At 33.7% G+C, this 70910-nt stretch overlaps 9 protein-coding genes and 1 pseudogene across 11 annotated transcripts in view; 1 reads left to right on the top strand and 9 right to left on the bottom strand.

The window, feature by feature from the left end:
* The window catches only part of LOC107648536 (uncharacterized), a 2019-nt gene extending 667 nt beyond the window's left edge, over positions 1–1352 (bottom strand). For both annotated transcript variants that reach the window (XM_016352361.3, XM_016352362.3), the window contains exon 1: positions 76–1352. In XM_016352361.3, coding sequence (XP_016207847.1) covers positions 121–1209 — 1089 coding nt within the window. In that variant the 5' untranslated portion in view covers positions 1210–1352 and the 3' untranslated portion in view covers positions 76–120. The remainder of the gene's footprint in view (positions 1–75) is intronic.
* Positions 1353–12161: 10809 nt separating this feature from the next.
* On the bottom strand, positions 12162–12779 carry LOC107647691 (uncharacterized). The gene is made up of 2 exons (XM_016351747.1): positions 12540–12779; positions 12162–12473 (listed from the first exon to the last, which is right to left on the bottom strand). The coding sequence occupies exons 1-2, from the start codon at positions 12777–12779 to the stop codon at positions 12162–12164; spliced, it is 552 nt and encodes a 183-aa protein (XP_016207233.1).
* A 1428-nt stretch (positions 12780–14207) lies between these two features.
* On the bottom strand, positions 14208–15980 carry LOC148563104 (uncharacterized). The gene has a single exon (XM_088491170.1). It carries the CDS (start codon positions 15978–15980, stop codon positions 14208–14210), a length of 1773 nt encoding a protein of 590 aa, XP_088347296.1.
* Positions 15981–24742: 8762 nt separating this feature from the next.
* On the bottom strand, positions 24743–25629 carry LOC148563103 (uncharacterized; annotated as a pseudogene).
* Positions 25630–30302: 4673 nt separating this feature from the next.
* On the bottom strand, positions 30303–33033 carry LOC107648535 (Pentatricopeptide repeat (PPR) superfamily protein). The gene has a single exon (XM_088491569.1). The coding sequence runs from the start codon at positions 32695–32697 to the stop codon at positions 30652–30654; it is 2046 nt and encodes a 681-aa protein (XP_088347695.1). The 5' UTR covers positions 32698–33033; the 3' UTR covers positions 30303–30651.
* Positions 33034–33621: 588 nt separating this feature from the next.
* Positions 33622–37993, bottom strand: LOC107605463 (initiation factor 4F subunit (DUF1350)). The gene is made up of 9 exons (XM_016307350.3): positions 37521–37993; positions 36450–36653; positions 36150–36207; positions 35866–35928; positions 35458–35533; positions 35028–35143; positions 34656–34745; positions 34437–34568; positions 33622–33976 (listed from the first exon to the last, which is right to left on the bottom strand). The coding sequence occupies exons 1-9, from the start codon at positions 37910–37912 to the stop codon at positions 33842–33844; spliced, it is 1266 nt and encodes a 421-aa protein (XP_016162836.2). The 5' UTR covers positions 37913–37993; the 3' UTR covers positions 33622–33841.
* A 5362-nt stretch (positions 37994–43355) lies between these two features.
* LOC107605462 (2-oxoglutarate (2OG) and Fe(II)-dependent oxygenase superfamily protein) lies at positions 43356–47322 on the top strand. Its single transcript, XM_016307349.3, has 6 exons — positions 43356–43717; positions 44351–44860; positions 45723–45808; positions 45953–46263; positions 46413–46484; positions 46581–47322. The coding sequence occupies exons 1-6, from the start codon at positions 43525–43527 to the stop codon at positions 46909–46911; spliced, it is 1503 nt and encodes a 500-aa protein (XP_016162835.1). The 5' UTR covers positions 43356–43524; the 3' UTR covers positions 46912–47322.
* A 2953-nt stretch (positions 47323–50275) lies between these two features.
* Positions 50276–53322, bottom strand: AIP2 (RING/U-box superfamily protein). The gene is made up of 5 exons (XM_016307348.3): positions 52867–53322; positions 52174–52402; positions 51870–52072; positions 51095–51310; positions 50276–50739 (listed from the first exon to the last, which is right to left on the bottom strand). Exons 1-5 carry the CDS (start codon positions 53011–53013, stop codon positions 50590–50592), a joined length of 945 nt encoding a protein of 314 aa, XP_016162834.1. The 5' UTR covers positions 53014–53322; the 3' UTR covers positions 50276–50589.
* Positions 53323–54659: 1337 nt separating this feature from the next.
* On the bottom strand, positions 54660–56773 carry LOC107648534 (F-box only protein 13-like). 2 transcript variants are annotated; one of them, XM_088491611.1, is made up of 3 exons: positions 56457–56767; positions 56109–56193; positions 54660–56005 (listed from the first exon to the last, which is right to left on the bottom strand). In XM_088491611.1, the coding sequence occupies exons 2-3, from the start codon at positions 56155–56157 to the stop codon at positions 54777–54779; spliced, it is 1278 nt and encodes a 425-aa protein (XP_088347737.1). In that variant the 5' UTR covers positions 56158–56193; positions 56457–56767; the 3' UTR covers positions 54660–54776. The 2 variants fall into 2 exon arrangements, with proteins under 2 accessions (XP_088347737.1, XP_016207845.1); XM_016352359.3 differs by lacking the exon at positions 56109–56193 and having other exon boundaries at positions 56457–56773.
* Positions 56774–61237: 4464 nt separating this feature from the next.
* LOC107605459 (ubiquitin carboxyl-terminal hydrolase 18) lies at positions 61238–67450 on the bottom strand. Its single transcript, XM_016307346.3, has 11 exons — positions 66943–67450; positions 65878–66061; positions 65150–65238; positions 64822–64907; positions 64574–64739; positions 64311–64434; positions 63609–63766; positions 63136–63220; positions 62736–62948; positions 62560–62621; positions 61238–62139 (listed from the first exon to the last, which is right to left on the bottom strand). Exons 1-11 carry the CDS (start codon positions 67194–67196, stop codon positions 61443–61445), a joined length of 2118 nt encoding a protein of 705 aa, XP_016162832.3. The 5' UTR covers positions 67197–67450; the 3' UTR covers positions 61238–61442.
* Between the last annotated feature and the right edge of the window lie 3460 nt (positions 67451–70910).

The raw sequence follows: 70910 nt of genomic DNA, 5'->3' as shown, positions 1-70910 counted from the left end.
TTGAATTAACAATTAGGTATATCATACACAAGTAATCTAATTCCATAATTTTGAACAAGTTAATTATTGGATTACCTTAATGTATGATACACTAAATTGAACCGGGTGCATCTAAGATGATCAAGGATTTTGTTCTTCCCATGCACCATTATTTTCCATGTTCATCAAGAATTCGAGCCACGAAATTGACGTGATCAAATCCACAGCGTCATCCCATTCCTTTTGATATTGTTCCCCGATTAGTCTAATCTCTTCCATAGCTTCATCATCCATAGCTGTATGCAAAGCTCCACCACCAACTTGGGTTTTAGCCGTGGCTCCAACACCCGCTGCCATTGAATTAGAAGAAAATCTACCACCAACTTCAAATTTAGTCATGGGTTCAACAACCATTGAATTAGAAAAAACATCGTAATCCTCTTTTACAACTAAAGGAACGTCTTGATCAACCATAGCAGAAAGTGGCATAGAAGATGATGATGATGAAGATGAATAATTAAACAAAGGTGAATTTACTGAAATATTGTTATCAAGAAAAAGGATATCATCCGAATAGTTGAAATCATGAAAATTTTGGTTTAATCCTAAAGTATGATCTGGAATGGCATAACTAAAATTTTCAACCATAGAAGGTAGTGCAGGAGGAGAATGAGAATGAGAAAGAGGAGGAGAAATTGGAGAATGAAGAGGAACAGTACAGGAATTTGGAACTAAGGGAAGAAGAGGAGGAGAAGAAGAAATTGATGAATAAAAAGGAAAGGTACATGAATTTGGAACTAAGGGAAGAAGATGAGGAGGAGGAGGAGAAATGGTAGAATGAAAAAGATTAACATGAGATAATAAGGTACTTGAATTTAATATCATCTGCTTAAATTCTTCTTGTTGCTCATCATAACCTGTTTTATTAAATGATTTTGATTCTGATCTTTGTTGCTGTTGTTGTTGCTGCTTTTGTTGTTTGGAGACTTCTTTAGTAGTAGCTTTATGTAATTTCAAGGCAATAGCAATCTCTTTTCTTGCCTGAGCTAGATTCAGAAACTTTTCTTGATAAGGCTTAGTTGTGGGAAGCCTTCTTCTTCTCCTCCGAAGAGGTTTTATGTAGTGTTGTTGCCCAGCAAGACCTCTGTCATGGTTATTATTTCTCATAATATAGCTGCTTGTGAAAACAGTATTCATTTCGTTAAAAACAAAGTTGTTATTATTCATCATGATAAGTGTATCGGTTGGTTTTGAGGTGATGGTTAGTTGTCTAGTAAGGCTTCTGATATAATCTTATACTACCTTGGTTCTATCGTTACACAGAGTTATATCGTGTGAAAGGAAATTCAAATAGGTAATGATAAGTTGGTACTTTGTACAATCAAAGGTTTTAATGCAGAGTGTATAATGCAGAGGCAGATATATACTGCCAATGAGCAAAAAATATTTGTTGTTTATTATTATGTACAAAATTTAGATGTTTATAGATACTAATTAATATTATCTAAGAATAAAAATGAAAATATAGCATCAGAGAGAAAAATATGGCAAAATTTAACATTAATATTGGTAACAAATTAGTGACAAATGTTTTAATTTTTGGTGAGAATATTTTAATAATTATAAAAAAAAGTGCATCTACATCTACAAAATTTAATTTTTATTTTATTTTTAAATTTTTGATTGTACACGTACAAATAAAATCACTATAAATATCCATCTAAAGTCATCAAATTCTAAAAATAGAATGATGTTTCGAACAAAAAATATCAAAATAAAAATATATTTAATTTTTTATTAAATTAATACTAAAATTTAGAACATACACTTTTTTTAGATAAATGTGGAGTACTTGCTATGAATACCACAATAGCATTTTAAAAATTTATTACAGTAAAGAGTGTGTCAATTTAACAGAGGAGTCTTGCTAACAATTGTCTTATTTCTATATTTAAATAAAAAATTTATTAAATTTTAATTTTGGCCTGGTAATAAAAGATTATGTATTCTGTATTATTATTTGAATTTGCAGAGTTATTTTGCATCAAAAGTAAGGAGCAACATATTTTACATGATGTATCAATAAATAAAAAAATATTTGATAACGAAAAATTTTATTATAAAATACAATACTTTTATCAATTATTTAATATTTTTTAATATTCTAATGATAAAAAATATTAAACAATGGATGAAAGTAATCTTATTGTATTATGAAAATTTTTTTATTGAGATTATGTATTTTTATTATGAAAATTTTTTATGACTAATATTCTTATATTAAGATTTCAATAATGATAAAATACAATAATCACGTTTTAAACATATTTAGATATATCTTTTAAGAAAAACACTTTTAATAAAAAATAAACTATTTACTTTTTTTTTAAGTCAACAATATCTTACTTTAAAAAAAAAGAAACAAAAGATGTTTTTAATATTTAAAAATTTTTAAAAAAAATTTATCTAAATATGAAATAATTTTTGTCCAATAAAATTTTTTTAAAAGAATATATAAATAAATAAAATTTGTTTTTTTTTTTTAAAAATCAATCCAAACCTATGAAGCACGAACACTTCGCTGAGTTGTCTGTGTGTCGGACACATTTCGACACGACATTCATAGACACTCGTCTGACACAGCGTGTCTACAGTATTCAACCGTGTCTTAATAAAAGATAAAAAATTCTTCGTCGGACACGCTCGGACACATCTAATTACCATTACGTGTTAGCGTGTCTAACTTTATTCTTAACATGTATATTGTTGAAATAAATTAAGAAATAGTATATATTATTATTTATTAAAATAAAATAATATTTTAAATACTTTATATAATTAAAATAAGATATTAAAATAATTAAAAATTTAATTTATATTTTAATATCAATAAAATATCAAAATATTATTACCATTTTTAAATACTTCAAATTATATATATGTGTGTCCCGTGTCCTATAAGAATTTGAAATTCATATGTCGGCGTATCCCGTGTCGTGTGCCGTGTCTGTGTCCGTACATTATAGGTCCAAACTGAGCCTTAAGAGCAACTCCAATACTAAGAAATAGAGTTCCTCTTCTGACATATGGGGACTCAATTGTCATTGGAGTGAAAAGAGAATGAAGGCTCTTCACGGGGATCAAGGTTGAGAGTTCCTCTAAACAGGGACTTGCAACAACCAATAAAATCATGTCATGTGGTAAGTTAATAAAAAAAATAAAAAATATATTAAATATATATTAAATACTTATATATCTATTTAATTAATTATTTAATAATTAGTTATATTAAATTATAATTAATATAAATAATTATGTTAAATCAATATCAAATATTATTTATATTGTTATATTAAATCATAATTAATTAAATTTATTTTACATAAAAAATAAATTTAATTTTTATATATTATAAAATAATTTTTAGTTGGATTATTTATTTTTGTTTATAAAATTTAAAATACTAATCAAATTTAAGTTATTTATTTTAATATTTTATAATATTGAATTATTTTGAATTTATAAATTTAAATAATATTATTATAAAAAAATAATAATTATATTAATTTTAATTACTTAATTAATTAATTAGGTGGGACCACAATAGAGATTAAAGTTAGTTCCTTCTAATGGAGAAGAGAGAGATTCATTGAGTTCCTATTTATTAGTTATAACGCAAAATCTGATGTGGAATCACTTTTTATGATAGGTGAGCCATAAATACGGACTGAAATGAGTTCCCTACTGAAAATGTAATCATTAAAAAAATATAATGATTTTCAAAAATCAATGCAAATTGATTCTTAGTCATTTAAGAAAATACGTTGTGGCCACCATAATATTGAGTAAATAATTTAAAAAGAGTGAAAATTGGATAATAATTTTTTTAAAAAAATGACATATTAAAGAAAAAAAAAAGCCAAAACAAGAAATGCAAAATAAATAGCGGCAGAGAAGAAACTGTGTATAACTGATTTGTTTATTTTTTTCAGTAGTAGTACTAGCGAAATGAGATTACAATTTTATTTTTTACTTATTTTGTTAGTGCAATTTGCAAAATATATATGTGTTTTTTTCTTTAATTTTGTAATATGCCTGCAAAATTAGCTAATAATACAGAAAAACGTAAATCTTCTGGTCTTTACACAAATTAAAAAAGAATGATATTTTATCTAAATTAAAAAGTCACTAATGCCCAACATTTTTTGGTATCATATTTATAATACATTTATTAAAAATTAAAATTTTTACCAATAATAGTTGTATTTGTTTATAAAAACAGGTATGAGATATAAATATAGAAAAACAAAATTGTATTTGAAAATAAAACATGGATAAAGATATTATATCTTAAGATATTGAATTAGTGTATTTTATATTTTTTCTGTTAAAAAAGACACAAAATTATTAGACGAAGTCACAATTTATTTTTTTTATTATCATTATTAAATTTTTATAATAATATTTTTTATTATTTTATTTTTTATTCTAAATTTTGTGTAAAAAAATAGAAGTAAATTAAATTTTTTTATTATTTATTCTATTTTTATTTAGTTTATTATTAAACAGAATATAAAAATATTAACTTTTGTGTTAATGTTTTTAATGTCTTATTTTTGAGTAAAAATCAAAGACCGCCTAAAGAATATCTATCCTAACTCCTAGCAAGAGTAGTGAAAATCTAAAATAAAGACAAAAATAAATATCACAAGATCCAATTTGGGCACAACATACACAGGGCTTTTAATAATGTTTGGACTTTAGGGCTTTTAATAATGTTGGACTTTTGCTTGTTTTAGTGAATTAATTTGTCTCGATTTTATGACTCCGCTTTAAATGGAGGTGATTCCCCTTCTGTGCAAATTGTGGTCTCTTTTTATCTCAGTTGTCACCTCGCTTCTCACTATGAGAAAGTCCATGCACAACTTTAATACAATCTTGCCCCTCATTCAATGCCTCATTGTTGAGCTAAAATGATATCTTCTACTCAAGAAGAAAATCATTTTACGCTCATTCATTCCAATAAAACATAAGTGTTTTTTTTTTTTTTCACTCATTAATCTCTATCACATTAGTTACAATACAGAAAGTTTCTTCCATCACCTATTTGTATGATAGATTGATAGTCAATCAAATTACATTCAGCATGTTGAATTTACGGTCTAATAATTTAGGCTGATTTTTTTTTTATATGGAAAAAATATTGGTATTTTTTTGGGGAATGAGATTATTTGGTATAATTACATATGAGTGAATTTTGTAGGTGAAAAATCAACACGTGGGAGACGTGGTGCAACACGTGGGAGACGTGGTGCAACACGTGGGGGCGTGTTGAACACGTGGCAGCATCCTGACCAACACGTGGAGGGCGTGTTGGACACATGGCAGTGTATTGTGCAACACGTGGGGGGCGTGGTGCAACACGTGGGGGGCGTGTTGAATGAGTTCCACAGTACTGTAATACACTTCAAATATCAATATTCAACCAAAATACCATCTCTATTTCCATATTAAAAATAATTTCTGAATAATTTATCTCTTTGTATATTTATTTTTTTATTTTCATAATATTTTTTAATTCGATAGGTTAAACACTAATTTATAAGTGTTTCACTAAGAATTTGTCATGTATAAGATAAAATATAAACTCTCAACATTTATTTAAATGAACAAATAAGTTGACTAGTCGACAAATTAAATTGATTTTTTGCATATTTATTTGAAAAGGATAAACTTTGCTGTTTCTAATTGATAATGCCATATATATATATATATATATATATATATATATATAATATAAAGTATAATTATATCAAAATTTTATCAAATCATAGTGACGTGATCAATTTTAAAATAACATTACCTTTTTTCTTTAGATTCTAATGTTGTGTTTGACTGTCGTTCTTATTTTTACGAAATTATAATGGAATGAGTAGTTTACTATGACAATGTGATAATGAAGTAAATTCACACTTGCATAACTACATATATAAGATTAAGAATAAAGTACTACAACAGGTATATACGATAGAGTAAATTATTATTTTTGTCGAAAATTGAAAAGGTTAATACATCTACTCATAGAAGAGGGAAAATATTTGTATCTATAAAATATGCGTTTTATACAATAAAATTATCCAAATACTAAAATATTACTTAAAAATTTTAAATTATCCATATCTTCACCACTAATACAATCACTCCCCTCTCTCTTCGCATTTTTTTTTTTTTATTTTTTTCATTCCCAGCCCACTTTATAATGGACTTTTGTCGTCGGCCTCCCTTAACGCTACCGTAGCGATCAAGAGATCCACAATCACCACCATTACATCTTTTCCTCCACCTTCCAAGACCTCCAACGCCCTCCCACTCTTGGTGTACTTCGCCAAGAAGCAAATTCTATCTCTACCTCCAAAAGCTTTGAACTTGCTGGACTCCCTAAAGCACTGTCACGTGATCTTCATTAGCCACAGCGACTTTAATTCACCAACCATCAGCACCGTCGCACAACTTTCATCAACCACGACGAGCCGACGTTGTAGAGCGCGAGGACGCGGTCTCCGATGAGGATTAGACTCCGTGGCTTTGCAAGAAGATTGGAGGAGAATTTCATCTACTGGTGGTTGTTGTCGCCAGAAAACCAGAAGGTGGGGAGTTTGCTGAGGACCATCGCCGATGACTTCAACGCCTAGTTTTGTAATGGTACTCGTCAAACTCTTCATCTCTTCTCTCATTTTCTATTACTCCTTCATCATTGTTGCTGGTGCTGTTGTTGTTGGAGAATGTAGAAAGGAGCAAAGACGAAATGGTGGACTTTCACCTTGCGAATTAAATTTGTTGTGTTGGATCTATTTCTTTTGTGATGATGTGGTTGCATTGGCTCAGTTGGTTTCTAATTCTTCTCTATTTGATGTGTTCTGTTACGGTTGTTGGTGTTTCTGTTGTAACAACACGTATGTTTCAGAGAGAGAGAATAATGTGATGATGATACAGATGATGATAAGGGTAATTTGAAATTTTTAGGTAATTTTTTAGTGTTTGGATAATTTTTGTTGTGCGAAATTCATGTTTTGTGAGTACAAATAATAATTTCCTACTTCTATAGGTAGATGTATCAACGTTTTCAACTCTCGTGGATAAAAAAAATAGTTTACTCTGTATGATAACTTAAAGAACTCCGCTAGGGAGACAATGAAGAATCTTTACGATGTGTATAATGGACGGTAGATTTAGCTCAATACATATAAAAAATAAAAAATACTCTATAAATTACCTAAATAAAAAATTCCACTTAATTATTCCAAAAATATAACCATCCCAAATCCTAATTTACCAAAACCTTTCACTCTAATACCCTCTTCTTTCTCAACCGGCTGCCACCCCACATTCATCAATAATCATCCCACTTCACCGTCGCTGTTTGGCTTGCCACACGTCGCTACTGGCGTCGCTCATCCCTAGTGAAAATAACCATCCACTTGAGGATAAAAAGAATCATCCGCATACCTAATTAATGAATTGAACATCTAACATATTTTAATTATATATAACTAAATCCAATTCAATCAAAATAATCATCGACATAAGTATTAAAATAACCATCCGCATACCCAGGGACGGATCTAGAGGGGGGCGAGTAGTGGCCTTAGCTCCCAAAATTTTAAAAAACTATATTTATATATGATATATGCGATTAAAAATAAAAAATATTATGTCATTTATTAATTTTATATGTATTATTTTCATTATATAATAGATCTCAATTATTTTACTTATTAATATTTTTTATTTAACCAATTTAATATCATACTCTCGAGTCTTTATACTTTTTAAATTAGTTTTTATATAACCATCTTTATATCTATTTTTAAAAAAAATTATTTATTTTTTAATATCAACATATTTAACATTTATATTATTATATAAAGTATTAATAATGACTTACGTAGTTATATTTTAGTAATCACACTATGTATTTTAGATGTTTTTTTTATAAAAAATACTTATATCTTTTTTAAATTTATATTATTAAAATTTTTTTTATAAAGATATTCTATAAGGGTATTGTCAAATTATAATTTTTTAACTAAACATATTATAAATTATTGATATTTTATAATTTTATAATTAATATTGTTATATTTCTTTTATACAACTCTTAGGCTAAAAATAAAATTGTAAAAAAGAATTTATAATTTTTTAATATATATATATATATATATAAATTAATTCAATAATTATATGTTATGTCTAAATTAATTTTATAAAATGAAAAAATATAATAAAAAATTAAAAATTTATCTAAAATTCGACCTCTCCATATTAAAATTTTTAGATCCGTCCCTGCGTGTAATCACCCTACTCCATGAGGCCTGTGATTTCTGATTCTTTACAGCGTTCGCTGGCGCGCATAAGATTAGATATATGAAAAAAATAAAGCGTAGATAATGAATTAGTTGAGAAATTAGCGTAAAAGTGTTACCAACCATTAACTCGGTTTTTCCTTCCTCTTTTTCAAAAGCACAGTTTTCTTTTCCTTCTCCTGGTTCAACCAAACCAAAATTTACCTACTCAAATTTAATCCATATCACTTCTCCTCTCAAGCACCTTTTGGAACCATGGTTACACCTCTTCAAGCATGCATTGATGCTGTGTTTAGGTGGGGAGAAGCCACGAAGCCTTATGCACTGCCTCACCCACTTCTTTTTCTTCCACTTAATGAATTTAGTACTTCTCATTTTCTTTGAACCAAAACATGCACAAACAAAGGAGAAGAACAGAGAGAAGGAAAGCAAAATGAAACTGAAAAGGAAGGAAGAAGCCATCCGCAGCAAGAAGGAAAGCGCCCCACCTCTCATCACTCGGAATCTTCGAAGCTTCTTTGCTGGGTGAGAACTAGCAACTCTCCTTCTTCCTCTTCTTCAGATTCAAATTTTGTTCTTCCCTTTTATTCCACCTCTACCATTCTAATTCCAATTCTTGCTAGAACAGTAGTGACCATAAGCAAGAACTCTTCCCTTGTTCAAGTTGAGGTCGGCCATTCGTTCTTGGAAGAGAGGCCAAAGCTCCAATTCCGTACGGTTAGGGTTCTGATTCCGGAAAGAAGTAAAAATAGAATTTTCAACCTTAAAAGAGATAAGAGTTAGAATTATGGGTAATTGATAGATGCAATTTCTAATTGAAGGTGATGAGTTGATAAGACTGTTGTTGCTGAAATTCTGTTGATTGGTTGGTTTATTATTATTAGAAGAAGTGCAGAATTCTAATGCTTTAAAGTGTGCTTGTATGATATAAACCATGGTGATTTCTGATAGATACATGAAACTGAGGTTTCGGGGTAGGGTTATGATATAATTTAAGTAGATATGGTAATGAATAAGAGGAATGGTAGATTGGTATAAGTTGGAAACCTAGAGGACTAAATTTGGTTAGTGAAATTGAGAAGGCTTGCTGCAGAAATTTCTAAAATGTTTGGACAGCAACTTAAAACAAAAACTGGGAATAATATGGACATGATTTTCAAACCAACCCATTTTTCTAAAAAATTTCTATAAGTCAAGATTACCCCATAAAAATTTCAGGGAATTTGGTCTAGTAGTTTGGAAGATATGAATTTTTGAAGTTTAGTGGTTGCTGCAGAATTTTCTGGTTTTCTGGTTCTGCAGTACCAACTTCCAGACGCTATAACTTTTGATTTAAACGGAATTTTGAGTTGCTTCCAAAAAGAATTTTAAATATATATCAGTCTATTTTAAGTGAGTACAAATTTTATGTCCATATTTATTTTTTATACTTAAATAAGTCACTTGGAAGATGGTTGTTTGGTAGAAACTCTGAACTGATTTATGAAAACAGGACACCACTTCCAATTTCTAATTAATTAATTAAATAAAGTGATATGAATCTGAAACTTGTGGATTCTGAAATTTAGGAGTGTTGATTGTAATATTACCAAAATTTAGAAGTAACGGATTAGAATTGAAATTATTGTAGAATTTATAAAAACACCGTTGCTGTATGTTCTTTTTTGAATCTTTGTAAATGCAGTAGCAGAATTCTAAAATTTGTATAAAATTCAATTATAATCCAAATTCAGTAAAATTTAACTCAAATTAAAGATTAGGACCTCTAGAGTTACCTTATCAAGAGAAATAGGTCATGCATAAGTATTCACAACATAAGAACTACATAGCAAAACAGCAAGGTGCTGCCCCAAAATCTAAAGACAGTAGTCTCAGGTTTTCTTCAATATATAGTGTCAAATTGCCCGGAAAAATATGATTTCTAAACCTTTAGAAACTTGAATTCAATACAAACATGTGGACATAAAGTTTTCCTGAATCCGAGTCCGTTTGTTACATTAACTGTTAAATAGAAAATTGGTCGCCAAGAAGGTTTTAGACTAAACAAGCCTAGGAAATGAATAAGGATGTAAGTTTCCCCTAGGAAGGTTTCAAGTTGAAAGGTGATATGAAGGTATGCTTAGTAACACGGTGATGCGGAGGTATGCTTAATAATATGGTGATGCGGAGGTATGCGTATTTATAAGGTGATGTGGAGGCATGATGAAAAGAAAGAAAATGAAACCATGAATGGATAATGATTCATGAGAATTGTTTGTTTGAATGGGCCTTTGCGCCAAAGTGCTAATGCGGGAATGTCCGCCTAATTGATAGCATAATGTATGTTGAATGGGCCTTGTGCCAATTTGCTAATGCGAAAGTGCCTTCCTAACTGATAACACTGTTCCTTACTGTAATACACATTGAAATGTTATTATAATGAGGCCTAATTGACACGGGTAACCGTGATGCCAAGGTGTCTAATTGACACAGTAAAGGAATCATATTCGGGGTTCACTCCGAGTAACGTCGGGTTGCGGGTAGACAACCGACGCATAAGCTCATGGCCTGCACTAAGAACAGGCATACATCATCTTGTTTGCGCATATGTATTTCTTGTGAATTATTCACTGCTATTTTCCTGTTTGTCTATGCTATCTACTTGTTATATGTATATTTGTGCCTTGAGTCTCTGTGCTTGTTTTTTTTTTCTGCTTCGCGACAACTTAGAGACAAAGACCCTAGGTTCCCCTTTTACCTTGTTGAGAACTCTAGGTTCTCACCCTTCTTTTCTTTCTTTTTCCCCCTCCCCAGACGGGTCCAGCAGAGGAGCTCTTTGAGTTTCGTTCTATTCTTAGCTATGAGGATCCGGTGCGCGACGGAGTCTTCATATGGAGCACGCTTGGGACCACTTTCTTGGACGATGTTTGGAGATCACTCCAGAGTTAGTCGCAGTGAATATTCCGCTCCTTTTTTTATGATATTAGTATTACTTTTTTCTCGCTTTTGTAGTACTTTTAGAGGGGTAGGACATCTTAGTAGTTCGGTTCCAGTTTAGGAAACCCGTGTGAGGATTGGGACTAACTTCTTCTTTTGTATATGTACATATAACTTAGTGTGATACTCGGTTTTTGATAGATGGCACGTATCCTTAAACTTAACTCGTGTATATTTGTATATATGTTTATATATGTTATTTTCTGTTGCTATGTATTTTCTTACATCACAACTTTAAAGAAACTAACCTTGCGAGCAACTAAACGCTAATCCATGAATAATAATTTATTCATGATTAAACCGATAAAGGCTTATAACAACATTTTCTTATGAAATCTGAGTCTAGAGTTAAGTAGGTCCTTACGACGAGTAGCACCTGAGCATTTGGCATTGGTCATGACGTGTCGAAAGTTGGGCCAAGTTGATCATCTTAAACTGGCCATTAAAGTAGCTTCACTGAAACGTCGTATAAAAAACAACGCAACGACTAACTCTGCTGCTCCTCCTTCAATGGTTCGACAACTAATCGGATACGGGCCAAAAATCAATGTTTTGTTGTCTAGTGTCTTGGCTAGGCGGGGGGATTTACCTTTGTTATGGAGGGATAGCGGTGTCAGGTGAGATTTCGATGGTGTCAGCAGGAGGCTGCGGCGGTGTCGATACAGCCAACGGGGTGCAGCAGCGCAAGGTGACGACTGGAGAATGATGACGGCGCATTTTAGACGTGTATTGGAGGTTATTGTGAGATTAGCAATAAGCCAATAACCATACGTAGTTTTTTTTTTTTTTTTGGTGAACAACCAAGAGAAAAAACAAAAGAGCAGAAAAGAAAAAGAAAAGAAATCAGGTTCTTAACAGTAAGAGAGGACAAACCACCTCTGGTGGCTGGTGCCAAAGGTGAACCTCATCAGTTCTGCTACCTTCAGATCCCATCTTTGCCAACCGATCTGCCACGACATTAACTTCTCTCGGGATAAGCTCAAAACGAATATCCCAATCCCTTCTTAACTTCAAGTCAAAGATCAGTTGTATTACTTCTTTTTCAAGATGCCAGAGTGGAACTTGCCAACCAGTCACTAGCTCAAAAGCTGCTGCGCAATCTGTCTCACAGACAACAAGCTTAAGACCCGCCTCCCAAGCCCAAGCCAAACCTTTCTATATACTCCACAACTCCATCTTGATGACACTAGATCCAAAGGAATTTCCTGAGCATCCCATTACCCATTGACTAGAGCTATCGCGAATTACCCACCCAAAACCAGCACAATCATCCCCCAAGTTCACACTCCCATCACAATTTAACTTCCAAGCACCAGGTTCTGGCGGAGACCAAGACAGAGGTTTTAATCCCTGGATGCAACACACTCGATTCTGAGTTGTATATTCAAAATCCACCATGCACCTGCGAGCCTTGTATGCAATTGACCCAGCAGATCCAAAAACTCCCTGAAAATTACCCATATTTCTGTTTTGCCAAATTGACCATATTATAGCTGCAAATTTAGAACAACCTCATTGAGGAGGCCATGCTTGAACCAATCATGCACCTCGTGAGAGCCAAAGAAACACACATCAGAAAAACCTAGAGAAACCCAAACTGATCGCACCACTTCACAATCCAGAAAATAATGAAGAATTGTCTCCAGAAGTTGATTGCAACGTGTACATAAGGATGAGGAGGAGAGATGTCGCCGAAAATGCAGATATTGAGTTGGTACAGCATCATGAAGGCAAAGCCACACTAGGAGCCTCAACTTTTCAGGGACCCGTGCCTTCCAAAGCCAAAGCCAATTGATATTCCTATCCCAATTCAACTTATTCTGAATTAACCATAAATATCCTTGTTTAGCAGAGTAAAGAGTGTGCTCCCAACTCCAACCCAAATCACGACCAGAAGCCGAAATATGTACTAAACTAAGAATGTCTTCCCTTAAGTCCTTAGGAATAAAAGAGTAAATCCTCTCCAAATGTCAAACTCCATCACGGTAAACATCTTCAATGGTCAAAGCAACCTCACAGATATCAAGAAATTTAACCCTCGCTCCTACTGGCCCAGAGTGCAACCAAGAGTCAAACCAGAAATTCTTAGAAAGAGTTCCCACTTCCCAAACAAACCCTTCCTTTAATACGGAAGCTGAGTGCACAATAGACTTCCATATATACGATGAAGAACCCATTGCTTTAGCTGCAAATAAGTTTCTATTCTGGAGGTATTTCTGAAGCATAATCTTGACCCATAGTTTCTCTTGATTCATCAAAATTTGCCAAACTAGCTTTCCTAATAAAGAAAAATTGACCAACCGCGACTCCCGCAAAGCAAGACCTTCAAACTTTTTCGGAGTCGTCAAAACTCTCCAAGATGCTAAATGAAGACCACGGTGATTATGACTACCACACCAAATGAAACTTCTAGTAATCTTATCAATGTTAGAGCACACACCTGATGGAAAAAGGCTTACTTGCATCCTATAAATAGGTATAGAAGATAAAACTGATTTAGCAAGGCAAATACGACCAGCTTTATTAAGGAAGCGACCTTTCCAAGATGCTAGCCTATTAGTAAGCTTATCAACCACATCATTAAAATCAGCTTTAGTAACTCTGCCATGCTTGAGGGGGACACCAAGGTATTTTCCCAGAGAATTAGCAAATCGGATAGAAGAAATATCAGTGAAGAGATCCTTGCGTTGTCTAGAAACATTCATAGAACAGATAGCACGAGATTTGTCAAAATTCACCTTCATACCAGATGCTCTACAAAAGGTGGCCATAGTGTCCAAAACATGAAGCACTTGAGATTTCTTCGCTTTGCAAAAAAGGATAAGGTCATCTGCAAAAAGGAGATGGGAGATTACAGAACCTCCCCTAGACACGGTCACTGGTTTCCATCTACCAACCTCCACTTGCCTTGCAATGAGGCAACTCAATCTCTCCATACAAATAACAAATAAATAAGGTGACATCGGGTCTCCTTGCCTCAAACCCCCTCTTTGGCTGAAAACCATCCAACCGGTTACCATTCCACATTAGAGAAAGGGAGGAAGACTTTACACATTTCATAATAAGAGAAACAATAGTACCTGAAAAGCCAAACATTAGGAGAGATTGCTCCAAAAACTCCCAGCTCACCTTGTCATAAGCCTTTTCTAGGTCAATTTTAAAAGCAAGAACACCTTTCTTTGATTTGGTTTTCTTCATAAAATGGAGAACTTCTTGGGCTACAATGATATTGTCTGGGGCACCCCTTCCAGGAATAAACCCTCCCTGTAGAGGGCCAATGATATCTTGTAGAAAAGGTCGTAACCTCTCCACAACCACCTTAGTTATAATCTTGTATATGACATTACAGAGGCTGATAGGACGAAACTCTTTCATGCGAGACGGGTTATCAACTTTAGGAATCAGCACCACCAAAGTGTCAAATAGAGCACTATCCAGATCAAATCCAGCGAAAGCCTTCTTAACAAGTTCCCATACCTCTGTACCAACCACTTCCCAATATTCCTTGAAGAAAAAAGCTTGAAAACCATCGGCACCTGGGGCCTTAAAAGAGTTCATGCCCATAACCACCTTCCTAACCTCTTCTTTAGAAATATTTCTTATGAGACTTTCAATAGCTTCACGAGATAAAGAAGGTAATTCCTGATCCCCCATCACATCAAGTTCTACCTGTTCCACATTACAAAAAAGATCTCTATAAAATCCAATTGCACATTCTTCGAGTTCTTGCGGATCAGTACTCCATCTTCCATCCTCCAAAAACAACCCCTGAACCTTGTTACGCTTCCTCCGCATAATGGTTTGCATATGAAAGAACTTAGTATTCCTATCTCCAAATCTGACCCAGTGCTCTCGGAATTTTTGATACCAAAATAACTCCTCTTGCATAAGCAGATTACTATATTCAGCCTGTAACTCCCTTTCTTCCTGTATAAGGGATAAAGCATCAACTCTCTCCATTCTCTGTTGGATACTGGTCACACGCCTCTCCAATTCCCTCTTTCTTTTAAAAATATTCCCAAAGACATCTCGGTTAAAGGCCAAAGCATCATCTCTGACCTGAGAAAGGCAACGAATAGGATTGGGTCTATCCTTGTCCCAAGCACCCCTGACCACCGACGAAAAACTTGGGTGATAAGACCAAGCTACTTGAAAACGAAAAGGTTTTACCCCGACTCTTCTATCATTACCTTGACATCGCACCATAATGGGACAGTGGTCAGAATGCATCCTCGCCAAATTCTCTACATAGCTTTCCGAAAAACGAAAACACCAAGCATCAGTAGCCACAGCCCTATCCAGCCTCTTCGAGATGAACCGATTACCCTGCATATGTCTGAACCAAGTGTACAAGGATCCATGAGCTCCCAAATCAATCAAACCACACTCATCTAGGAGAGCTCCAAACCACTCTGCCCTTCGAGAGACAAAGTTCCCACCTTTAACCTCAGATGAAAGAAGGATCTCATTAAAATCCCCAATAGCTAATAAAGGACCTGAATAATTTCTGAAAAAATCTGTCAAAACCCTCCAAGCTTCTTCCCTTATGCTAGGAACGGGACTTGCATAAATTGCTGCACAGACCCAAGAGAAACCGCCATTCGAAAACTCCACACCACTTGCGAACTCGCTGCCACGACATTGCAAGATACTCCGGGCCATGCAGAGAGCACCCAAATACCTCCATTATGCCCCTGAGCTTCTTCAATATGAATAGGAGTATAACCTAATCTGTTCCAAAAGACAGCCACCTTTTGGAAAGCACAATGAGTCTCTAAAATGATAAAAACGTATGGATGAAAATTCTTTACCAATTGTTTCAGATGCACCCGAGCCAGCTTATTTCTAGCTCCTCTCACATTCCAAGCTATAATGTTTGCACAATCCATATTAATATTACTTGGAGTGAGACCCACACCTCAGATTATTTGAAGGTAGTGAGTGGGTCTCCACTGTAACCACACTGTGCCCATTCTCAACCGGGAAATTCTGAAGAGAATTAGGCCTTAATCTCTTTAAATTGCTTCTAAATGGCGTTTTAGAAGTCCCCGTGCCTTGCGAATAAGCCCCTGCCCGTTCTGAACCAGGTCCTTGCTTGCCACTCGTCACACCTTGAGCAGAGGTAAAACCTAATGAAGCTAATTTAAAGTTCCTCGCTTGTTTTAGCACTTGATTGCCCTTACTTATGTGTAAAGATGATTCAACCCCATTGATGCCTTTCATAGCAGGTTCTCCTTTAGCAACATAATTAGAAGATTTATCCACATAAACTTTTTTGGACTTATCCTGGTCATGCCTACCCAAAAAGACCTTCTTGCCCTTTGCCTTTCTTTCCACCTTGGTCCACGTTGTGTCCCCTGCATGTGCCCCTTCCATTACATGCACTTCCTTATCATTATTCTTCTCTATCCCAATTGTAGCACTACCAAAAACAAAAGGCTTCTCAATATTAGAAGAAAATGGCACCTGATCCATCTTCTCATGATCTTGTTCCTTGTCTTCATTCACCCCTGTTTCATCAATGTTCGCCGAGATTGAACTAATCAATTTATAGTCCACACCAACATGCCCATAACAACCACACGTATTGCGGACCAACTCAAGGCTTTCATATTCAACATCCAAAACCCTCCCATCCACCTCAACACTACGAGTAATGGGAACGCCTAAATCAATCTCCACACAAGCCCTCGCATACTTCCCTCTTGCTGCCATCTTAGTTGCTACACCGACTTTCACTGGCTTTCCCACCGCAGCGGCAATCCTCAACATAGTCTTCTCATGGTAGTAACGAATCCCTAAGCTGTAAAAGCGTACCCATATCATGGTGGATCCAAAAACCTCCTCCTCTGAATAGAACTCAGGTGACCATGGCTTTACAGCAAGATAGAACCCAGATATCATCCAAGGACCACCAAGTAATACCCTCTCCCGATCTTCGAAAGCATCAAACTTCACTAGAAAATAACCATTTCCTACATCCAGAACTTGAAACCCACCCTTCAATCTCCACACCATACTCAGCTTATGCACCATCGCCGTGTAATTCATATGCTTGCCCAAGACTTTGACGACGATCGCTTTCTTATATGGTACAGATAACGCCGCCAGCCCTTCTTCTGAGAAGATGACCCAAGGAGGATGCGAATCCCCGTGGTTCCCTTTGATCACCTTGGCTAGCCTCTCTCCATCTAAAGCCTCATTCCAAAGCATAGGAGACGGAGACTTCTGTCCAGTCACCATGTCGCGGAAGGAAACCTTTTGAAAGCCATGTTTTTCCTTAGAAACTCTAGTACCCTCCTCCTTCTCACCAGATACAAACCCCCCGACGCTTTCCCCTTCGTTCTACCGCCGGCAATACCGGTTACCTCATTGTGTGTCACCCTTTTCGTGAACCCCCCGCTCACTCCATCACTCATACCTAAGCCCTAACAGAAAGAGTACAGAAAGAGTAGCTATTTAACCATACGTAGTATGAATGTATTTAAATGCTAATCCTAATTTTTTAAATTTTAAAATTTGAAATTAAATCATTAATTAATGAACTGATTTTTAATTTTAATTTTATTTTTTTTTAATTCATTGTACACATTATACACTAAAATTATCGACTCCCCGTACTTTCTCTAACTTAAAACACTTATAGGCACGAAGGATATATAATATAGGCTTTCGCCACACATATCTCATCTTATGTAATTTGACCCATAAAAATTGTGGTAGTGTGATAATTGCTTTTGGGTCTAACATCTCAATTTATTGTGTTAGTTTTTATTTGTTACACATCAAAAAAGATAGACACGATTTAGTGTGTGTTTGGATTGTAGTTTGTCAAACTGGAATTTGAATAAAAGTGATTTTATAGAATTGATTTTGAGTAGAAGTAAGTTTGTGTCAATATGATTTATGTTTAGATAATATTAGTTAAAATCACTTTTAAATAGATATGTTCATACCCTGGCCCAATAATAAAGGTCCAGGATCCAAGCAAAAAGGCCCAACCCAAAGGGTTGGCCCTCACCCAGTACCAGCCTTCATCCCCAGAAGTCGGTACTGAACACGACCTGCTCCAAAGAAGTCGGATACGAGGGTTAGCTGGCAGATAACACTCATTCGAATGAGTAACTGCCCCTAGAAACTCTCCAACCACTTCATAGAGCCATATCTTAACCTCCCTAAGATATGGGAACGGTTATCCACCTAAAAAGGTGGCACTACTTCAGCGGTGGTTATTGGTTCACCACTATAAATACCCTGACATCCCTCAGGTATCACTAAGTCCAATACATTCTAAACTTGCTCACACTCTTGCTAACTTAGGCATCAGAGTGTCTTTGCAGGTACCACCCCCCATTCTTTCACACGTACAAGTCGGACGGAGGAACACCGAGTTTCAGGTTCACTCGATAGTCACCTCCCTCACACGTTTGGGCCAACCAACGCCATCCGACCCACTAATCTCTGGTTACCCACTGTAACATTGGCGCCGTTGCCGGGGACCCGTGAGATCAACCAGTGATGGCGGAAAGATCCCCTGAAGAGGGTCATGTGGAGACAGATTCCGAACAAGAGAATTTGAACACCGGAAACAATGAGGCAGATCAGACCCTCCACCAGGAAGTCAATGACCAACATAGGGAAGGCACCTCCGGAATCAAAAATCCGAAGGTGAACTCCTCGGAGGGGCGCGAATCAGAAAAAGAAGGACCCTCCCACACTAGTGAACTTATGGGATTAATCCATAGCCGCCTCGAACAGCTAGAACAGGAGCGGGAACGACAAAGGGAAGCTGAAAGGAACCTAAAAGAGGAGATGGAGCGACGAAAAGAGTTAGAAAGAAAACTCTTAAAGTTAGAATCCTCCCTCAAAGGTCGGAATTCCCACGACGATAGAGAAGATTCTCCCTTAGGAGAGAAAGATCCGTTTAGCGAGGACATAATGAGGGCAAAAGTTCCGAGAAACTTTAGAAGCCCCGATATGGACCTCTACGATGGAACCACCGATCCAAAGCATCATCTGAGCAACTTTAAAAGTCGGATGTATCTGACCGACGCTTCTGACGCTACGCGATGCAAAGCTTTCCCGACAACCTTGTCAAAAGCAGCGATGAAGTGGTTCGACAGTCTCCCTCCGAGGTCAATTACCAGCTTTGAAGACCTCTCAAGAAAATTCTTGATGAGGTTCTCCATCCAGAAGGACAAAGTAAAACATGCACCAAGTCTCCTGGGAATAAAACAGGAGGTCGGGGAGTCCTTACGGGCCTATATGGAAAGATTCAACAAAGCATGTTTGGAGATTCAGGACCTGCCCACCGAGGCAGTCATCATGGGGCTAGTCAATGGTCTTCGAGAAGGTCCCTTCTCACAGTCCATATCAAAAAGACACCCCGCCTCTTTAAATGATGTACAGGAAAGAGCTGAAAAGTACATCAATATGGAAGAAAACGCTAGGCTAAGAGACCCGAGTTTGCGACTCGGACACCCTCCCCCAACGAAAGAAAGGGAGAGGGAAGCGAAGAAGAAGGAAGAGCTCGGCCTCGATAGGCCAAGGAAATATCACTCTTATACTCCATTGAAAGTTCCCGTAGTGGACGTATACAGAGAAATTTGCAATACTGAAAGGCTGCCTCCCCCCAGACCCATTAAAAATAAAAAAGGGGGGAGCCGCGGTGATTACTGTGAGTACCATAAGATATATGGGCACTCTACAAACGACTGTTACGACCTTAAAAATGTGATAAAAAAGCTGGCCAGAGAAGGTCGGCTTGACAGATATCTCATAGAAAGGTCGGACGGCCATGGAAAAAGAAAGCGAGAAGATACGGATAGAAGAGACCCACCACCACAAACTCCGGAGAGACATATCCATATGATCTCAGGAGGGTTTGCGGGAGGGGGGCTCACAAAATCCTCTCATAAAAGACATCTCAAGAGAGTTTACCAGGTTGAAGAGGGGTCCTCCGACCTCCCAACCATTTCATTCACAAAGGAAGATGGGCGAGGAATAATCCCTGGGCACGACGACCCAGTGGTAATCACCATGATCCTGGCAAATGCTCATCTACACAGAACACTAGTAGACCAAGGAAGCTCGGCGGACATCCTCTTCAAGCCCGCCTTCGACAAACTAGGTTTAGATGAGAAAGAGTTAAGAGCCTACCCCGACACCTTGTACGGATTAGGTGACACGCCAATAAAGCCACTAGGATTTTTGCCCCTCCACACCACTTTTGGAAAAGGGGAGAAGACAAAGACTCTGAGTATAGACTTTATAGTCATCGACGTGGGGTCGGCCTATAATGCTTTAATCGGCAGAGCTACCCTTAATCGACTCGGAGCGGTGGTATCGACACCCCACCTTTGCATGAAATTCCCGACCTCAGCAGGGATAGCAACGGTGAGGGGAGATCAGAAGCTAGCAAGAAAATGCTACAATGAAAGCCTAAACCTGAGAGGAAAAGGCAAAGAAGTTCACACAATAGAACTCGGGGGAGCAAGGGTTAAAGAAGAACTGCGACCACAGCCCGGGGGAAAAACTGAGGAGATTCAGGTCGGCGAAGAGGAAGGAAAAAACACTCACATAGGAGCCAACCTAGGGGAAACCCTGAGACAAGGGTTGATTAAGCTCCTAAGAGATAACTCAGATCTCTTCGCCTGGAAGGCCTCCGACATGCCTGGGATAGATCCCGAGCTCATGTCTCACAAGCTCTCGGTCTACTCAGGGTCCCGACCTGTGCAACAAAGAAGACGCAAGCTCGGTCTAGAACGAGCCCTAGTAGTAGAAGAGCAAGTGCAGGCGCTCCTAGAAGCCGGCTTCATCAGAGAAGTCAAATATCCAACATGGCTAGCCAATACAGTGCTAGTCAAAAAACAAAATGGTAAATGGAGAATGTGCGTCGACTACACCGACTTAAATAAGGCATGTCCCAAGGACCCTTACCCACTACCAAGTATTGACACCCTAGTGGACTCTAGCTCGGGGTATCAATACCTATCATTCATGGACGCCTACTCCGGATATAACCAAATCCCGATGTATGAACTAGACCAGGAAAAAACATCATTCATCACGCCCAGAGCCAACTATTGCTACGTGGTCATGCCATTTGGGTTGAAAAATGCAGGGGCCACATATCAGAGGCTGATGAATAAGGTGTTTGCCCCCCACTTAGGGAGCTTAATGGAAGCATATGTCGACGATATGTTAGTAAAAACCAAGGAGAAGGTCGACCTCCTATCCGACCTCTCGCAAGTCTTTGACACCATAAGGTTGCACGGGATGAGACTAAATCCTGCAAAGTGCGCCTTCGCAGTGGAGGCAGGAAAATTTCTAGGATTCATGCTAACACAAAGAGGGATCGAAGCCAATCCCGACAAGTGTAGAGCTATCCTAGAGATGAAAAGCCCGACTTGTTTGAGAGAGGTCCAACAGCTAAACGGCCGACTAGCAGCTCTCTCCAGATTTCTGGCAGGATCAGCATTAAGATCCCTTCCATTGTTCTCCCTACTGAAAAAGGGGCACCAGTTTGAGTGGACTCCCGAATGCGAGGAGGCGTTCCAGGAGTTCAAAAGATTCTTAAGCCAACCTCCTATCTTGACCCGACCTATAGCCGGAAAAGACCTCGTCCTATACCTATCCGTGGCAGACAAGGCCGTCTCAGCAGCCTTGATAAGAGAAGATGAGGTCAGTCAGCACCCAATCTACTTCATCAGTAAAGTTCTACAGGGCCCTGAGCTAAGGTATCACAAATTAGAAAAGTTTGCCTACTCCTTAGTAATAGCCTCGCGAAGGCTGCGGCCTTACTTTCAAGCTCACACAATAAGAGTCCGCACAAACCAACCCATGAAGCAAATCCTCCAAAAAACGGATGTTGCAGGAAGAATGGTCCAATGGGCAATAGAGCTCTCCGAGTTCGACTTGAAGTACGAAACTCGGACGGCGATTAAAGCCCAGTGCCTCGCCGACTTCATTGCAGAATATGCAGGGGACCAAGAGGACAAACCGACTACCTGGGAACTCTATGTGGATGGATCCTCCAATAAAACAGGAAGCGGCGCAGGCATAATATTGGTAGATGAAAGGGGAACCCAGATAGAGGTTTCCCTCAAGTTTGAATTCCCAGCTTCAAATAATCAGGCAGAATACGAAGCCTTGATCGCATGATTAAAGCTGGCAGAAGAGGTCAGTGCTATGAAGGTGATGGTATACAGCGACTCCCAAGTGGTGACCTCCCAAATAAGTGGGGAATATCAGGCAAAGGACCCAAATATGAAAAGGTACTTGGAAAAAGCTTCGGAGCTCCTGGGGCGCTTTGCAGAAACCGAGGTGAAACACATAACTCGGGATCTAAACAGCAGAGCAGACGCCCTATCCAAGCTAGCAAGTACCAAGCCGGGAGGAAATAACAGAAGCCTGATTCAAGAGACTCTCCAGGAACCTTCAGTGGTAAAAACGGAAGACACACTAGAAGTCTTTGAAGTGGTCGGATTAAACCTCGGATGGATGAACCCCTTAGTCGAATACCTAAAATTCGACATCCTCCCTAAGGAGGAAAAAGAAGCCCAGAAAATCCGAAGGGAAGCACAACACTATACCTTGGTGAAAAATGTTCTCTATAGAAGGGGGATATCAACACCATTGTTAAAGTGTGTACCGACCTCAAAAGCCACCGAGGTGTTGGAGGAGGTACATAGTGGAATCTGCGGGAACCACCTCGGAGCCAGGTCATTGGCCAGGAAAGTGATCCGAGCTGGATTCTACTGGCCAACCTTACAGAAAGATGCCACAGAATTTGTGAAAAAGTGCCAGCCATGTCAGATGCATGCAAATTTCCACGTGGCTCCCCCAGAAGAGCTCATTAGTATCACTTCTCCATGGCCCTTTGCAAAATGGGGAATGGATTTATTAGGTCCCTTTCCCCAGGCGCCAGGACAAGTTAAATACCTAATAGTGGGAATAGATTATTTCACAAAGTGGATAGAAGCAGAGCCACTGGCCACCATCACTGCACAAAGAAGTCGGAGGTTCCTCTACAAAAATATAATCACAAGGTATGGGATACCTTATTCCATTACCACGGATAACGGAACCCAGTTCACCGACTCCACCTTTAGAAGCCTAGTAGCCAGTATGAGCATCAAACACCAGTTCACCTCAGTGGAACATCCACAAGCCAATGGGCAAGCCGAAGCAGCCAACAAAATCATACTGGCAGGGCTGAAGAAAAGATTACAAGAGGCGAAAGGAGCTTGGGCTGAAGAGCTCCAACAAGTACTATGGGCTTACAGAACAACCCCCCAATCCGCCACTGGAGAAACACCCTTCCGACTAGTCTATGGCGTAGAAGCCATGATCCCAATAGAGGTCAATGAGCAAAGCCCAAGAGTGATCTTCCACGACGAGATCAGGAATATACAGGGACACAAAGAAGAGCTCGACTTGCTCCCTGAAGTCCGAGAAGAAGCTCAGATAAGAGAAGCAGCGTTGAAACAAAGGATGACTACAAGGTACAACAAAAAAGTCATTCGAAGGAGTTTCACCCCTGACGACTTAGTCTTAATCAGAAACGACATTGGAGTCAACAAATCGGGGGAGGGAAAGCTCGCTGCTAATTGGAAAGGACCATACAAGGTCAATGAGGTCTTAGGAAAGGGCTATTATAAGGTGACCGACTTAGGCGGCACCGAGTTACCAAGGTCATGGCATGCTTGTAATATGAAAAGGTACTACAGTTAAAAGCAAACTCTACTCCCTGATGTACTCTTTTCCCAACTTCATGATTTTTTCCCAGAATCAAAGGGTTTTTTCTGGAGAAGGGTTTTTAACGAGGCATCATAGTAGGGGCTAAGGGAAATAAATTATCAAAAGCCCTTAGTAGCAATAAGTTACCTCCTCAACTAATAAAGATCTCTTTTATTTTAAAATATCTCTTTTAAATTCCCTTTTTTATTCTCTTTCTACGAAACGCGCCGATTTAAGCTCGACAAAACGTGAAAATCCCATGAACCGACCTAGATGGTCGTCAGGATAAAACGACGAGGTACAAGTCGGCGTAAAGAGGTTATAGAAGTCGATCATGATAAACTCGGGAGCAGTCCGACTCATAAGTCAGAATGCGAAACCGAGTAAAATTAAAATGAATCGCAAAAGTAGCCTAAGTCACGAAAAGCTCAATAAAACGAAATTGAGTACTAGGAATAACAAAAAGAGATAAGAAAAACTAAGAAAAATTGTAAAGCTGCCTTGAAGATCAAAGGAGATTCAGAAAAGCAGGCAAGCCCCAAAGAAAAGGTTTTTCTAGAAAAGATCAAAGAATCAAAAGAACCACGAACAGAAAAAGCATGCGCGCATAAGAGTCAGGGGGAACGCCAGGAGCAGGAGTCGAAGAGGAAGTCGGAAGAATGGTAGAGGAACTCGGAGCGTCCTTAGAGCGAGGAGGGGACTCTACGATCCTCTGCCCCCGAGTCTTTAAATCAGACTCAGACTCCACTATGGGGACAGGAGGATCCACGATGGCACCATCAATAACAATCTTATCAGGGTCCAAAGGAGAAAGGTCCAAGTCCGGAGCAATAACTCTGACCTGTTCCTTGAAAATCCTCCAGGCCTCATCAGCACCATCCGCAATAGAGTCCTTCAACTCGGTGTAGGCCTTCCGAGCATTCAGCAAGTCGTTCTTTACAGACACAAGATCAGCAAATAAACTATTGTAGCTGGCTTGCGCTGCTTTCCTCAAATCTACCTCCATGTTGCATTGGGCCTGCAACTTCTGCCCCTTCTCCCGGAGACTGTCCCTCTCCTCCTTCAGCTTGGCGACTTTCCCCTCCAACTCCCTCTCATGCTCCTGATATATGCGAAGCCTACCCTCCAGCTCCTCGACCCTCGAGGTCGTCCCTAAAGAGCTGATAGGAGTCTTCTCAAATATATCCAAGAGTTTGCCACAAACCCCCGCCGTCTTGAGACTCTCCTCAACCACAGTAGTGAGGTAGTGCCGAACAGAAACATCATCCATACTCATACGAGCATGAGGATAGATGTTCTTTCGGACGAACGCAAGAGCGTCCGCCTCACCAGAAGCGCCAGACTCTAAGGTCTTGCGCTTCTTCAGCTCTGGTTCGGGAGTAGGTCGGACGGAAGGGGGTGGCAGAGAGGAAGCAGAGGAAGAAATCACAATAGGTTGGGAGGGAGTCCCAACATTCCGAGGAGGAGGAGAAGGAGAGACAACCACCCTAGCACCACCAGATCTGGCGCGAGACTTCACCTTGGCTTCCTGAACCCTCTGGAAAGACTCTTGAGCATTTTTCTTTGCCATCTCTACAAAAACAAATTGGCAGCTATAAATCAGACAAGTCGGTAAAAGAAGTTGCAAGTCGGAGATAAATGAAAACCGCAAAAAGCTACCTAGTTGCGACTGGACAAAGGTCGGCGACCCCTGGAGAAACTTTTTGGTATCCAAATATGGGGCCCTCCCCCACACTTCTCGGAGGAACCCCACAATGGCCGCCTCCACCTCATCCAGGTCGTCCAGACCATATTTCTCGCAGGGAGAGGCCTCTAGCCAATATAAAGGGAACCGGGGAGAAGAATCATCATCCAGGAAAAAGGGGTGGTGACCCTCTACTGCTTGAACTTTGAAAAAATAGTTTTTGAAATCATGAAAGGATTCGTCAAAAAGGGTAAAAAGCCTCCGACCTTGAATGGCACGGAAGGACACCCACTGTTGCTTATTATTTAACCCACTGAAGGGCTTGGTCATATGGAAGAGATAGAAGAAAATCCTCAGAGAAGTCGGAAACTCTAAGGCCTGGCTGATGAATTGGTAAATTTTCAAAAAACCCCAAGAGTTGGGGTGAAGCTGAGTGGGGGCAACCCGGCAATGACGCAACACAGACATTTCAAACTCTGAAAAGGGGAGAAAAACGCCCAAACGAGTAACCATGCTCTCATACATAAAAAAGAAATGAGGGGCCGTCTCGTCGGCCCTCCCGAAACAAACCCGGTCTTCTGGACCCGGGACTATCAACTCGTACTTCGGTTCATCTTCTTCAGAAGTACAAATTCTATAGTGAGTACGCAGGTGGGTGATAAATTCAGTATCAACCGAGGGCTCCTCCCCTAGGACCGTAACATCAACCCACTGGGAGAGAGCGTCTACGGAAGCCATTTCTTTTCTTAAAAAAGGGTGACAAGAAACCTACAAAAGAAAAGGAAAATCAACACACGGTCTCTAAAGGAAGGGGTACGGAACTAAAGCCTACAAACCAAATCTACCTACAAGATAAAGACACGCAAATAGAACGCATGTTACAGAAGGGGAAAGGCTAACCTTTAAGTCTGAAATCAAGACTGGAGGAAATAAAAGCCTTTGAAACGCAAGAACGCAGCACGAACAAATGTAAGGGAAATTTGAAAGATTGCAGAAACGAAACAACGAAAGAGAGGGAAAGTATTTATAAAGACGTTAGGGGCATAATGGTAAAATTGGGGCAATCATTAATGAAGATGCACCGTTACCAAGGCCATTAAATCCCTACGCACACCCCTAATGGACACGACGCTTGATTAGACGTAACTGTCAGAACCAAAAGGTCACGAAAAACCACGTCGGTTCTTAAACCATCACGTCGGTCCTCTTGCAAATCGGCTACGACCCCGAGTTGAATACTCGAACCCAAATCCTAAAAAGAAATTGGGCTCGAGTAGGGGCACTGTTCATACCCTGGCCCAATAATAAAGGTCCAGGATCCAAGCAAAAAGGCCCAACCCAAAGGGTTGGCCCTCACCCAGTACCAGCCTTCATCCCCAGAAGTCGGTACTGAACACGACCTGCTCCAAAGAAGTCGGATACGAGGGTTAGCTGGCAGATAACACTCATTCGAATGAGTAACTGCCCCTAGAAACTCTCCAACCACTTCATAGAGCCATATCTTAACCTCCCTATGATATGGGAACGGTTATCCACCTAAAAAGGTGGCACTACTTCAGCGGTGGTTATTGGTTCACCACTATAAATACCCTGACATCCCTCAGGTATCACTAAGTCCAATACATTCTAAACTTGCTCACACTCTTGCTAACTTAGGCATCGGAGTGTCTTTGCAGGTACCACCCCCCATTCTTTCACACGTACAAGTCGGACGGAGGAACACCGAGTTTCAGGTTCACTCGATAGTCACCTCCCTCACACGTTTGGGCCAACCAACGCCATCCGGCCCACTAATCTCTGGTTACCCACCGTAACAAGATAATTACTTAAAATGACATGATATTAAATTATAATATTATTTTTTTATACATGTTTAATTTTTTTAATATTTTTTTATATGTTTTTTATATAGTATATTTTTAATACTCTTAATACTCTTTTTTAATATGTTATAATTTTTAACTATTATTATTATTTATGGTTAATTTTTTTGTTTAATTTATTTTACCTAATAGGATCAATAAATTCTATTATAGAAAGATAATAATAAATATAATACACAAAAAATATAACTATAAAAATATATAATATCAAATAAAAAAATTAATAAAAAATATAAATAATAAATAATAAAAAAAGAGTTCATATAGAGAGAAATAATAAGAATTCTATAAATAATGCAATAACATGCATAAAGGATAAAGTTGGTAAAAAAAATAAATGTTGAAGGTAGTGGTTAAAAGCACGTTAGTGCAACGGAGAAGTTAGAAATTATTGCTTCTTGTAGACGTGGTTTTATGAACAAAATCTGCGTTTGTAGAGAAGAAAATTAGCCAAACAAAAAATTGAAGCTTTCAAGAAGCTCTAACGTGCTTTTTTCCTTCAAACATGATTACCAAACACACCCTTAATCAATATCATTTAATCATTTTTTGTGGTATTGGTTTGTAAATAATTAACATACTGATATATTTTTTTTTTTTGAAAACAAAAGCTCAACACAACAAGGTGGAGCAAACAGATCCAGTCAACAAACAGCAAACTAAACAAAGACAACAACACGAATTGATCCCCAAGTCCCCTCCGGCATAGCCATCAACAACAAAAAGGGATCCACATCACTCTAATCATTAGCGCTAATGAAGGTCATGTTGATAATTTCTTCAACGCTTTTGCTTGTATTCTGAAATATCCTCTTATTTCTTTCTATCCAAATGTTCCAGAGAATCGCACAGAAGCACTTCAACCGCTGCTTTTGATTCTTCTTACTCCTCGGTTCCTCTGTCCAACTTAAAAGTGCTATTTCATCGAACCTGGATAAGACCATTTTCGGCCAAAAGCTGATATCCAGGCACACCACACCTGCTAAGCAAATGAACAACCTAGAAACAAGTGATGTACATGTTCCACATCATTATTACATAACACACATACATTATCTTCTTGAGTGATAATACTAAACCGGCTTAATTTGTATTAACACGGCCAATAAGCACAAACCAAGCAAATAGCTCCACTCTTGGTTAGGGGTGAAAACAGACCAGGCCAGGCCAGGCCAGACTTTGCTCTGGCCTGTCATGTAGTTGATTGGCTTGAGCCTGGCCTGCAACCTGCTATAGGCTTTTTTCAAAGTACTAAGTTTGGCCTGTTATTCAGCCTGGCCTGACCTGAACCCTGTTAAAAGGCCTGCTAATTTTTTTTTACAAAAAAAAATATTATTTAAAATTTTTTTTAATAAACATATTTATATATAAAATGTCATATTTAATATTTATAAGAATTTTTAAACTTTAAAGTATTTAAAATATACAAAATTATTTATAATTAAATATAGTAAATTTAAAATATCTCATTATTTTGTTAATAATAAAAAAATTATTTATATATATAATTATATATTAAAAGGCCCAGACAAGCCTGACAGGCCAGGCCAGGCTAATTAGTGAGCCTGGGCCTGGCCTTTTTCCACTCCTACTCTTGGTGGAACCAACCCTTTTCAAATAGTCCTAGTCCTAGTAAAGTTGAAACTGGTTACCTCCTCTGGTAGCATTTCCTCCTGCAGCACCTGCACAAATGAGTTAATTGAAAAAACACATTGCCTATCATATTTCCACACCACTCTATCCTCTCTGATATGTACCAGGTGTCAAAACACCATGCAATTGATTTAGAAGTTCCAACTCCCATTGAAAGAGATCTCACCTCTATTGAAAGTTTCAAATCCACTCTAACCCATCACAGAACCCACAATCTCCTATAACAGATCCACCTTGGTTTGAAACAAAGAAAAGTTTCAGAAAGCAATCCTTTAGAACTCTACCAAAAAGCCAAACATTCTCCCAAAATCGAGTCCTTTGTCTATCACCCACCTCCATTAACAAGCCGATAATTTAACCTTTAAAAGGTCAATAATTCAATAAGCTGGTCGCTACAAAATTATCATGCTAAGAAATTAGTCTCTAACGTATCGTTATTAATACTAAGTAAATAATTTGATATAATAATTAATATATGACAGAAGCCATCATTAAGATGCATTATATTTAACTAATAAAATATATGTGAGATATATCAATGAGTTATATCTCAAATGGTGTAGTCTCTTTATATTCATTTAAAAAATTGTGGGTTGGGGTTTTCCTATTTTTAATAAAAAATAAATAAATAAATATGTGAGATATATTTGCTAGCATTTTAGGGGGATTATTGATTTGACAATTTTTATTTTCACTAAAAACCGAAAATAAACATGAAAATATGTTTGGTGGTATATTAATGAAAATATTTTTACAAAATAAACACACACATGTAATTACGTTTTGAGAATTTTCATAAAAATAATGCAGCATAATATATATAAACTCTTTCGTGGTTTTCTCTTACGCTATCAAAATATTCAATGTCAATTATTATTCATAATTTTAACCTATATTATTGCTATTATTCATTTTTTTTATCTTTTTTTATCCAAATTTTAATTAATTTATCTAAATAGAAATATCATTGTATATAAATATCAAAGTTTATCGAGCAACAAAATTTGTCTTTCTAAAAATTTAATGGAATTTCTTTGTATAAATTGTATTCTTGCAATCTTAGCCTTGTGCATATTATAGTGTGACAACTGGGTAACATTTTTATATGCCCTCAAGACAGCAACCTTTTCACTGCAGCTACGTACTTTACATGGATCCTGTTTACAAATTCTATTCTTCTAATAAAAGTATAGGAAACATTTCAAGTACCGGTGCTCCAGTTATTTTAATCGTTGATTTGAATTATAAAAAATATATATAATATATATTAATTAAAATCAACGGTTAAAATAACTGGTGCATCAATACTCCCCGGTGCACTTGAAATGTTTCCAAAAGTATAAAACTATAAATTGTAGTAAGAGTTTCTCATTCAACAATCTGCCCAACTGCAACCGGGAGTTTTTTGAACATGCATCTCTCTCATCAATTCTCTTACTTGTGCTGATCCTTCCCAGTCCTCAGAAGTTGCAAGTATGTTGGATAATTGTATGTAAGCACTTGAATTCTCAGGATCAAGCTGAATAATTCGCTCTGCGGCCTTCTTGCCAAGATTCTTGTTTCCATGGGATATGCAACCTCTAAGCACTGACAACCACATGTTTGCATCAGCCTGGAAAGGGATTTCTTTAATTATATCCATTGCTTCTGCGAAACAACCGGCACGAGCGAAAAGGTCTACCATGCAAGAGTAATGTTCAATTCCTGGACTTATGTTATAGTTATGCTTCATAGCATGGAACAGATTCCTTCCTTCTTCAACCAAACCACAGTGATCACAGGCTGAAAGAACCCCAGTAAAAGTAATGGCAGAAGGCCTCACACTGGCATACCCCATTTCGGTAAAGAGGGTCAGTGCCTCAGTTCCATATCCATTTGTGGCATATCCTATCAACATTGTGTTCCATGAAACTCCATCAGTTTTGATCATGCCATCAAAAGCTTTACGTCCTAACTCAACAAATCCACACTTACAATAAAAGTCAACGAGGGAGGTTGAAATGATCTGGTTGGATTCAAGCCCAATGGTGATAACTTTAGCAAATACCTGCTCCCCAAGTTCAAGTGATGATTTACTGGCACAGGCACTGAGAACACTGGAAAAGCTAAACTCGTCCATTTTTAAGTCGAGCTTGTTCATCTGACAAAAAATATCCAACGCTTCGCCTGGACATGCATTCTGAGTGAGTCCAACTAAGATTGAATTCCAAGAAATCAATGTCTTACTAGGCATATTGTTAAAAATACTTTTAGCATCTTCAATTCTTCCACAGTTTGAATATAAAGTGATCATAGTATTAAGCAAGATTGTATCATAAGCTTTTAGCTCACTAAACAACTTGCAAGCATCATAAGGACTTTGACACTTGGAATATGCATCAAGCAAAGCACTAGCCACTACAATATCATCAATCACCCCAAATTTACAACCATGAGCATGCATTTGCTTAACAAGCTCAATCATAAGTAAGGTGCTGGTAGCACTCAAAATGTTTGCAAGTGTGGAGATGTCGGCCCTGACTCCATTCCTGCGCATTTTATTGAAGAGAGCCAGTGCTTCCAATTCCTCACTGTTGGATACATAACCTGAAATAACTGAATTCCACAGAACACTACATGGTCCAACAACCCCATCAAAAACCCTCCTTGCCTCTCTCATTCTGCCAGCATTTGCATAACCAGATACCAAAGCACACACTGAGAACTCATCCACATCCTTAACAATACCCACAATTCGAGAAGCACTATCCAAATCACCACACTTGCCATAAAAATTAACCAGTGAGCTGCACATCACCTTGTCAAGCTCCACACCATCAACCAAAACTCGAGCATGCACCTGCTTCCCACAATTCAGCGCCACCAACTCCGCACACGCACCAAGAACAGTTGCCAACACAAAAGAATCCCTGTGCACAACCTCCAAAGGATCCAAATTCATATCCCTGAATAACAACAATGCCTTCCCCGGATAACCATTTCGAGAATAACCATGAATCATGGAATTCCACACGAGCTCACTCCTCTGGGGCATGGCACTGAACAAGGAGTGAGCCACATCAAGGTCCCCGGCTTTTGCAAATGAGGAAACTAGCATGGTCCAGGAATAATGATTCTTGTGAGGCATGGTACAGAACAAGTTCAAGGACATGTCCCTTTGGCCAGAGTTGATGTAAGCCTGCAGGAGTGTACTCCATGAGAAGGCATTTGTTTGAGGCATTTCGTCGAACAAGCGGCGTGCCTCATTGATGGAGCCTAATCTGGAATACAGTTGGAGGAGGCGATTGGCAACAGTTATGGAGGAGCTGAGGATGCCAGCTTTGAGGAATACGAGGTGGAGTTGTCTACCTTGGAGGATGTTGATGTGGATGTTGCCGGCGTGAAGCGTACGGACCAAGGCATGCAAATCCATACCCATAATACTTTGCACTGCACCTATAAACTGAATTCATAGTGTCTCAACATTTGGTTTATATCAAACTAATGCGTTAATCCACTTTTTTGTAAAGTAAATATAAATAATAACAAATTTGAGATTAGACAAGATAGTAAGTATATTACATTAAAAGTAAAAGCTCATAGGTTCAACTCTTAGACTTAGAAATTAATGCGGATATTGGAAGGAATTGGGGGTGTGCATAAAAGTAATGCAAATTTTTAACAAAGAAATATTAGAAAAGGGGAGTTGGTATTTGATTGGTACTGTTCCAACGTCTACAAAGTGTGTTATGATTGTTCTAAACTGCACCTCAAATTTTTAGAACATGACTTTGATAAAAATAGTGAAAACTGTTCTAAATTGGACCTTATTTGACGACTTTGCAGATCAAGATTAGAAGAATCAAAGCCGTTGGAAAAATTGATGCATACCAGTTTTAACTTTTAAGTCGAGTTATTTTATCTTGCGGTTGATAAACAACTTTAAGAGTTTAATAACTATTTTATATAAATAAATATTTACTTTTTTGTATAATTTGTTTGAATAGTTAAATTTTTGACACTTGATAGTTAATATAAAAATTTCGCATTAGATGCGTATTAACGATTAATTCTAAAATATGAATTTGATTAGTATAACATCTCAAAAGTTAGTTGCGACAAGAAAACACATTTATTCATTGGTATTGTCTCTGTTAAAGTTAGTTTTGATTTTGCTTGTGAAAATAATATCAATCGAAAGAACATTTTCTGTTAAATGGTTCTTTTTGCTTCCATAACAAATTTTCTTGGTCCGTGGATGCTATTCAAACAAGATTATTTCTCATAAAAAAATTATCTGCTTATGTACCGTTCCCAATCATGCTCATAAAAAGTTAAGACTTACTCCAAACCCTTAGAATACAGCAAGATCATGGATAACGTTGATAGAAAATCACCAACTTGAAAATGTGCATCAATTCTAATAAATGACATAAACTACATTTGCCACATTTTTTATCTCCTTATGCTCTACTAGAGAGTGTAGAGGTTTCAGCAATAATCATCTTTAAACATAAAGACCAATTATTAATTAATTATATGTAATTATGCATCCAATTAATGCAAGTCTCCCCTTTTGCACTTCAATTCTCAAATCTTCTGAACCAGCTGCTAATGGTTCTTGCAAGGGTTCTAGTATCATTCAAAGAAAGTGATATAAGCCCTTGTGCAACAGCATCTGCTGGAGTATACAATTCACCAACTTCCCATCTCGGTTCCTGTTCGACGAGACCGGCCAGCAACGGAAAAGAAACAAAGCAAGTAAATATATTAAGTGAACTAAAAATGAAAAAGCAAGGTGATATTCACCTTCTACATTCCAGAAAATTATAAATCTTCATGCTTCATTATCTTATTTTTAGTACATGTGCCATAGGAAAAACTAAAATGTTCTTTCTTGATAGAAAAGAATCTTGAAATTTTCTTGGAAAGTTATTCAGGTATCTTTAGTTGGAGGATAAAAATAGGGTGGAGATTTTTACCCAAACTAAACATACCCTTAGAAGTGTTAACCACACAATCTGCTAGTTGTGCAAGAATGATAAGTACAAATGTAAAATCTAACAACTTGAAGAGTAAATATCAATTTGTATGAGAATGAAGTCAACAACCATGATAACTCAGTTGCAAATCCTGCCGAAGAGTATGGCGACGAAGAAGGATGCAAAAGAGTTTTACCTGAATGCATGGTGTGACGTGGTTACCATTCAATTGTACTTTCTCTAGTGTTCCACCGAAAGAATCGACGCGAGGCTTTAACGTTTCTTCAAGAATATCTGTCTCATCAATTGTGTCAAGATTGAACTTAACCTACAGAATCATATAAACACACATCAGAGATACCATCCAACATTTCAACACAAGTTCTAAGAAAAAAAAAGAGAGCATCATTCAAACCAGCAATGTGTGCTCAACATTATAGGAACTTTTAAAGCAATCACGGTTTTCAGATGGTGTCGGTTTGAACTCTGATACTCCTTGGGTAACCTGACAAAAACACATGCACACATAAACACATTAATCATTTAGACCAATCAACAAAGATTCTCCCCAAAACTAAAGGAATCATAGGCATTTACTAGAAGCAAATCTAACTAGATAAGAAATGATTCATGCAAATGGTAGGTACATAAACCACAAATGTACAAACGAAATCAACAATTAAGCTCAATCTCTGAAGCTTTGCCTTCTTGTATTGAAATAAATTTTTAAAAAAAAGAAGCTAAAAGCGCACAGCATAAACAAAAAAAATCAAAACATAAAACATACCTCATTCATTACTGATGGCAATTGATCAATAAATTTAGTTAAGGAATTAAGAACGTCCCGCTCACTTTCCTGTACAATTGATCCGACAGTATCCAAAATGACCTTCCATGCATCTCCTACAAATGGGTTGCAGTTGAGAAACATAATCATCATATTTACATAAATTCTTATTTCTTACAGTTAATCTAAAAAAATGAAATTGCAGCCATTGATTTCAAGAGCAGAAGTAGACCATTAGCGAACCAGTGAGAATCGAGGGTTTTGGTGCAGGATTTATATGTAGAACAAAGTCACTATGTCATATTTAAACATAATTTGTGATGTATTTTGCTTGATCTTAGATCTGTGATGAGTAAGATATAGTCTTAGTCTACACCGAAACTACACAAAATTCAAAGAAAAAATCAGCAAAAGTAAGGTAAGTAGATACCTGATGCATTTCTAGCAATTGAATAAACTGGAGTTGCTTCCACAACTGGCATCATCTGGCTGACTGCAGGTCCCAACTGCAGACACCAAAATATTTTAGAGCACAAACAAGATCAACTCAAAACCTTGATTTGTTTGTGTAAATCATCCAGCTAAAATTCAAAATATAAAGGAATTATGTCCAAAGTCGAAACAGTGAATGTTGCTTAAGAAAGCATAGTCTTAAAAAACATCATCTGTAAAATGAGCAGTTTTTATAACAACGATCCTTCGCACTGTTTTAAATCTGCATTTTTATACTAAAAGTTCTATTTTGGCTAAGAAATCGATCATCCTATTGAAGTAGATTATGAAGATAAATAGTATCATTAGAAGAATAGGATTCAACAAGTATTATTAGTGTTCATACCTGCTCAAAGTAAGGAACTGCCTCTGTTGCTGGCCTGTTGTTGTATGAGATTATGACATTGGCCTTCCAAAAGAGTATATACCTTTTCGTCACACTCCTTGAGTTACAAATTTTATTGAGGTAAATGAAACCTCATAATCTGCATTATGCTTCCACAAACTAGCATATACTTATGAAGATGGAATTAACATCTACTTTTTGGTTAAAACTTTAAATTTCAAAACCAGTTTCTGCATAAATAAACACAAACTTATTCTGGGAGTGAAATGAAAGATATGCCAGACCTTTGGTATTTTCTCGGAAAAATAGCTTCCTGTAAGAAGTTGAAGAAGCGCACCGTTGCTACAAATTCAAGAAACAATAAAAACATTACTCCGATGCCATACTCTAGTAAGGCTAAAGCCTTGTTTGGTAACTATCTCAAGACAGAAATATAAAGACATTGGGAAATACAAACTTGTTTAGGAAAGGAGACAAGAAGCAGAAACGGACAACATTTCTATTCTAAGACAAAATTTCCATACTTTTTGTCTCGAGGCAGATATCAAACACAAGCCAATGGATGTATTCAACAATCCACTTACCTATGGCCAACGGAGAAAAGTGGAAGGTCTCGAACCTGAGCAGGCGACAAATTCGCTTGAGATAAACCAGATGATAGGAGTGTATCCAAACAAGTGTTGAACCTCTCATACACTAGTTTGGCAGCTTGAGAATGGTCAAATGTCACATTGTAAGGCACCACCACCACAAGAAAACCTTCTCTTGCCAAAAACTCTATTAGGTACCTGCAATTTCCGAACAGAAAAGAACTAAATTCATCACAATGCCCTCGACATCGCTAACTTGAAAATAGCAGCTACTGATGATAAAGAATCAAACTTTCAACTGAAAAACCAAAAGGGTACAACGAGAAGTGATCATATGAAACTTCAGCAGAAAATTCATCACAACCTGAATATCACCTACACGAAAATACCCATGCATGATGAAGAATAAAAATTCAAAGAAAACCATCAAACCTTTATACCTCTAACATGGTAATTAGCAACTATTACTGAAAAAGAATGAAAATTTGCAATTTTGCATTGAAAAACCAAAAGAATATAACATGAAATACTCATATGTAACTTCAGCAGAAAATTCAACACACCCTAAATACCACTAACATGAAAATTAGAATCTATAAATGAAAAATAGTCAAAATTTGCACTGAGAAACAGAGTAAAACATGATATATGCATAATCAGATATGTGGCTTCGGAAGAAAAATCCATCACAATTGACTGAAAAACCAACAAGGCATAACATGAAATAATCGTATGTAACTTTCAGCAGAAAATTCATCACATCCTGAACACCGCTAGCAATGGAACTTAGCAGCTATTTGTGAAAAAGAATAAAAATCTGCACATAATTCATCACACTCAAAACCACTACCACCTAAATTAGCAGCTATCAAATGATAAAAAACCAAACTTTGCACTGAACAACCAAAAGGGAATAACATGAAATTATCCATATGTAAATTTCCCAGGAAAAATTCAGCACAACCTCAACATAACCAACACGAAAATATCAGCTATAATTCTATCTATCAATGATAAAGAAACAAAATTTGCAAGAAAAATCAAAAGGGTATAACACAATCTTACCCATATGTAACTTCAGGAACAGCACCAATAAAAGCACCCCCCAAAAACTTGATTATAGCTCTAGGCTTGGAACGATATGGGGTAGGTGCTACCACTAGACATGAATCTAGCTTAGTGAAATTCTTGCCATTGAATCTGATACTTGTGGAGGTGGTGGTGGTGGTGCTTCCAACATAAGCATCAGAAACCATCCTTGTAGGACCAACCACCATTTTAGAACTTCTCTGGGTTGGAAAGTGTAAGCATTTTTGGAATGAACCATGTGTGTGTTTGAATCCACGAAAATCAGAGAGGGTCTTAGTATTCTTCAAAGAAGAAGAAGAAGAAGAGTACAAGCATTTGAAATCTGAGCCTAAGATGGACGAGCATGAGGTTGCCATTTCCATTGCCATTGCCGGGAAGAGAAAATACCAGAGTATGCAGATTGCAGAGTGCGGTTTCTTTTCTTTTAAATATTAAATATTTAAATCAACCCTTTTTTTCTTTTTTTTTTCCTCTTCTATTTTCAAGACTTTTAAAGAAAATAATAAAAAAGCAACACTAAACTAAACTAGTTATTTATGTTTTCCTCCTAAAAAAAATTATTTAATTTTAAAGAATATAGTTTGTGTGACTTAATTGGTTGAGTCCAATAAGTTAATAATAATTTATTAGAGTGACTAATTTGTAAATTAAAACAGTTAAAGATAACTAATAAAATGGTAATTAGTTATAGATATTTTTGATCACTTAACGAATTTGTTAGAGATGAATTAATTTATATATATTAACCTTGTATTTAATAGAAAACTCCAAATTTTTATTTTACTTTACAAAACCATTTTCTTTAATTTTCTCTTTCTCTCCTTCTAATAAAAGATATTCTTAAATAAAGAGAAGACTACTCTTAAACTTCTCACAAGGTGAAAGAAGCTCTACATGAAAAAGTTGTAACTTCATCGCCATCTTTGTTATAGTATCTACCACCGTATTTACATCTCTCATAATCAAACAAAAATCAACACGCCAATTTTAATACATGATATCTCTTATTTTAACTACCAATAGATTATTCTACTTCCACATTCTTCTCCTCTCAAAAATTCACTCCATAGAATTCAATGAGAACTGCTGTCTTTCTCACACATTTACAGCTTGAAATAAATTTAGTTATATAAGATTAATTTTTTTACATTAATTTAATCATTAAAAAATCTCCATAACTTTATCTTACTTTGTGCTCTTAGAATTTTATTCTATTTATAATCTAATTTATTAATATAAAAATTAGTTTGCATAGCTTTATAATTATTAAAAAATTTCATTAATTAACTGTATTGGCTGTTGATTTGTTCTCTAATAAAAAAATACGATTATTTATAAAATATAATTTTAATTCTTAACAAACATTCTGATTTTTTTTTAAATTATATAAATTATTAGTTTCATGAAATAACTAGCATGTGTAACTTTTATTTTTTAAAAAAAAAAAACAAAAAGAAAAATTGTTAACTTATTTTTTAAAGACGTGAACATATAACTTTGAAAAACTAAATGAATCTCACAAATTTTTAAAGGATCAAATAGTTAGTTTAGTTTAAATGTAACGAATCTTTTTTAAAAGAAATAGAACTATAACGTTTTTTAAAAGAAATTGATTTTTGTTACTAATAATATTACTTCAAACATTTAAAACAAAAATCTTATATGAAAAGAATGAAAATAAATAAATATCTTAATATGCTTAAAATATATAATAAAATATCATATTTTATAATATTAAAAAATTTTATTCTCAAACTCAGCATAAATTTTTTTACTGTAAGTAATATTGTAAAATATAATTTATTTATTATATAATATCTTTTTTTAAAGAACTTTCTCTTTAATTCCAAAATTTTCTGAAATCATATTCGTATACCCAACCAGCAACCACCATTCCAATACTGTGGGAAAGTGTATTCATTTTCTGAATAAATAAACCATTTGTAATAATGCCAAAATAACAAAACTTTCATCAAACGCTCTTAAGTTTATTTTGAAAATATTTTCTTAATAAATTATGAATGTAAATCTACGCTAACATATATTAATAAAAGAAAATTTTTAAATTCCCAAAAAAAATAAAAAGTATAATTTTGATATACTAATAGTCGTACAATCATATTTTTTTTTAAAATAATTATTCACATAATCAATATAAAAATTAATTATTTTTATTAATGTGGCGTTACGTAATTGAACGCATATATAAAAATAAAACTAACACTGACATTACATTTAAATTAAATTCATATTAATAATTATATAATAAACTATTATGAATTTAACTAACATTGACATTACATTTAAATTAAATTCATATTAATAATTATATAATAAACTATTATTGATTTTTTTCCCTCTTGGAAAACTGATTCAATTAATTTTGCATAGATAAAATGAATGCAGGTAATAATTGGCTAAAATTTTTAGATATGGATAATTTTAATGTGAAATATGACAATATTTGTTCATTTTGGTAATTTACACTGCTATGATGGTAGTACAAAATGTCACTGACATTTTGTAAAATAAATATTTTTTTTAAATATAAAAAAACAAAACGTCACCAACGTTTTGTAAAAAAATATTTTTTAATTATAAAAAGACAAAACGTTATTGACGTTTTGTAAAAAAAAAATATTATTTTAGTTATAAAATGAGAAAACGTCATTGACATTTTGTAAAAAAAATATTATTTTAATTATATAAAGTGAAAACGTCACTGACGTTTTGTAAACACCCACAATAACATTTAACACCTAATTTAGATCACTTTTAAAGACTTCACCACTCATAATCCAATATACAAAAATAAAAATTCGTAATAATTGGCACATACATATGTTGAAGATTTTGCCACGATTTGGAGGTCTCACCCTGTTATTGGGTGGAAGTTGCTGGGCCCAATTTCTAACCACATTGACTTGACTAGTTGACTTCATATCATGATTCATGACCAATTCATTTTAGGGCTCATGACTAAGACAAAAATAAAAAATAAAAAACAAAAGAATTAGCTAAAATAAGGGTATATCTTAATAATATTGTTGGTAAAAATTTTATTTTTTTATCTTCATAAGTGTATAATAAATATATTAAAAATTTTAATTTTATGTACTTTTATTAATAATTTTAATATATATTCAAAAAATTCATATCGGCTAAACCTAAAAATAAAAAACAAACAAATGAAAATTGGACACATACCCCAACCACACACCAAACAAATGTGTCTTCTGACAAAAGTATGTCTATTACCGCATTGTTATAAAATTATTTAAATTGGTCACTTATATTATGTATATACGTTACGGTAGAAATTTAGGTATAATTATTTTATGTAAAATTGATAATTAAAAATTATTAGATAAAAAATTAGTTAAATTATTTAATAATTTTTAACTATTAATTTTATATAAAATTAAGTGCACCTAAGTTTTTACTGTTATTATTATTTTTTTACTTTTTGTATTACATAAATTTTTGTTAGAAAACACAAAAATTTATTAATATATCATACAATCTTTTGAATATAGTATAAAAAATTTTGTACATAACACAAACTTATCGATATGATACAAATTTTTGCTGTGAATATATTTTTTTAGTTGAATGAGTCAATATTCTAGCCTTCTAGACATGTAATTTTTCAAAAATTTTTATGTTGTACATTAAAATTTCTATGTTATGCACCAAAAATTTTGTACTGGACACGAAAATTTACATATTATGCGTATTTCATTAGTATAGTACACAAATTTTTACTGTGAATATATTTATTAATTAGGTGAGTCAATTTTTAAATATGTAATTCTTCAAAAATTTATATGTTATACATCAAAATTTTTATGTTATGTATTAATATTTTTTGTGATGTACACAAAATTTATATGTTATGCATATTTTATTAGTATAATATATAAATTTTTGTATATAATATACAAATTTTAATATATAGTATATAAATTTTTGCTGCAAATATATTTTGTTATTTAGGTACTATAAATATTTCATTAATTAGAGAAAAAAAAGAAAATAATGATAATAACAGTAATGATGATAGATGACAAAACATTAAATAAAAAACGTATAAAAAAAAAACGATAATAATAACGACAATAACGATAAAGATAATAAAAAAAGAATATGCCTGCTTGTATCTAAACAAAAAGTGTATGAAAATTTAATTGAAAATTTGGTTCAAAATATGTTTATACTCCTAGTATTTCTCCTTATTTTATTCGATTGTGATAATTATTTGAACAGGTACAAAGCTGATCAGACATCAGAGATTTAGCTATGTGTATATAAGTTAATAAAAAAAAAAAAAAAAATCTTTTATGAGTTTAATGACAAAGTAGGTATTTTGTGAGGACAAAGTGAGATATGCTTAGGTACAATATTTCGCGGCTAATTTTTTTAGTATACCCATGTTACGATGCATTTGTTTTGAATATGGATGTGTATTGTTAAATTAAATGAATATATATATAGTTATTCAAACAAATTATGACGACCGATTTAATCTTTAAAAGAATTCAAAAAAAAAAAAAAAAAAATCTTATCCATTAATTTCAAACTTCCTTCTCAATGAGTCACCAAAAAAAACTTCCTTCTCAATTTAGTCAAAACAAAAATCTCCTCCTCAACCTAGCTGTTATTAGTAATAATAACTAATCATGATTTACGATTTTTCTTTAACCAATTTACTAGGCCTATACGTGTGTAGTACACCACTCTAATTTAAATATTTTGTTATAACACTAAGTTTACACTATACACTCATTAAAATTAATTCGGTATCTCGCTGGAGTAGGTTAGGATACAAAATTAATTAACAGTATCCCTGCTAATAGTAATAGAAAGTACACCAAGATCTTGATTATACTTTCCTCACCAAAGATAAAGCCTTGATAATTATCTTCTTGTAGAATTTATAGATAGTTCATCGTATTGTGTGTACCAATATTAGGTTGGTCAAGCAAACTTATTTCTTTTACGATGATAATAAATTTGAGTTAAAGGGTTAATTGTTGTTTTATTTTGTTTTTGTAGGCAATATCATATGGAACTGATGTCTACGGAAATTATTTTTATATAAAAATAAAAATAATATTTTAATTAAATATTGATATTTAAAATATATTATAATATTATGAAAATTATTCAATATATTTTTTTTGTGTTAATTTTTCAATTAAAAAATTTATCTACTGTAATTATATTAAATAATTCTATTTTTAACAAAAATATTAATATTTTTTATATAAAAAAATCAGCCGGATGTCAATTGGTCTTGATTGTGACAAAAAAAATCGAATCTGTTAAAATAATATAACTTATTTTCCAATAATAATATTATAATAATAATCTAAACTTGATAGATATTATTTAAATTTTAAATTTAACCCAATTCCAAATTGATGTAAAAGATATAAATAAATATACATAGAATAAATATAATAGATATATAAAAAAAAATCACCATCTGAATTTTCGGTAAGCAACAAAATCAACAAGAGTTAATTATTAAAAGATATGAAAGATAAATAAATCTTTAAAAAGTTTAACAATATGATAAAAAAAAAACAAAAAAAAACTAATTTTTTAATATATATTTAATTATTCTTATCATATCTTTTAAATTCTTAGAAAAATCTTATTTTTCAAATAATTGATATCTAATAATTTATCTAAATAATTAGATTAGATATGATTTTATTTAATTTTGAAGCAAATCTTACCTCTTAACTTGACATACAAGTAAATATTTATTTATATATTTTTTATTCTCTGTACGACTGTATATAAATAAAGAGCAAACTCAAAAGGAAAATTATAAACGCAGCAAAAAGGGGCATAGCATCTTTTCAGTTCTGCTCTGAACTCTTCTTCTTCTTCTTCCTTATTTGATTTTTTTTCTCTTTTTCTTCTCTAGCTTCTGGTTCAACCATCCGAGTCGACTCACTGAGTCTTCGCCATGGACGAACGACAACAACGGCAACGATCTCATCAATCTCACGCATCCAAAGACCCTTTCCTTCTCAATTACCAACCTTCGGAGCTTCGAATTGCTTCTGAGTTCTTTACGAATTGGCTCCCTTTCCTCTCCAAAGATCTCTGCAACCACTGCACCCAATCGCTCTCCGATCGAATCCGCTCCATCGACCCAGGTCAGTTCCGTCCCCAAAACCATCGAATCCCGTCCAAGTTTCTCTTTTTTCAACTGGTTTTTGCTTCGTTTTCGATTTCCCGCAGTGAATTTTGATGTTTCTTTCTAATTTTACCTTGTTTTCAGTGATTCCTTGACCTAGTGCGTACGAACATTCCAATAAGTTTTATGTATTCTAAACCCTTAAATATTTTAGACATTTAAAGTTTAATTTTTTACTTTTGAGTGTTTTGAATTGTTATAATAATTAATTTATGAGAAAAATTTTCCTGAATTAATACAGTGTTATCTAATATATGTATATGAAACTGGAATATTATCTAAGGTTTATGTAACTGCCGACTATGATATATGTTTGATTTATACTGAATGACTATGTAAAGTATTTATAAATGCATGGAAGTTTTGCTTGTAATTGAACAAGAATATGATTCCAGCACATGTCAGTGCAACGATTCTTTCACATAAAGATGCGAAATTCTCACCTATAATAGAATGAGTTTAATTTTGGTAAATATCTTGCCATTGGGTAGTAAAATAATTTTTTTTTGTATATATAATGATTTAGGGTTACTTAAATCTTGAATATGTGTTCCTATTGTTTCGTGCTTCATTGGTTCTTTTGTATGTGCAGAACTCTCCCATTGTGGTGGTCAAAAGGAAGTTTCCAATGGTTCAGAGGTTTGCAATGGCCAAATGAATGAGAACAGCGACAATCATGACGATAATTGTGACACTCACTCAATTGGGAGTTGGAAAGATGGTGCTGAGGCTAATTCACCAATTGAGACGCCGAGTCCGCGCATGTCATGGGCTGATATGGCTCAAGAAGATGAGTTTGGTGAAGAAGAGCATGAAACCATCAATGGCAGTACAGCTGTGCCAGCTTCTAACTCGAACCTTGAAGTGGCTAAAGCTACCCCGGAGAAGCCTACTTTGCCTAGGGAGCAAAGAGAATACATTAGGTTCATGAATGTGAGGCGTAAGAAGGATTTCATGTGCTTTGAGAGAGTTAATGGAAAGCTTGTTAACATCCTTGAAGGGCTCGAACTCCACACGGGTATTTTTAGTGCTGCTGAACAGAAAAGGATAGTCAATTATGTTGCTTCCCTGCAGGAGATGGGAAGGAAAGGGGAACTGAAAGGTTTTTGTTCTAATCCTAATTCTATATCTATCTTTCTATGTTATGATGAGTGTTTAAATTTGTTCCATTGTTAAGGTGTGTATGGTATTATTGTTTTGTAATAATCTGATAATACTAGAATTGAGAGATCCTTCCCTAGTTTACATGTTTGACAGAGAAGTACCGAAACCTAATAAAATTAGCTCAATTCCAAAATTGTGATCACATTGCATGCCTGCTTAGGACACAGTTAAAGTTTGTCTAAACTAACTAGAGAACTAAATGCTTTGGATAACATAGAAAAGTGGCTGATATCTAGAACAGTAATACCATGAATTTGATTATCTATAATTTCACCTCAAAGTTTAGATTTATGCCTCTGATGAGATTACAAATTATTAATATCACTTTCACTTTGTTGTCTCTTTATTCTATTAAGATGTTTTTCCAGCAACTGCTAATAAGTCCAATATCCACCTTTCTTCTTTATTGTTTTGCTGATTTTATTTTTCATCATTCTATATTTCCTTGTTCTTCAAAGAATGTCTAGTTAATTCAATTTGAGATGGAAATTCAGACTTCAGAGTATTAAAATGTGTGCTGAAAGTAAAAAAGGGTGAGATGGGCGTGAACATATATTTTATATGCTATAGAATATAGAATATATATTGTTTATTATCATATAACCATGGACGAAGTAGTCAAATGACAAGATTTATGTTGCTAGACATTGAGGTGACAAGTGCCAAAAAAGCGCGCCTAATAGAAGAAAAGAATGGAAGAGGAACTTTATATAATGTTCATTCTTAAGTTCTATTGACAATTTGTGTTGATTACTATTATTTCTTGGGAACATATGATGCTTATTCTTAAACTTTTTCAGATCGGACATTTTCGGCTCCTCAAAAGTGGATGAGGGGGAAGGGACGTCAAACTATCCAATTTGGATGCTGTTACAACTATGCAGTGGTTAGTATTTCTCTCATGCTGAATTTTGATTTCTCATTAAATAAGCTTTATTTGGAAGTAAAGCAATACTAATGCCTAGTGGTGCAGTATTATTTCTGCTGATTTTGATAAAATGATGTAGTGTATATTAATTTATGCTTACAGGATAGAGATGGTAACCCACCTGGTATTCTTCAAAGTGAAATGGTAGATCCTATACCTGATCTTTTTAAGGTCATCATTCGAAGGCTGATCAAGTGGCATGTACTCCCTCCGACTTGCGTGCCAGACAGCTGCATCGTAAATATCTATGAAGAAGGGGATTGTATACCTCCACACATAGATAATCATGATTTTGTTCGGCCATTCTGCACGGTTTCTTTTCTCAGTGAGTGCAACATACTCTTTGGATCAAATCTGAAGGTTATAGGCCCTGGTGAATTTGATGGCTCACTTGCTATTCCCCTGCCCGTTGGGTAAGTATTATTGCAAATTCATCTACTGCACATTTATTTAGTTTCTGATCAATTGATACATGCTTTTAGGTATAGTTATTTTGAATTCTTTATCAGTTTGCTATTATTATGGAGGAATCAGAATCTTATAGTAGGTCTTTGTCCTTCAGGTCTGTACTTGTCCTAAATGGAAATGGAGCTGATGTAGCTAAGCACTGTGTTCCTGCAGTTCCTACTAAAAGGTATATAGAATGTAATGATATAATATTTTCTCTGTTCCTTTTTACACTAATGGATAATTAATTGATTTCTGGTCTTTTTCTCAAAATTTCTACTAGGATTTCAATCACATTTAGAAGAATGGATCCTGCGAAGCGGCCTATGGGGTTTGTACCAGAACCTGATCTTCAGGGTATCCAGCCATTGGCCTATGATAATGACAAGGAAAAGAAATCAACCGGATTGAGATCCAGTCGTCATCCTAGAAGAAATAGAGACAGGAGAGGTGGCAGAAATGAAGGAATGGGATCTGCGACTAGAGGCGATAGATATTCAGATCCCCGCGAGTCGAATCATAGTTCACAAAGATCATATTCAGAGCCCCGTGAGTCAAATCATAGTTCACAAAGATCTTCAAATCGGTGGAGTAGGGGAAGGCCTAGCAGTTGAAAGACACCGGTAACATCATGATCCAAGGTTCATGTATCCAAGAAACCTTCACACATCTGCAATTTTTCAATTTTATTCTGGTTCCAGCTTATTATTGAGTGACTTTGAAATCAAGAAGGATTGCGATTTAGTGAAAGTAGTGCTTTGAGTCCTTTAGCATGATGCATTATACGGTACTGATTGTTTATAGGTAAACATTTAGTTAATAATGGGATTTGGTGAGTTGAGATTTTAAAGTTGGATCAGTTTAAAAGATGAGTTAAGTAATGTTTTCAAGTTCATCAATTGATTGTATTTTTTTTCTCTATCCCTTTGATATCAGAGGTTCCACATCATTTGTAATTTTACTTGAAGAAACTTAGGTGAATGTTCACCTCACTGATTATTTTAGTATGGTATTGGTGTAGTCTATATCGATTTTTTATTCTTGTTTTTTTTTTCGAGTTTGACATATAATACCTGAAAATCTTGAGACCATCTCTAAAGTTTAAAGTGTGTTCTACCGGCGTTAATCTCTATTAAAATTGTTGTGTATCAAAAAAATTAATTATTATACATTTGTAATTTTGTACATAAATATATTTTTATATTTTGTATTTTTATATATTTTATATAAATAATTATTTTAATAACTTATTCTTTTATGTATATATAATATGGTTGATTTCTATTAAAAGACGGATGTGGCAAACCAATCTTAGCGTGGATTGTTCTTTGCTAATAAATACGCCAAAAGAATTTATTAAAGATAACTACAAATATAAACAAATTTAAAGTAGAAAATATAAAGGGCTGATTAGTTTCTAAAAATATTTTTTGTTTTTATTTTTTGAAAAATAAAAATTATTTTTAATTTTTTGTATTTTAGAAAATGTAATGGGTTTGTAAAAAGAAGATTTATTTCTAAGTATCGAAAATAATAAAATTATATTTGGTTGGTTTATTTTTAAAATGTATTTTTAATAGTTTAAAATCTCAAAATCATATTTTTATTAAATGTACGATTTTAGTTATCTAATTTTTTATTAAATTAAAAATTAATTTTTATATGGTATCAATATGAAATAAATTACTATCTTATTATACTATTTCATAAAAATTTAGTATCTCTTCTCTCTCTCTATATATATAGTTGGTTTTATATTTCTATAACAATAAAAAAATCAATTGAAACAAAAAAAATTGAAATTAAAATTAGTTTTACACCAAACGAATCAATTAATTAATATCAAAATTTATTGATTTAAATAATTTATTAATAAAATAATAAATAAATAAATATTAAAGCTAAAAAGATTTAAAACAAAAAGTCAACTTTTTTGTCAATATTTTTAGGGTTTTATGTATTTTTTTAATTTTTATTATTGATACTTTTATAATTGATTGTCAATTTAAAAAACTATTTTCATAACAAAATTATATTTTTAAACGAAAAAATAAATGTCAAAAATAAAGAAATTTAACAAATACATATCAATTCGAAGAATCCGTACTTAATACTAAATAAAATAAAAAACTCAATAAATAAATTCTAATTAGAGCTTTATTTTATTTTTAATTACTTTGTCTATGTACTCAAAGATACAAAAATCAAGTCTAAAATAAAAAAATCGAAACAGTCAAATAAAATAAAAAAATAATAAAAAAAAAACTTTATCTTTTTCAAGAGATATATATATAAATTGGAGGTAAATAATAGATATCCTAATAACGCCAATGAGTCATATTTTAAATGATACAGTCTCTCTATTGTCACTTAAAAATCTCAAATTCAAATTTCTTATTTTTATTTTCATCGAAAATGGAAATAAAAATGCTTATTAACCCCTAAATTTTATAAGCTATCTACTTAACTAAGTATCCCACTAAGGCTGGGTTTGGTAAAGCTTTTTTAAGAGGTGTTTTTGCTTTTCAAAAGCACAAGCACGTCATTTTGGCGTTTGGTAAATTAAAAAGCCCAAGTGCTTGTGCTTACGGCTTTTAAAAGTTAGGGGTGCTTTTGAAAGCACCTAGAAGGGAGCTTTTCAAAGCTGGCTTATGCTTACCAAATTTTTTTCATTTTCCCGCATGTATTTCCCGCAATTATATTGTCATTAAAATCCTCGTATATTTCTAATATGTGATAGAGATGTATTTGTATTGAAATTTGTGAAGATTAGGTTGAAAAATAAAAAATATATGAAGATTGTGTTAGAATTTGTGAAGGTTAGGATGAGAAGTTAGAAATATACGAAAATTTTAATGACAATATAATAGCGGGAAATACGTGCGGGAAAATGAAAAAAATTTGGTAAGCATAAGCCAGCTTTGAAAAGCTCCCTCCTAGGTGCTTTCAAAAGCACCCCTAACTTTTAAAAGCCATAAGCACAAGCACTTGGACTTTTTAATTTACCAAACGCAAAATGACGTGCTTGTGCTTTTAAAAAGCACAAGCACCTCTTAAAAAAGCTTTACCAAACCCAGCCTAAGTATATTCGTAAATCGGTTTTCTATGTTGTCTTTCAATTTAATATGCGAAAATCTGAATTCTATATAAGAATTTGTAGCTAGTAAGGCTGGAAGTGAATCGAGCTGAGCCGAGTTAGACCAAGTTCAAGCTCGGCTCACAAAAATTGAGTTTGGCTCACGGCTTGGCTCATTAATAATCAAGCCTATTTTTTAAGCTCAAGCTCGGCTCACCGAAAGCTCACGAGCTGGCTCAAATAATAGAAACATAAATACATAATCTATAATTCTATATTAATAAATTATAACTTATATATTTTATAAAATATTTAAAAAGATCAATTTTATATATTATTATCTATCATTAAATTATAAATTTTTTATTTATGTCCTACATCAAATATATGTAAAAACTAAATATAAAATTTTAAATAATTAAGATCATTAATATATATAATTATATAATACTATTTCGTATATATATATATATATATATATATATATATATATATATATATATAAAATCGAGTCAGCTCACGAGCTAATGAGTTGAGCTTATCTAAACTCAAACTCGACTCATTTAAACTATGAGCTCAATTCCAAACTCAAGCTTGACTCACTTCCAGCCCTAGTAGCTAGTAATGAGTTGCTGATTATGTTAACTCGTGTGGGTATATTAACCTTCACTGATTATGTTAAATTGTAATACCTCTTTTTACTTTTCTTCTTCCCAAATTTCAACCTTATCTCTTACAAATCCCTTTTCTCTCTCTCTATCTAATATAAAATTTAAAAGTTAAATCAATTTGATAAATTACATTTTAAATATGGATATAGTTACGAATTAGTTAAGAAAGTAAAAACTAACATTTATTTTGTAATTTCTATAAAAGCTTTTTTTGTAGTATTTTTAATTAACCTCTTTAGAAAGTTTGCTAACGAAATCTTTTAAATATTATTGAATAAAATAAAAAAGTGGCCGATAACGAAATTTAGTACAACAATCTTTGCTCAATAACAATGCAAACTTGAGATATGAACAGCACTTCAAGGGACAACCATGATAAGAGAACCTCCAAAAAGCTTAAGGCTTAGCAGGAAACATAAATCTATTGCTTGATATGACAAAGAATACACCTGATATTATACTTTTCACCAATTGAAACCTTATAAATTATAACAGTTTTGCACCACCATGTTATTATGTATATTAACCCTACACTGAATAGCCATCTAGACATACATATATTCACCACCTCTAACGGCATTTTCAGCACCTTTCCTCTCCTCCTCAGCTTCCTTTTCCCTTTCCTTCCAGCTCTCATAGGCATGATCATCAGTTTGCAGCTCATACCGGCATATCGGACAAGAATTGTGTTCATCCTACCACATCAATGATCAAATTGATCATACCATATATCTAATCGTCTCATTCAATTATAGAATGCCACATTATCAGAAACATAAATTTGCTTCAAGAATAAAAGAGTAAACCCTAATCTTGTTCCCAAAAAGAAACACAGATGACAAAAGGGTGACAAAATTGTCATTCCATAAAAATCCATATATGATGATTTAAGTATCTTCTCAGCGAGGAACAAATTTGTTACTCTGAAATTGAGTTGCAACTTTGTCCCTTGTGTTTTTGGTCAGGGAAAAGATTGATGGTTTATTAAAAAAATCAAATAAATAATCAAATCATAGAACACGAATGAATCTGGGATGTTACGAATAATACCAGCCATGGTTTTAGACACGGTGGATGGAAAGTGTGCCTGCAAGGTAACTCTTGCATTTTGTCATCTACAGCCAGGTTCTCCCTGCAAATTGCACACTCTGCATCTTTCCCCAGCTTAGCCAGTATTTCCTCTGTGAGAGTAATGACAGGAAGTCTCGCCACGACTTCTTTACTGGCAGGAGGGGCCCTTGGAGCCACAGGACCATCTTCAATCATCTAACCATAATAAATTACAGCAAATTGTCGTTAATAAAGCAATGCAAAGTGTAGCAATGGAACTTTTGATCATACCAGAAAACATGCACACAATAAAAAAGCATGCAAGAAAATAAAATAAAATAATAATCCAACCAAGCACTAAACAATATGAGTTCAATTGAATGGTAGGTTATTTATATCTAAGTTACCGTCTTATTGATGTACCAATATTGATGACAGATCCACCAAAGCAGAAAGTGAAAAAGAACATCATTTATAGAGAGGTAAAATGAGCCTTGCTTATATTTATGAAGTCTCCTTTGGTTCCTTATCTTATGTGTGACGCGAATAAGTACTCAAATATAGCTTAAAGGAATGCTTGCTCAAATTTAACTAGGTGCACTCAAGTTAGGCCTAAATAATTTGTTAACAAATCCCAAATATCTAGGCTTACTTATGTTTCCAAGTACAACTAAACCACATTGTAATTCTGTCTTTAAACTTACCTAAATGGGAAGTATTATAATCTAAATAACGAGAGTTTAGAAGAACATATGAAAGGATTTTCAATGAATACCAGGGGCATGACTTCTTCCAATCTATTTATAAGCTCTTGAAGCACATTAGCTGCATTCTCTGGTGTGGTATCGGTCGCTGCCGAACCTTGAGAGGATTCAGCAGCAAACAAAGTAGCAGCAGTTGACAAGAGGTTTGACTGCACCAACCATTGAGGCTGAGGAGGTTCGGGATCTACAGTAAGATGCCCCTCGAAAAGATATCCTGAAACAACACAGTACGCGATAAATGAACACATACAAAAATAAATAGCACCTCAAGAAAATAGAAAAAAAAAAAACATATATTTGTTTAAAGAAAATCACCTCCATTCGTATTATTCTGCGCTGCAGGCTGCGAGGTTTGTGATGGGTTATCTTCTAAATGCAAGTGTTCCCTGGCCTGAGCAATGCAAGTCTTCAAGTGCTCCTTCTCAGAAGGCTCAGTAACAAGTAATTGAGCCTGCTCAAACAGGCCTAGGCCAGCATTCCAGAAACCCGGTGCCGTATATCTAGTCTTCAACACGGTAGCAACTCGGCATATAACCGAATAAAACTGCCACCAACAATCCAACATCACCACAGTCAAAACTGGTTTTAAATTCTTCACCAAAGACTAGCAACATTTCTTTTGTATATCAAATTTCAAGGATAAGGGAAGTTACACATCATAAGCCAAATCAAGGTTTATAGTAGTCATAGTCACTTTGTTACATATAATCTAACAACAAATCATTATTAGCAAAAATTAAAAATTAAAAGAAAACATCAATCAGAAAAATCAGTAATCAGAACCAATTCATGAACATTTTATATATTTTGTATATTTATTATTATATTCAACCATCCATACTTATCAACCCTAGCACATTAAAAAAATCTGCTCTTTCCAAGAATAAAGGATAACAACCAACTCATAACACTTCTAACTAGTCGGAAAAACAGAATTGGGAAAATGAATATGAATTAACAAAAAAATTAAAATAAATAAATAAAAAGAGAAGAAGAAAAGAAGCATACAGATTTACGAAGAGATGGAGAAGCTGATAGATATTTGCTCTGAAGCATGGATTTGAGAGAGGAAACAGCGCTTTCGAATCTTTGCTTCTTCCCCAATTGCTTCTGCAATTCTTCCAATTCTAGTCTCACCGAATCCTCCGATTCCATTTTATATATGAAATTGAAATGATTTCTTTTTCCTATTAGATTCAGATCGAATTATCAAAATTCAGAAACCCTTGTTCTTCTTCTTCTTCTTCTTCTTCTTCTTTTCTGTTCGGCTGTTCCTTCTGAAATAGCTTTTTGTTTCTTCCGAAGGAGGAAACCAGCGGAACGATCCTCTACAAGCGCGTCTACTGATGTCTCAGAAACTCAGCCAATAGTTCCATGCCACGTGTAACTAAAGTCTAATGCTGAAAAGGAGAGGAAAACCAATAGAGAGAAATTGACCGGTTGGCTGTTGCCAAGCAACGGCGTAGGCAGAATTTTTTTGAAAGGTTAGGAATTAGGAATTTGGATCTATAAATTTTAAATTTTTATTTTAGAAGATAAATTAAAATTTTTTATTATTGAATATTTTTTTTATTTTTTTTAGTTTCACATATAAAATAAATAATAATAAATTATATTTTATTTTTTAAAATAAAATTTAAAATTTAAAAGATTCAAATCTAAAAATTAAAAGTTACTCAAGAATTGATTTTTTTGTTTTAAAATAATTAAAAATAAATTATTTAAAATTTTTGAGAATTTTAATTTTAATTTTTTTTTTGTAAATCAGACTAAAAAAGATTTGATTTTTAAATTCATTCACAAATTCTTTAAATTTGAATTCTTTTTTATTAATATATTATAGCTATTCTAAATAAAAAATGAGTTTTAAATAGAAATAAATTCTTTTCTTAAAGAAAATAGAATTTTTTTTATATTAAATAATTTTCAAATAAATATTTAGATTTTTTTTTAACAAAAAAAATTCTTATAAAGATTCAATTTGAATGTAACGTTAAACTTTTTTATATAAACAGTAAATAATGAATCAATTATATGAGCATATACGGTATTGGAAGAATTATATTCCAATATTAGATCAGTGGTACTGTGTTAGAGAGTCTAAAATTTTACAATTTCTTATTTTAAAGTGATTTTTTTTTAATATTTAACTTATTATATACATGTTTATCAATTTATGAGACAATTATCATTGCTATAGCTCTATTCAGCAATATCTTATTCAATGACATTCTATTGAACCAACTTGTGTTGGTCGAGTAGTCAGCTCACTCGTCTGTTTAACTAAATATTGGGGGTTCGAAACCTGTCTTGTGTATGCAGCAATCGAATTTATTGACTAACAACAGACCTCTAAATAAAATTCAGATTCACAAGAGATTAGCCCTTCTTTAAATCTAAAGACATGTCTTGAACTTGGTAGAATAATCCATGTTGAACTCACTTGAATTTAACACCTATTATATATAAATAAACGCATAAACCTGCTTTACAATCAATGCAAACTTTAATACCATAAAACATATGCATCAGATCTATTTTTCCATCTCAACATCCTCAATTACTTATGATGGCTTGGAGTTAACTTTAGCTCTGAAAATAATTAGTTGTTAACCAGCTCAAAAAGGTTACTATGATTGATTGAATTGTCACATTAATCTTCATATCATTTACTTCCAAAACTAATTTAACTGCCAAAATGAACACACAAAACATTCTCAAAAGGTAGATTAAGCAAGTTTGCTTCACAATTGATCCAAACTCTTAAAACATTCATGTGAACATTTGCAGCATAACTACACATTATTAAAAGAATCATCAACAAGGACATTAATTGATAATACTAGTCACTGGATACAAATGTAAAAAATGAATAAAAAAATGTGCTAACAGAAGACAACAAAGTATGATAATCAAATTCATACAGCAGCCTCTATCCTAGGCTCAAATGAAAATGCAGACATGAATTCCATGACTTCACCATTAATGCAACATTTTGGCAATTCAACCCAAGTGTTGGTCACCAAATCACACACTATATAAGTGCAAGTCTCAGGAGAGTTCAAGCATATAAATATCCGATCGCCTGCTCCGACGCAGTTAATATCCACCTTCCTTCCATACCACTCATGAGACATAGCTGCTGGCATCACTACAATCTGTTGCCAGCGCCGGTTAGCCTCGTCGTATTTCCACACCCTAAGACTAGCACTCTCCAAGAATTCTGATAGCAGAACAACTACCAGTTCACCATTACACACTGCAATATCAATAGAATACTCGCTGAAAACAGGCAACAACCTGGGATACTCAAAGAAGGATTTGTCTGCCAAATTACAAGCTACTACTGTCCCGGACGAGCTAAGGAAGTAGACTGTCTCCCAGCCGTCTTTGTTAGTAATAACCGATGAATATTGCTTCGATGGGCTTCTCTGCATGTTACTAGCAACCACAGTTCCTGTTGTGCTAAGGAAGTAAACAACATTGGCATCGGTCGAATCACAATCCATTGAACTATCATCAACATTCTTCTTCAGTGCAGACTCATCTTCCCAACAACCAGAGCTTGAATTGTAGAATTTAAGGAAAAGATTTGGAATTTCACCAAGAACCAACACAATCTTGTAGGATTGTTGGCCATTTGAAGTTGTACTACTCATCACAACAGCATTGAGAGATTGATGATTTTCTGAGGCAAAATGCAATGGAGGGAGTTCACTACAAGACCCTGTCACCGGATTGCACACGATGAAATTTCCGGACGATTTCCGGTAGCAAACTAGGCCACCAGAGGCTGCAACTGGCATGCAACCTTGGTCGGAATCTTCGCGAAGATGGCACGGATAATTGAGCCTTTTCCAACTGTTTTCAGCAGAGTTAAACACAACAGATTGCTTGAGGTTTGGGGCAACCATCAAGAACCAAGGATCCCGGGAAGGAATTCGCGAGCAGGCGAGCTTGAAACTCGCAGAATTAGCAGCAGATTTCCATCTTTTGCTGACAGAATTGAGGCGAAAGAATGCTGAAGTTGGGAGCCATGAAAGTATCCTTTCCAAGAGATCTTCATTGAGTTCATCCATAGAAAAGTTATTTTGTGGTAACTTTCTCTTCAAACCACGTTCCATTAACCCGAAATCTCGAAAACAAACTGCAACCAACAACAATTGTCCAAAATGTCATCAAGAAATCAACATTTCCAAGAAAAATTGAATAAAAACTTGCAAAAAATGAACCAGAAATATGTAACTAACCATCCAGAAGATAATTAACAAACATGCAAAAGATCAAAACTTTTCTCATGGGATTTGCAATAGTTGTTGAACTCTGATAACCAATCTACACACTTCAAAAAAAAACTCACAAAAGACTCCAAAAATAGAGAAAAAGGAAAAATGAACACTTAGCTTAACAACATATGCTATAGATTTTAGAAGCAAAACATGAAAAGAACTGAAACTATAGGAAAAGAACCCAAAAATTTCAAATAATGGAGCCTCATTTTCTTTTGGAAGAGAAAATGCCATCCAAAACACTCTCATTAGAGGGGTTTCCAGTCCAATAACAAATGAGAAAAAAATGAAGGGAAGAAATGAATGTACCTGATGATAGAAGTGAAACTGTTGAGTGAGAAGCAGCAGCAAGAACAATAAGCAGAGAAGGTGGTGAATTGAACAGAACACAAGTGAAGTGAAGTGATAGATTGTGTTCTTAAAAAGTGTGTGTTTGTGTTTGGTGAATAGCAAGAAAATCCGAGAAAAAGTGGAAAAGAGAAAAAGGGTAACTCAACTCAGTGATGTAGGAAGCTTCCTGTGTTGCTGTGTAATGTAATGTACTCTTTTCTTAAATAAATCAAAAATAAAATAGTTTTTTATTTTTTATTTTTTGGATGGTTGACAATTGAGACACAACACACGAGTGGGTGGATTTTAATGTCAAATAATGTTGGGTGCAAAATCATATGATATTGAAGTGCTATTATATATAAGAGAACTTGGCTATGCATTTTTTCTTTGTAAACTTTGGATACTTATTACTTTTGGTAAAGTAGTGTCTCTTACATGTTACATCTTGTCTATACTATGTTACTAACCACAATTTAGGTTTACAAAACATGAAGATTACGTTTTAATTCGTTGGCATACAACATAAGTTGTTGTTATTATTTTTAGGAATATTATATGCAATGTTGTAAGTCTAGGTTATATTGCCTACAATTAATTAAGTATTAGTCTTTTTCTTTCTTTTTTCACTTCTTTTATTTTAGGTTTTGAAGATTTTTAACTTTTTATGTGTAGAAAAGATGTTTTTTTTAAAAATAAATTAGTGTATGTTTTCGTACTCTATACAGGGTAATACATAAAATTATATAAAATCTTTTTATTAAAATTTAAATAAAATATATATATAGTAATTATTATTATAAATATTTTACAACTTAAAAGTATTAAAATAATTAATATTTGTTTTAGTCAATTTGAATTGATTAAATGATCATCTTATTTGTCTAGTTAAGCAAGTATTTGGAGTTTGAATCTCGTCTTGTGTGTATAAATAATCCATTAGTTAGGGACAGACTCTTAATAAATAGAGTATCAATATGTGGTGAATTAGTCGTCCTCGACTTGTAGAGTTAGGAATCCGTAGAAAAAAAATTGTATTTGTCTTTAAAATAGATTAATTTTTCATTAATAGCAATACTTATGGATTTTTGTCTTTGTTAAAATTTACTTGGAATAATTTTATTCGTTAGTATCATATTCATTTTTGAAATCAAAACAATATGATCAACATTGTTACTCGTTAAAACTTCGCATCTTATGAAATGATTTTTAAATTTTTAAATTCATAAACTTATATCATTACAAAAGTTATTAGATCGATTAATTTTAAGCTCTTAATAAGAGAATCAAAGCTTCAACTATAAGACTTTATGATCATAAAATATGTTATAAAGACCAAAGCTAAAATTTTATTATTATTATTATGGTATTAATTATATCTTTTTGCTTTATTAAAATTCATGTAATTCAATGGAAAGTATTTTATTCAAATTAACTGGTGAGAGCTAAAGAAAATGATGAGATGGTGTTAGTATAAATATTTTACAACATTGATGAGGTATAACATAACATAAATCGTTGACTCTACTTATAGTCCTTAGTACACTTTGGCTTTGGATTCGAGTTGAAAAATGAGAAAAGCAAATACACTACACACGAACAAGAAAACACTTCATAGTTCATAGCCACACTTTCTATATTTATATAATCACTTTAATAATCTCTAACCCTACCAACTTTGCATATTATAAAAGAGAATAAAGACAATTAGGTTTCAAAGTGGATCATTGGCTATGTCAATTGTCAAAGAAGAAATTGGATGTCATGACTTTTTTTTTTTTTTCAGCTGACCATTACCAAAGTAAAACTAAAAGGAAGAAAAACACTCATTTTTGTTCCTTTTTTTTCTCCTCGTTAAGGCATCTAATGTTTTTGTTTTTCCTTTTTCTCTTTTTTATATACTATATACATAAGTCAATGCTGAAAGCCCCATCCACAAGAAAAGCATTTTATTTTTCTTTTTAAATTCCTAAAACAGATAACTATATTAGGTTAAGATTAGTGGGAAGGGTTATAGATAAAGTAAAAGCTGTTAAATGATATTGGTCTTTTTCTTTTTTCTTTTTTTCTTTTTTTTTCTGCTTCTCCTCGTGTGCTTTCACCTTAAGCAGATTCTCACACGCCCTAAAGGTACAAAGGTTCCTATACCCAATGAAAAAAAGAAACATAGGAAGGCTCTAATAAACTTCTTAGGAAGAATCTATTTATATTAAAGTTAATGAAATTAAATGGCTCCTTCTGTTATTGTTAATAAAGACATTCTGAGTATCATATACATAGAATTTATCAAAGTAGGGTAAATTACCAAGTTACACAAACACTATCACTCTCAAAAATAAGATCATATAAGCAATACCTTAAAAAGGGTGTGTTTGGCAAATGTGTTAGGAAGGAGAGAAGTACGTTTGAATTTCTTGAAAGTTTCACTTTTATGTTTGGACATTTTTATTTCTCTGAAAGCAGAATTGATTCTGCCTCTGAAATCACGTTCAGGAGAAGCTAAAATTTGTAACTTCTGCGTTTCACGTTCATGGTTGATTATTATCCTTAGAAAATTAGGTGAAAAATTTTTTTTTTTTTACCAACCCTACCATTCATTTTCTTCTATAAAAAGGATACTAATAACTATTACCTTCAGAATAATTCTTTGTAGTTCATTCTACTTCTTCATAGTTCTTTGTTCTAATTTTTTTTTCATTAAAATAGTTCAGATTTGTTTTAATTACTAGCAAATTAAATATTTTAATTTTTTTTATTATTTTAATTTGTTTTAATCACTAGTCTCTCTTCTAATTAGTGTTATATTTATAATTCTATGCTATATATAATGAAAATATGAAAAAAATTGTGTCTATTTTTTTTTCTAAAATACTCTTTATTATATATAATTCATACAAAAATTATTTTGTTATTTTCATAACTAAAAATTAAGACTTCTTCGCTGATTTATAAACAACTTATCATTTCAACTATTTCTATTTTTATTATTTTAACACATCTATAATATATAAAAAGTGAATCAATTGATACACTAGTTAATAAATAAAAAGAGTTTGTATCGCAATAAATTGAATTATCAATTTTCAGTCAAATGACAAAAGTAAAACATTAAAAATATTCCGAAACAGATTTAGCACCTGTTTGAGAAGGTTCAAAAGTAATTTTTTTGAACTTTCAACTTATAAAAAGTAGTAGTATTAATATATGGTGTAATTTTTAAAATTAAATTACAGCTTTCTAAAAAACTATTTAGGAGCTTATAGAAAAGTTAAAAAAATGACTTCTCTCATAAATCATAATACTACTACTTTTTATCACATTTCTATAAAATAAGCACTTTTAGAACTAAAAATTCAAAAACAAAATAACTTATTTATAAATTACTTTTAATATAACAATTTATTGTTTAAGCTATTTTTTCAAAAGAAACTTAATTAAACTGTTTACCCAAACTGGACCTTAGCCCGTCTAGATCTGATTTTATAAAATTTGAATATCTAAAGAATGAGTCAATTGTTCAAAATTTGATACGAATCCAAGAGTCAATCTAAATTCATATTGAAGGAGTAACTGTTTAAGATATTTCGAGATAACGATTCAATTTAAGAATATTAATCAAAGTTCAGAGAAAAAATAAATAGAATCTTATAAAATTCAATTGATGATCATGAAAGATCTTCTTTGAGGCATAAATGATAAATGTGACTATCAAGAATATATTGCATTTTGCATTGATTTTTTATATTGTCTTTCAATCTCTCAAATTGTTATTGGACAACATTAAATTCATCACACAATCTACCTACACAAGCATCTATTTGTCCATATTTCACAATCAATCTCTCTATCTTCACACTTAATCTCTCTATCTTCCTTGCTTGTGCATCTAATTTTCTTACTCCAGCCTCCAACATACCATAATCTTGTGTTCCTACAACTCTAACCGCAACAGATACTTTTTCTCTTGTTGCATCACTTTCATCAACCCGTTCAAAAAATTTGCCATCTTCTGTTAGAGCAAGAATAAATCTTCTGTTTAGATTCCTTTTTGTTCCAAAAATTCGAAGTATTTGTCACCACAAAAATAGTGAACTCTCCCATCATTTTCTTTTGGCCACCCATTCTTTCAACTATCATCATCATCAATCCACTCAAAAAAATTGTATTTTAGCATCCTCCCACAAACAACATACCTCTTACCATGATTAGACACAACTGATAAAGAGCGCACAAGTGTCTCAGAAAAAGTAGAAGAAGAAAAATAAAATGGGAAAAAATTTCATTTCATATGAACCTATATACATGAAAGACATGGGTAGATAAATAAATTCACGATTCACTAGCATTTTTTAGACGTTTAATGTTAATAAGGACTAAATTAAAAAAAATATGGTATAAGAACCCGATTGAAAATAATATATATATAAAGACCTAATTGAAAATTCGATGGCCAATGAGTTATAACTCAAATGGCATAGTCTCCTCATACTCAATTAAGAGGTTGCGGGTTCGAGTCTCCTATCTTTGGTAAAAAATAAAAAAATTAAAAATTCGATGAAACTATAGAGACTTACGGAATAATTAAACCTTAAATAAATAAGAAAGCCACCATAAGCATGACACGTGCACTCAAATTATTATCTTGATGAAGCAAGAAGAAAATTTTCTTATTTATGAAATTAGATTAGGTAGTACAATCCTCAGCAATAAGCAGAAATCTAGCATTATTTTGCTCCTCTTATTTACAAGGTGTAAAAGGATCAGTGAAACAAGGGGCTGTAAAATTTTATTCTATCAATATTAATAAATTAGAGTATCCATATAAAAGTGTTACAATAAGATATAAAGTTCCTGCAAATAATGTTAACCTGTGACAAAAATTTCCCAACTCACCACCTCTTTTAGATGATGGGATAATCAAATAATATTAAGAAAAAAAAAGAAGCCCAGAAAAATAAAAAGCACCTACATTATTAACTTGTCCCCTTTTATTCCTACTTTGTTAGCTTCATTTCCTTGGTCAGTTTCGGCATCCTCAACTGCAGTAATGGATTTGTTCGCACTGGCATAGCCATTGCCATTGCCATTGGCACAGTATGCATTATCTTTTGTTGTTAACTTGCATTTAACCACTTCTGTATTATGTTCCAAGTTCTCTCCCATGTTTTGACGACCCATTGAAACAGCAAAATTGGTTGGCGAAACTGGAGAGGGGCCAGACCTAACTGTATGAGTGTCGTCTTTCTTTTCTGTGCAGCCAGAGGTCTTCGCTTGGGATTGGTCCATGTCTACGTTCCGCGAATCTTTGTCGGCTGGAGAAATAGGTATGTCGGATGATTCAACTTTACTACTGGAAATATTTGTAACATCGGTTGGCTCAGCATCACTAATATCGACATCCTCAGAATGCTCTCCTTTGGCATCAGCGTTCATTCCAGACAGAGGCTCATATTTGTTGCCAGAGACCTTCGGTTCTGGACTACTATAAGATGGAGAAACCTCGCGAGCTCCATTGCAAGTCGCAGCCTGAGCATTCATATTTGAGAGGCATTCAACTAGTTCATTTGGACCTTGCTCTCGTTCCACCTTAACCGTTTGCGCTGGTGCTGGTTCTGATGATTCCGTTGCTTGAATTTGAAGGCTGGATGGTTGAGCACTAGACCTGTTCAGGATCAAATCAAGCAATACTAGCCACCTCAATCATAAAGTAATAGACGGAAAAAGTTAATGAAAGCTGCATGCATTGGCTCCGAATTTGATTATTGGAACTAGCTGTTAGCACTTAGCACAAACCTATTTAAGCAAAATAACTAAAATTAGCTTTGAAGATGAAAAACTCTTTTCATATCCGTATAAGAAAAATCGAATTATCCAACAAAAATTCAAGGTTCAACATTAATTGAGGCTGAACAGATATTATACTACATATGGACATTCAAATCACATTTCAATCAAACCCAAGTAACATTGGCACGGAGCAGTGAGAACGAAGAAATAAGACACAGAGCGCGCAAGTATGTCAGAGTCTCAGAGAGCAAATGATCGAGATCATTAGCCTCTCTAAAACAGTCACAACAATTACCTGTTATACAATAGCATGTATGCACCTTGAGAAAGTACCTCCTCCATGTCCACCTTCGTGACCTAATAAATGTAACACAAACCATACGAGGATATTTAAGGTTCAAGCACCGTATATGCAACAATTGATGACCATAAAGAAAAAATTCATAATTCAATGGGATGAAAAAAGTTTACCTTCCAATCATCAATCCTATACCAGTTTCCATTGAAATCCTTGATGTAGCAGATGTAGTGGCCGAAGAATGAAGCATTTAGCATATCAATATGGACTACAACAGCATATAGCTTGTAAATGTCAGATCCATCTCCAGCTTCACTCATGTAGGGGCTAAGATTTAAAGTCTCTGGGAATGATATTCTCTTGTTAAGTTTTCCAAACCTGCCACTCTGCAAGTACAATACCTCAAAAAGAACATGAGAAAATCTGACAAGGAAGTCCAAAACACAACACTTTACAGAAATGTTCCCCAAGTATGGTGTACAATTATGGTAAATTAATAAACATACACATACAAATTACAACAATTAACATCTATTTCCATGCATTTGTTGTCAGTGAATGTACTACACAGACCTGAAATCTTTTTAAGGCAATTGTAAGAATATTTGGGGCACGATTCACAGTGAGACGCTTCCACGCCTTAACATAGTCTTTGCACCTGCCAAACAGCAGCAAAACATATGTTTAAAACAGGGTTTGCACATGGCAAAAGTGGATAGCTTGGCAAAAGAGGGAGGACGGGTTAGCTCTGAGGACAAATATGATTCTTAGCAAATAGTTGCATAATCTTCATATAAGAAGGCATGAAATTTTTGAAGCCACAATATTTTCCTCATTAAAATTGAAGCCTGTGAAAACTTCCCTTGAAACAATCCTCATGTCCTTTACATTCAATAAATCAAACATTCCAAGTTCAAAAGAAGTTATTGTTAACTACATAGAATTCTTAAAGGATGCTCATATCAATGACACGGGGTTGGAGATAAAGACAAAAAATTGATAATAAAATTATTGCTAGTATCTTTTGATATAAACGGTATCCTTACCCATCACATTTATACATATTTTCTCCATGGAGCCACTCCTTGGCTGTAAACTGGTCTAGACATTCTTCTAAGGAGGCAGCATCTCCATGAATTTCAACAGTCAAATCCATCATATTTTCATACTGTTTTGAAATATTTTCGCATTTTGTGCAAAACACCTATATTTCACAGGAAAAAAATTAACAGAATGAAACAGCCATATCCATTTAGAATCAATATAACGCAAAAGACAAAAACTGATATTTGGCCACAAAACCTATTAAGATTTAATATCTTATAAGGAAAAGACTACTCCACGAAGAAACTATAACCAAAAAAGCTATAAATGACACGCAGCTTTGAATCTTATCCATATAACAACAAAGCCAAAAGGGAGAATATAATTCGCTTTCAGATACAGAGTGTTGCATGTTTCAAGTCATCATTATGAGCTAAATTATAGATCTGTGAAAACTGTTTTCTAACACAAATTGAACAGGATATCATGCTATTTTCCAAAGTCCAATCTCAAATGGAGTGTCTACCATGTAGCCTAAACTCTTGAGGCTAGACTAACTTCTTCAGTTCAAACTATAAAAAGAAAAAGAAGCCACAGCAAGAAGCATATAATCATGGCATGCCCCAATGCCAGAACAAAAGAAACAAGAGAATGCATCCCCTTATATCAAGAGAAATAAATTTCCGTCTTATTTGATGTCTAACCTCGGATTGAAGCCGGCCACCAAAAATGTGTTGAATAAGAGTTGTTTCCTGAAGCTTAGGAGGGACGGCCTTCTCTCCACCAAATTCATCAAGGCAAACAGATTGCATAGCATCAATGCATAATCTAAAAAAATAAGTTCGAGAAAAAATATATTAAAGAAAGACCTTCATATATTGCCAAACAATATATAAGATATACACCCTTTCAAAGCAGTCCAAAGTACAAGAAAAGTGAAATAACAATGTGAGAATAAAATACAAACCTCATGAACTCATGAGCATCTTCTTGACTTCCACAACCCAAAGTACCACTAATATTAGACAAACGGGAAAGAATACTGGTCGGAGAAAATGCCTGAGAACTTGACCTTGTTCTTTCAACATGAGCTTCAAATTCACAAAGAAAGCACCAATCACTATTGCAACTGCCTGAAAAACCACACTAACAAAATAAGGCATCATGGGTAGTTGAGATCCAGCAAGAATCAAAAGGTCTGAGTTATGACATTACATTCTCTGTGGTGGCCCTTTTCCAACAAGTACGCAACAAGTGGCCTTGTGAATGAGAGACACTGAAGAACCACATTTCCAAAGCAACTGCAAAGACTCGTAATGAATGTTAATTTCACTCTGATCCTCTAATGCAATTTATTGATGATAGCATAATGATTTGTGTTATTTGTACATATGGGGTGCAGAACAGCATGTCAACTTCACACTGATCCACTACTGAATTTGATGTGGACCTGTTTAAGTGGAATCCACACCCAATCCACATATGTACAAATAACATTTTTCCAGCATTATTAAGCCAAATCTTGTGAGTGACAAGGACATGCCTGTTTCCACAATTCAGGAGTCCACAAGGAGGAAATCCTGGCTTTTCCGAGTTAAAGAATTTAATGAATTCATCGTAAGGAAAAAGAACCTGAAAAAAATGAGACAAGTATGTGTTAGGAGTGCAAGAGAGAAAATACATAAGATTTAACTACAGAATAAGACAGTATATCAAAGGTTCCAACACCAATTTCCAAAAGGGTCGGCATCTTTTGCTGGTTGAGGCAATGCCCTAGTCATTGAGGGTGTGCCTTTGCTTCCCAGGGACAGTATAAGGTTTTAGTGACAAATTGACAACATTATGGAAAATCTGTGAAATACCAACCATCTAACTTGCTAATTCTGATGCTACACAGGGTAAATGGTGAGACTGTTAAAAAGAAAACCAAGTGGTTGGTGCTTAACTACAAGTAGCTCAAGAGTTTTGTAAATTGCAAAGAAAAATGTTCGTTGATGTTTGTTGTACTCATTTTACATAGGACATTGTTGACTCATCCATCATCTACCATTAGATGATGGCTAAGTTAGCTTGGTGTTCTATATTAAAAGAATTACACTTAACATAACCAAACTGAAAAGTCATAATATTAATCTTATCGCATCTCTGGCCTCAAGGCATTAGTCTTGTATCATCTCATAGTGGCAGTGTGCCTTAGGCAAACTAGGTCCTATGGTAAGCAAAGCAAAGAAAAATGTAAATTTGTCAATAAAGATTATGATAGAAAATTACATCTTTAGGCTTCTTGATAGGCCTCGAAGTTTTGGAACTTGGTATCAATGCAATTGAAGATGAACTTTTCTCCCCAGCTGCCGAAGGCTTTGACACACAATTGTTAGTCCCATTTTTATTCGAATTTACTGTACACTTCGCCTTATGTCCGGACTTCCAATGTGACTGTTGGCATTCTTGCGAGCTGAAAATTTGATTGACACACGTAAGAACAAAAAACCCAAATTTCAGCTTTTGCCCCTATTTATCTAGTACTTACAGTCAATTATATTATATCAGAAAAAACCATGCAGATTTTCATTGATGTCAAGCTAAATTAAACAAAATGTAAATAAACAAGCACAACCATTGCTACTAGAAAATAAAAGATGAAATTGAAAAATGTCAATCTAAATGGTCAGCTTCATATGTAACCCGGAAATAATTATGTTATATCAATTTGAAGCATAAAAGTTAAGCGAACTCTAGAAACTCAAAAGTAAAGCAATTGCAAATGCCATATAGTTTTACCAAATACAACCCCACAAATTATAATAATCAATAGTGGTAATTTGACAAAAGTAAATACTGATACTCAAATTAGTCCTCCAAAGATACATAGATGTCAAGTTATTCATGTATTGATTAAAAAGTTTTAAACCTCAATTTGATCCTTCTATATTGAAAATAGACATCAATATATTCCTTAAATTGATTATTACTTTATGGATTTAATTTCAGTACTCATAGAAATTTAAAAAAAAAAGTACCAGACTATGCTAAAGAAAACTACCAAATAACTAAAACCGCTTACCCCGTACATTGAAAATTATTTTTCTTGTTTTGTACTAGGATTTGATTTATATGCAATTATGCATGGTCAATGATCATTGGTCGATACACAAACATATACTCATTCTTAAAACATCATCAAAAGCATGTGAATTTGATTCAACTATATCGTTAGGGCATCAAAATTAAACTCCAAAAGATAGCAATGACCAATCTGAAGATTTATTCTAATTCTAATCGTAATAATAATAAATAATTAATAATTAATAATGAAAAGGAAAAGAGAAAATTAACCAGTATCGAACAGCTTTGCATCGCGAGCACTTCTTGGTGGCGCGTGCTCCACACGCGGCGCAGGAAGGGTCGTCGAGAACGCCAGGCATTGGTTGTTGGAGTGGGTTATCGAAACGGTTATTGCTGTTACGTTGAAAGTACTTAGAGGCTGTGTCCTTAACGAAAGTGTGCAAGGCAAGGGCGATAACAAGTGCGAAGGATAGCCACTGAAGGAACCACTTCAGATCCCACTCCGTTCCTTCCGCCACCAGCATCTACCACTCCTCCTCCTCCTCCTCCTCCTCCTCCTCCTCCTCCTTCTTCTTCTTCTTCGTTCTTCCTTCTCTTAGGGTTTTTCTTCATCGACTCCAAGGTCCTTCATCTTCGGATTCTATTTTCTATCTCAATTAAATATTTATATTATTATTAATTATTACTGTAATTAGTTACTACACCCTCCTCAACCCAAACCCACAACCTCGATCTCCCTTTCGAGCTTCTGGTTTCTACTCTCTTCTCAAGGATTCCTAACCTTTCGGGATCACTGGTAATTGTTTCTTGAGAAAGAATTAATGTTTTTTAATATAAACTTGGGTGAACTTCTTATAAAAAAAAAAAAAATCTTATCTTTTTTTAAAAGTTCTTATAAAAAAGTAAAAATAATTTTATATTTAGATATTTTATATAAAAATATTTTTTTATTTATTTATTATGTTTGAATATAATAATATAAAAATATTTTTTGTTTATTTATTACATAAAAAATATTTTTTTTTAAGAAAAAAAGATCTTTTAAAAAAAGATGTAAATTACAATTTCTCAAAAAAGATATTTTTTTTTATTTTTTTAGTGCTAAAAAATAAAAAAAAGATCTTTTTTCATTGAAAAAGATCTTTTTTTATCAAAATAATAGCGCACAAACAAGCACTAAAAATATAATGGTTATTAATTGAATTTTTTTATACAAATATAAAATTAAAGCTTTAAATATATTTATTATGTATTTATTAAAATAAAACATAAGTTTAATTTTAATGTAGTATACAATATTTTATAATCATACAATTATATTTATTTTTTTAGACAATTATTTATGTAATCAATATAAAAATATGATTTTTTTAGTTTAATTTTGATGCCCTAGTTGTGTAAGCATTTTACATGTGCAATTACATCCATTCTTTTAAATAACTATACACATGCGATTAATATGAAAGATAATTATTTTTAGTATGTGCAATTAGATCCTATTCCATTCTCTGTACTATTCGATCGATTTTTATCATTGAGTCATCACTCTTTACGAAAAATTTGATGTTCTAACAACGTTTTGATTATTAAATGGCCACAATAATCAAACATATTTTTTATTTTTTTTAAATAATGGCTGAAAAATCCTTACTTAATTTTATTTACAAATTAATTTTTTATCTAATATTTAATTTTAAAATTTATTTTTTATTTTATAAATTATTATTTTATTATTCATCAATCTTATTTTTAAAATTTTATCTTTAATCTTTTTAATTTTATTTTAATTTAGATACTATAATCTTATCTTTTTTAATGCTAATATTAATAATTAGTATATAATCTATCAATTTGTTTTTCAATTACCCAACTAATTATTTATCAATCTCTTTAGTTATCTTGTTCATCGTTATGCGATTTTTGTAGTTGTAGAAATCACAATCTATAGAGATTTAATCGATTTTTTCATTGTAGTAATCGATTGGTTCATGAAAGCGTCTTTTTCATCTTAAATCGTTCAAGAAATAATTGATTGTTTGATCCGAAATTGATTGGTTAGTGAATAAAATTTTTATTTTGCAATTTCTCGTGAGACAATCTTTCTATTATTCATAAAATCGATTGAGTAGTGAAAAATGTTTTTTTTTTTTAAACTAATATATTATTTTAACAATGGATTGATTAATAAAAAATATATTTTTCCTTAAAATAATCAATTGTTTTATGATAAAAAGTAAGTTTTGTACCGGTAAATCTATTTTATGGCACAGGATTCGGTGGTCCAGGAACCTTTGGACCACTTAGTGGTCCAAATAAAAAACATGTTTTTGGAGTTTTTTTATCAATTAATACTTAGTCCTTGAACTAATTTTAATTACAAATTAACCCCATATATTTTATTTAATTATAAAAATAGTTTTTTATTTTATAAATTATTATTTTATCAATTATCTATTATATTTATTAACAATCAAATACAAAAATAACAACCAATTATATCCTCCATTCATCCTAATAATTCCAATTGATTAAAAAATTAACTTTGATCTCGTTACGTTCGTCCATGGCTTCCAAACCGTGTTTTCTTGAAATTCAATCGATTGGTTTTTCAAAACAATCGATTGAATGATAACTCAATCGATTGGTTTACACTATATCACAAAACAATCGATTGAAAGTTGTAAGGTAGAATGGTAAAAATCTTAAACCAATCGATTGTTGTTGTTACTCAATCGATTGAATTCACGAAAACAACATGGATTTGCCAAATACAATCGATTGGAAAGTGATGACATTGAAGTTTTAACCAAATTCAATCGATTGGTAATGTAATCCAATCGATTAGAAGGTGATGAAGTTGAATGTTTTGCCAATTTCAATCGATTGGTAATGGTACCCAATCGATTGAAATGTGATCTGCGGCTATTTCAATCTTGTTATCTTTTTAGAAATTATCTTATTATTCATCTATCTTATCTTTAAAATTCTATCTTCAATTCTTTCTGTTTTATTTTTATGTAGATAAACTAATCTTATCTTTTTCTTAATATTAACATTATAAATTGGTGAATAATTCATCACTAATTATTCAATCCCACAATTGAAATCGTGTATTATTTTCTTTGATTATAAAAAATTTAATTGTTTTTCTTTTGATTGGACCTTTGCTGATTGCTGCAACGGTGATTAACGATGAAGAAATAGTGGATAACGATGAAAAAATAGTGAATATTAAATAGACGGATGAAAATTAAAAAAATTGGATATTGAGTAGATGGATGTTCCAAAAAAAAACAATTAAATTTTTTATAATCAAAGAAAATGATACACGATTTCAATGGTGGGATTGAATAATTAGTGATGGATTATTCACCAATTTATAATGTTAATATTAAGAAAAAGATAAGATTAGTTTATCTACATAAAAATAAAACAGAAAAAATTAAAGATAGAATTTTAAAGATAAGATAGATGAATAATAAGATAATTTCTAAAAAGATAACAAGATTGAAATAGCCGCAGATCACATTTCAATCGATTGGGTACCATTACCAATCGATTGAAATTGGCAAAATATTCAACTTCATCACCTTCCAATCGATTGGATTACATTACCAATCGATTGAATTTGGTTAAAACTTCAATGTCATCACTTTCCAATCGATTGTATTTGGCAAATCCATGTTGTTTTCGTGAATTCAATCGATTGAGTAACAACAACAATCGATTGTTTTGAGGCATTCATTCGATTGGAAAGTATAAACAATCGATTGGTTTAAGCTTTTTACCATTCTACCTTACAACTTTCAATCGATTGTTTTGTGATATAGTGTAAACCAATCGATTGAGTTATCATTCAATCGATTGTTTTGAAAAACCAATCGATTGAATTTCAAGGAAACACGATTTGGAAGCCATGGACGAACGTAACGAGATCAAAGTTAATTTTTTAATCAATTGGAATTATTAGGATGAATGGATGATATAATTGGTTGTTATTTTTGTATTTGATTGTTAATAAATATAATAGATAATTGATAAAATAATAATTTATAAAATAAAAAACTATTTTTATAATTAAATAAAATATATGGGGTTAATTTGTAATTAAAATTAGTTCAAAGACTAAGTAGTAATTGATAAAAAAAACTCCAAAAACATGTTTTCTACTTGGATCACTAAGTGGTCCAAAAGTTCCTGGACCACCGAATCCTGTGCCATAAAATCGATTGAGTAGT

The sequence above is a fragment of the Arachis ipaensis genome, chromosome B6 (genome assembly GCF_059453495.1).
Source record: "Arachis ipaensis isolate K30076 ecotype BB chromosome B6, ASM5945349v1, whole genome shotgun sequence".
NCBI classification, from domain to species: domain Eukaryota; kingdom Viridiplantae; phylum Streptophyta; class Magnoliopsida; order Fabales; family Fabaceae; genus Arachis; species Arachis ipaensis.
The sequence above is the reverse complement of the archived record's forward strand: the minus strand, read 5'-3'. Positions and strand labels throughout refer to the sequence as shown.

Excerpts from the sequence above, each read along its gene's own strand:
- LOC107647691 (XM_016351747.1), bottom strand. The coding sequence starts at position 12,779 with ATGGGTAATTTTCAGGGAGTTTTTGGATCTGCTGGGTCAATTGCATAC. Across the intron at positions 12,474-12,539 it reads GCGATAGCTCTAGTCAATGG|AAAGGTTTGGCTTGGGCTTG; the intron begins GTAATGGGATGC and ends TGGAGTATATAG.
- LOC148563104 (XM_088491170.1), bottom strand. The coding sequence starts at position 15,980 with ATGGCCCGGAGTATCTTGCAATGTCGTGGCAGCGAGTTCGCAAGTGGT.
- LOC107648535 (XM_088491569.1), bottom strand. The coding sequence starts at position 32,697 with ATGGGTATGGATTTGCATGCCTTGGTCCGTACGCTTCACGCCGGCAAC.
- LOC107605463 (XM_016307350.3), bottom strand. The coding sequence starts at position 37,912 with ATGGCAATGGAAATGGCAACCTCATGCTCGTCCATCTTAGGCTCAGAT. Across the intron at positions 36,654-37,520 it reads GTTCCTGAAGTTACATATGG|GTACCTAATAGAGTTTTTGG; the intron begins GTAAGATTGTGT and ends CGGAAATTGCAG. Across the intron at positions 35,144-35,457 it reads AATTGCTAGAAATGCATCAG|GAGATGCATGGAAGGTCATT; the intron begins GTATCTACTTAC and ends ACCCATTTGTAG.
- LOC107605462 (XM_016307349.3), top strand. The coding sequence starts at position 43,525 with ATGGACGAACGACAACAACGGCAACGATCTCATCAATCTCACGCATCC. Across the intron at positions 44,861-45,722 it reads AAGGAAAGGGGAACTGAAAG|ATCGGACATTTTCGGCTCCT; the intron begins GTTTTTGTTCTA and ends AAACTTTTTCAG. Across the intron at positions 45,809-45,952 it reads GCTGTTACAACTATGCAGTG|GATAGAGATGGTAACCCACC; the intron begins GTTAGTATTTCT and ends TTATGCTTACAG.
- AIP2 (XM_016307348.3), bottom strand. The coding sequence starts at position 53,013 with ATGGAATCGGAGGATTCGGTGAGACTAGAATTGGAAGAATTGCAGAAG. Across the intron at positions 52,403-52,866 it reads CTCCATCTCTTCGTAAATCT|TTTTATTCGGTTATATGCCG; the intron begins GTATGCTTCTTT and ends TGTTGGTGGCAG. Across the intron at positions 51,311-51,869 it reads TGGAAGAAGTCATGCCCCTG|ATGATTGAAGATGGTCCTGT; the intron begins GTATTCATTGAA and ends TATTATGGTTAG.
- LOC107648534 (XM_088491611.1), bottom strand. The coding sequence starts at position 56,157 with ATGAGAAAAGTTTTGATCTTTTGCATGTTTGTTAATTATCTTCTGGAT. Across the intron at positions 56,006-56,108 it reads TGTTAATTATCTTCTGGATG|TTTGTTTTCGAGATTTCGGG; the intron begins GTTAGTTACATA and ends TGTTGGTTGCAG.
- LOC107605459 (XM_016307346.3), bottom strand. The coding sequence starts at position 67,196 with ATGCTGGTGGCGGAAGGAACGGAGTGGGATCTGAAGTGGTTCCTTCAG. Across the intron at positions 63,767-64,310 it reads GTGGCCGGCTTCAATCCGAG|GTGTTTTGCACAAAATGCGA; the intron begins GTTAGACATCAA and ends TGTGAAATATAG. Across the intron at positions 62,949-63,135 it reads TTGCCTTAAAAAGATTTCAG|AGTGGCAGGTTTGGAAAACT; the intron begins GTCTGTGTAGTA and ends TTGTACTTGCAG.